This window comes from Sminthopsis crassicaudata, chromosome 3, assembly GCF_048593235.1.
Source record: "Sminthopsis crassicaudata isolate SCR6 chromosome 3, ASM4859323v1, whole genome shotgun sequence".
Lineage (NCBI taxonomy): Eukaryota > Metazoa > Chordata > Mammalia > Dasyuromorphia > Dasyuridae > Sminthopsis > Sminthopsis crassicaudata.
The window spans coordinates 640,700,580-640,760,944 of record NC_133619.1 but is presented as its reverse complement, the minus strand read 5'-3'; the positions used below and the strand labels follow the sequence as shown (position 1 = coordinate 640,760,944).

The 60,365-nt window shown below is 51.4% G+C and overlaps 3 protein-coding genes across 3 annotated transcripts; 2 read left to right on the top strand and 1 right to left on the bottom strand.

Annotated features, from left to right (window-relative positions):
• The first annotated feature begins 2,042 nt into the window (after positions 1-2,042).
• On the top strand, positions 2,043-6,357 carry FPR2 (formyl peptide receptor 2). Its single transcript, XM_074307063.1, has 2 exons — positions 2,043-2,137; positions 4,108-6,357. Exons 1-2 carry the CDS (start codon positions 2,068-2,070, stop codon positions 5,175-5,177), a joined length of 1,140 nt encoding a protein of 379 aa, XP_074163164.1. The 5' UTR covers positions 2,043-2,067; the 3' UTR covers positions 5,178-6,357.
• Positions 6,358-19,098: 12,741 nt separating this feature from the next.
• Positions 19,099-21,283, top strand: LOC141564508 (formyl peptide receptor-related sequence 4-like). Its single transcript, XM_074307062.1, has 2 exons — positions 19,099-19,169; positions 19,894-21,283. The coding sequence occupies exon 2, from the start codon at positions 19,958-19,960 to the stop codon at positions 21,032-21,034; it is 1,077 nt and encodes a 358-aa protein (XP_074163163.1). The 5' UTR covers positions 19,099-19,169; positions 19,894-19,957; the 3' UTR covers positions 21,035-21,283.
• Positions 21,284-22,178: 895 nt separating this feature from the next.
• Positions 22,179-50,291, bottom strand: PPP2R1A (protein phosphatase 2 scaffold subunit Aalpha). The gene is made up of 15 exons (XM_074307061.1): positions 50,088-50,291; positions 45,312-45,402; positions 42,547-42,647; positions 40,729-40,961; positions 39,338-39,485; positions 37,983-38,138; positions 28,260-28,374; positions 28,096-28,166; positions 25,978-26,112; positions 25,500-25,673; positions 24,495-24,555; positions 23,416-23,570; positions 23,152-23,294; positions 22,752-22,843; positions 22,179-22,626 (listed from the first exon to the last, which is right to left on the bottom strand). The coding sequence occupies exons 1-15, from the start codon at positions 50,163-50,165 to the stop codon at positions 22,610-22,612; spliced, it is 1,770 nt and encodes a 589-aa protein (XP_074163162.1). The 5' UTR covers positions 50,166-50,291; the 3' UTR covers positions 22,179-22,609.
• Between the last annotated feature and the right edge of the window lie 10,074 nt (positions 50,292-60,365).

The following is a 60,365-nucleotide window of genomic DNA, read 5'->3' as shown; positions in this document are numbered from 1 at the left end:
CAGACAGGTAGATAGATAGATAGATAGATAGATAGATAGATAGATAGATAGATAGATAGATAGATAGATAGATAGATGGATAGATAGATGGATAGATACACAGACATAGATAGACAGACAGGTAGACAGAAAGACAGACAGATAGATAGATAGATGATGGATGGATAGATAGATAGATAGATGATGGATGGATAGGTAGATAGATAGGCAGATAGATATAGTCATAGACAGATATAGATATAGATAGTAATTCTGTTACTGTGTGGGTGTGTGGGTAGATAGATAAATAGATAATGAATTAAACAAATAATTTACAAAGCTGTCCTGCTTATTTGTAATTCCTCCAAACCAGAACCTCTATATATATTTCCAGGTTCCGTACCTCTATCAATAAACAAGAAATAAACACATTGAATAATCAAGGACAGAACACTGTGACAGATCAGATCATGCATGAGTAATGCAGGAAAGAGAAGCAAATGTCATGCTAAATTTTTTAATCCCATGACCCTCCTTCACTTCAGACTCCTCCCCTTCTTGACTAAGTTTCTTGTCAAGGCTGGCTACACCCAGTGCCACCACTTCCACTCTTCTACTCTTCTACATCTTCTGCCATCTGGCTTCTGACCACAGCCTTAGATTGAAAACGTCCTCTCCAAATTTGCTTCTGACCTCCTAATTGCCGAAGCAAATAGCCTTTTCTCAACCTTTATGTTTCTTTTTTATTATTATTAATTTTATAATTTTTGACAGTACATATGCATGAGTAATTTTTTTTAACCACATTATCCCTTGTATTCATTTTTCCAAATTATCCCCCCCTCCCTCCATTCCCTCCCCTACATGACAGGCAATCCCATACATTTTACATGTGTTACAATATAACCTAGATACAATATATGTGTGTAAATCCAATTTTCTTGTTGCACATTAAGTATTAGCTTCCGAAGGTATAAGTGACCTGGGTAGATAGACAGTAGTGCTAACAGTTTACATTCACTTCCCAGTGTTCCTTCTCTGGGAGTAGCTGTTTCTGTCCATCATTGATCAACTGGAAGTGAGGTGGATCTTCTTTATGTTGAAGTCAATCTTAATGTTTCTTGAGAATCCTACAGCCCTGGATGCTGCCCTTAACCACTCCATTTTCAGGTCCTCCCTGAGACCTGGCTCCTTCAGGAGGGAACCGCCCCAGCTCTCACTTCCCATTGATTGTGGGATTTTTACTCATTTACTCATGCTCCCAATCTCACGGTTCCGGTGAGGGGAAGGGATGCTTCCTGACTCTCCCACATTGTGAGCTTCTTGAGGTCACAGACTGGTTTTGCTTTTCTTTGTATCCCCAATTCTTAGCCTAGAGTCTCAAACAGAGAGCCAATCAGCCCCATTGGTAAATGTGTATTAAGCACCCGCTGAGTGCCAGGTACAAATTCAACACGTCCCAAACTCAACTCATTATCTTTCCCCCCAAAGTCTTCCCTCTTACTATGGAGAACACTTCATCTTCACAGGTTTCCAGGTCCACCACTGACACATCATCCTTGACTCTTCACTCTCATTCACCTTTATACCCAATCTTACGATCTCATTTCACCCACTCATTAATTTTCAATGGCTCCCTATTACCTCCAGGATCAAATATAATGTCTTCCGTTGGATCTTTAAGCTACTCCACACACACGCGCGCACACACACACACACACACACACACACACACACACACACACACATTTTTTTTTCAAAAATATTCACTGGAGATTTATTTTGCAAATAATAAAAATCTTTCCCTGATCAAAAGTGATTTCCCCATAATCACCCAGGATCTCTGCCAGAGATTGCAGAAGCAGAGAAGGACGCCTGAGTCTTTGAGCATGGTTTCTAGGTAACTAGGACTAGGACTGGGGTCCATGAGGGATTAGGGGATGGGGACTCAAGCCCAGAGTCCTCCAGGAAGATTGGGGTTTTCTTGGGGTTTTCTTTTGCCTCCTGGCTAGCAGATGTTTGTGGGCAAAGGGACATGTGTTCTCTCGCTCTCTGACCACAAATTACTCAATTTTGGGTAAGTCATAGATGTTCTTAATCCTCTTTCTTCACCTTCAACTTCAGTTTACCCAACAGAGAGAAGATATCAATAGATATGGTAAGTCTGGCCTGGGAGCCTCTGCATCTGGGCCCGGGGGTGGGGGTGGGGGCAGGAAAATCAAGAAACACTCATTTCTAAGAGCCTGAGAATTGGGAGAGAAGGACATCTGAGACTCCAAGGCCCCAGAAAAATGAATGTGGCTGAGTCCCAGAGGGAGAATGGTACAGAAAGGAGAGATTTTAGAACATCTAGTAAAGAGGAATTCACAGCTAAAAGGGTCCTTAGTACATAAAATTGCCAGATCCGGGATGGTCCTTAGAACCCAGAACGGTGGAGCTGGCGGGAACCTTAGAACACCGAATATCCCATGTCAACCCTCAGAGCAGCCTTGAAACAACTTCAGGGCTGGGAAGCAGCACCATCTCGAGGGAGCCAAGTCTCGGGGGACCCGAAAATGGAGGAAGTGGTTCATAATTGCAGACTGCAGGATAAAGATTGAGGAGGAAAAGCCATGTGATCGGCAGCTTTGGGGAGATCATTTGCCGTTGAATGCCGGGCTCAGAAGCCAGATTGCAGAGACCGGAGAACAAGGACTGGGAAGGATCTTAGAACCTGACAGAATGGCAGGCTTGGAAAAGGCCCTAGAGGATGGGAAATCGGGGGCTAAGGGGCATTTGGTACATAGAAGGTCAGAAGTGGGAATAACTTTGGGCAGAGAAAGGATGGAAAGTCAGCACTTTAAGGGGTTCCAGAAGACGGAATGGCAGAGTCTGGGAAACCCAGGGAATATGGAAGACCAGAGGCAAGAGCCCATTAAAACACAGAACATCCAGTGCCAGAACTAGGAAGGTCCTTGGGAAATGGAGTGAAAGAGAAGGAAGCAAAACTGTCCTTGGACCCTAAAGTACCCTAAACCAAACCCAAGGAGGGAGAGAGAGAATTCTAAATCAGTCATCCCTGGGAGAGGTGGGAGAGGCAGACAGACCACCGAGGCCAAGAGGGAGCCATTCCTCCAGACCGCCATCAGGGAGCTTCCCATCTTAACTGGCCATTTTTGCTTGGCCTCCCTTGAAGCACCCGCTCAATTCAAGGCCCTGGACCCTGTTGGGTCACCCGCCCTCATCCTAGTCCTGGAGAGAAGGGGCTGTAGGAGGGGAGACACAGAATGTCGGCACTGGGAAAGACCCTAGGGAGAATCTACATCGACCCCTATATCTTATCCATGAGCAATATGAAACCCAGGAAGAGGAGAACTGACTTGTCTAAGGCCGTACCACAAGGCAGGGCCAGGATGCCGTGCTCAGGAGTCCTTGGGCACTGCTCTGTGTGTGTGGGGGGGGGTGGGGATGAGGAGAAATGCCAGGCTGAGAGTGGGTACCAAGGCAGCCGGAGAGATGAGGCAAGGGAAGGAGTTCCAGGCTGGGAAACCCGGACAACGGAGCCTACCTGGTGCTATTTGACCCTACACACCTGGAATAGCCGCCTCGGGCAGTCCCCAAAACTGTGGCCACTCAGGCCGGCCTGGGCAGGAAGCCTGACTTGCGTAAGCTGCTTAAGCGCTGTGGGACTGGGGGAAGGATTTCAGTTGTTTGGGCTTTCTTCTCTCATCTATAGAAAGAGGGGCTTGGAGCAGGCGGTCTCTAAAAGACCTTTTCGGTTCAGTTCGGCCATCTTGGGATGACTCAATCTAGGTCACAGAGCAAGATATCTTGGCCACCATCCAGTCAGCAAACTCTGCTGGGAACAACGTCCCCTGAACTGCAACCCCGGGAGGTATATTGGAGACTTCAGAAGGAAGAGTCTGGGGGGGTAGTGACCCTAGGGGAGGAGGGTCTGGGCAGGGTCAGCCACGGTTAACAGGGGACGCTCTCCTGGGGACGGCGACCAGACTCAGACCCAGGAGAGCACGAGGCTGAGGGGCTGGAAGCCTTGAAGAAAATGCTTGGTCCTCCAGTCATTGAGAAAAGAGCTAGTACAGGGAGGGGCCCCTCACAGGGCGTGCAGTCTCACCCTTCTGGTTGTTGCAGGTGTAAGCAGGATGGAGAACTCCTCCGTGCTCCCTTCCGACGCCCCCCTGCCCTCCCACTACTCCCCCATCCACCAGGCCCTCTGGATCCTCTCCCTCGTCGTCTTCTGCTCGGCCTTTGTCCTGGGCCTCGCCGGCAACGGGCTGGTGATCTGGGTGGCGGGCTTCCGGATGAGCCGCACGGTCACCACCGTCCTGTTCCTCAACCTGGCCTTTGCAGACTTGGCCTTCACCGCCTTCCTGCCCTTCGTCATCAGCAGTACGGTCCTGCAGCCGCACTGGCCCTTCGGCTGGTTCCTCTGCAAGCTCCTCAGCTTCCTGGCCGTCCTGAACATGTTCGCCAGCGTCTTCCTGCTGACCCTCGTCGCCCTGGACCGCTGCGTCTCCGTGCTCTGGCCCATTTGGTCCCGGAACCGCCGCACGCCGCGTCTGGCGGCCCTGGCCGCCGCCGGGGTCTGGGTGTTCGCCCTCGCCCTCTCCATTCCCACGCTCATCTTCAGGACCACGTACACCGAGGACGAGATCACCTTCTGCTACTTTGAGTTTGAAAGCCAGGAAGAGGCAGGGGATGACGAGGAGTACGTGGACCCCTGGGCTGAGGGCCGCCACTGGTCCCTGGTGCTGACCCGCTTCTCCCTGGGCTTCCTGGTCCCCTTCATCATCATCAGCGTCTGCTACGGGCTCATCATGGCCAAGCTCTGGGGCGGGATGCGAAGGGTGCACTCCAGCCGGCCCTTCCGGATCCTCACGGCCGTGGTGGCCGCCTTCTTCCTCTGCTGGCTCCCCCACCACGTGCTGGGGATGATCGAGGCTTCTGTCTACGCCCACCCTCACCTGGCCCAGGTCCTGCCTTACCTGAGCCCGCTCTCCTCCTCCCTGGTGTTTGTCAACAGCTGCCTCAACCCCGTGCTCTACGTCTTCATAGGCCGGGACTTCAGGGAGAAGCTCTTCCGCTCCCTGCCCGCCGCCCTGGAGAGGGCCCTGAGCGAGGAGTCCGCCGCCACGGGGACCACCGGCAGCAACTCCTTCTCCGCGCCCCCCGTGGCTCTCACTGAGACAAAGATTCTGTGAGGAAACTCCCACCTCGGGGGATTCTGGGGCCTGCCTTGGTGCCTGATAGTCTTTCTCCTTCTGCAGTCTCTGTTCTGATTTTTAAAACCCTTCCCGGTTCTCATATTTCATGTTTTAAGCCCTTCTCTCCCATTATTGGCAGTCAACATCCCAGGTACCCTTCTGATGATAACTCTCTAAGCCAGTGGGCTCATTAGGCTCTGGGCTGCTGTCCTCCCTGTTCTAAGGACTCATCAGCCCCTACTTGCTTGACAAACTCTACCCTCAACTCCATATAAAAGTCTTCCTGGACAAGGTACGGGTCTAGTCATCCTTAACTCAGAGCTAAAAGAAAGGGCCCCTTCCCACCAGGAGGGCTTGAGTGACATCATCCCGACTCTAGATTCCATCACCCTCATTCACTCCCTTTTCAAATATCTCTGGTTTTCAAACCTGTTCTTAGACTCTTCCACCTCCTCTTTCACAAGGTTCCTTCCGCTGCTTCCACTGGGCCAGCAGAAATTGCTCCATCCCCTCACTTAGTTCAGCAAACCCCAATGATGGCTTTGAGCAATATTTGCCCTTCCCGCTCAGGCCCCAGCTTTTGCCGCCTGCCTGTTGGTCTTAGGGAGGAATGGAGTAGGAGGAAGAAGGGGAGAGAAAGAGCCAAAAACAAAGAGATCTGGGATTCGGTCCCTATTCCATCCCTGTGAGAACTTGGACGAAGTTTCTCCCTCTGCACCTCTATAAACTGTGGCCTTGGGGGGCCAACAGTCCGTGATTCTCTGGGCCTGATTCTAACTTCCATGACTTTGTTATGAATGACTCTCTGGCTATGGGATCCCTGGGTGAATTGGGCAGGGACTCCGGCCAAATCTGACCTGTAGGATGTAAAGTTGGGTATCAACCAATAGTTCACACCCAGGCCGATCCACTTCTGTCTTCCATGGCTACTTGTGCATAGAGATAATAATTGTATACATGGGAGTTGATGAGTAGAGTGCAATAGATTGGATTTAATATCTATTGGACTACTTGCCATGTAGGGGAGGGCATGGGAGAAGGGGTGGGAGAATTGGAACGCAAGGTTTTGCAAGGGCTGATGTTGAAGAATTGTCCGTCCACGCATGTGTTTTGAAAAATAAAGTTTTAATAAAAAAAAAGAAAATATAAAAATTTAAAAAAAAACAAAAAACAAAAATAGAGTGCAAATGAAAAGGTCCTAGGACAGAGCTTTGAGAGATACCCACAATGATCTGGATGAAAAAGCAGAGGTCAGATAGATAGAAAGAGAACCAGGAGATAAATGTCACAAAAGAACTAAAAAGCAGACTATTCGGGGAGAGAACATGTTTTTCCTTCATGTAAAAGGAAAATTTAGGTACTGCTAAATCCTCGTCTGGTGTGATTAAGCCCAAGAAAGGAGTAATCCTAAACCATCATAACCCACATCATAAACCATCTGCCACAAAGGAAATAACCCTTGAATTTATCCGTTCCTTTACATTCCCTATAAATGAAGAGGTTCTGTATCTATAGCAGAAGCCCTTCCATTTCACCGTTACTAGTAGAAATAACGCTTAAAGAGAATCACATCCTATTTCTTAAAAGCCTTACAAGTAGAGAATATTCACAATATGCTGCTTTCCTATGTCGGATGCACTCTGGCTCACATCCCCAGTTCCTGCTCACATTTGCAGGTCAGATTCCCAAAGTTACTCCTCTTCTCATGGCTCTAGGAGGTAACCCTGAGGGATTGGTTGTATGTCTGGTATTCATGAGCCCCCATTGGTGAGCTTCCCATTTTCAGTTCATCAATTAAATTCCATTAGCTATTTTAGAAAAAGGATTTACTGAGAAGGTATAATATGGACAGTTCCTATGTTTTTTAATCCTCCTACCTCAGACCCTCAAAATAACAAAGCTTACAAAAGATGAGAATGATCAGTGTTGGAAGGTTTATGGGAAGGTAAGTATATTAATGTGTTGTTGGTAGAACTGTCAATTACTACAACCATTGGGGAGGACTTGCATTATATAAATAAGGTGAATATAAAATTTCCATACCTTTTTTTTTTCCCCCTGAGGCTGGGGTTAAGTGACTTGCCCAGGGTCACACAGCTAGGAAGTGTTAAGTGTCTGAGACCAGATTTGAACTCTGATCCTCCTGAATTCAAGGCTGGTGCTCTATCCACTGCACCACTTAGATGCCCCATTTCCATACCTTTTAACCCAGAAATTCCACTATCAGGAATTCTTTTTATGATACCAAATAACTGGAAGAAAAGTAGATGCCCATCAATCAGAGAAGGACTAAAAAAAAAATTGTCCTACGTGAATATAATGGATTATTACTTTGCTATAAGAAATAAAAATATTATAAATAAAGAGGAACGTGGAAAGGTCCACATAAACAGATGTAGAGTGAAATGAGCAGAGAGAAGAAAATCATATATAAAATGACTAGAACCATGTAAGTAGAAAGAATACACACACATACACACACACACACACAATCAAAAGTAAATATAACCAAATTATAAGGAACATGAATGATTCCAAAGAAGAGCTATGAGAAGATACTGATACCCCATCCCTTTGTAGAGATGGGAGGTCCAAAAGTATACTTCATTACATATATTTTTAGACTTTTTAATCCATTCATCAGCTATACGAATTTTTTTCTCTTCCTTTTTTTTAATCTTTAAGAATTTCATTTGCTAAATGAGGAAATATATTTAGAAGAATTGCACATATTGAACCTATATTGGTGATAAATAGGGGAGAGAGAAAAATTTGGAACTCGAGATTTTGCAAGGGTGAATGCTGAAAAATACCATTGCATATATTTTGAAAATAAAAAGCTTTTATTAAAAAAATGAAAGTGGGAAAAAATGTTGTTTGTTAAATGAAATGACTCTTGAAAGAGGCACAGGAAGAGAGACTAGTGGAAAATATAATCAACATCAATAAAAACATTTTTAAAATTTATTTTAATTTTTAAAATCTGATCATTTTTAATCCTCTGAAACCATGGGTGTACTTCCTCCTCCCATGTCCTAGGGAGAAAGAGTTCAAACTTAAAGGATGTCTAAGAGCCAAAAGGTAAATTCACAATTCTAATGACTGGAAGTCTTTTTCTCTTTGTTGAGAACTCATGGAGTTTTCCTTAGATGTCATATTCTCCTGGGCTCCAAGCTTCAGTGCCCTTTTGGATCCCAGAGCCAAGATCTTTTCTTTATCGGAGATATCACTCCCTGAAGCTGCTTCTCAACAGTGTCTAATTTGCCATTGGTTTCTCTCTCAAATGTTGTTAGCTGCTCGAGGACACTGCTAGCTCCACTGCTCCAGGTACCAATGGGATCTCCAGAACTTCTATCCTTTTGGAGTTCACGTCATAACTAGTCATTGCATTTCATTGTTTGCTGTGCCCTTTCTTTGGGAGACCTTCTGTTCCAGAAGGCATGTCTCCCATTCGTCTGATTTTTCTAGTAACAGTGGAGAAAGCTGGTGGGGGAAAGGGATTCAAAGAAAGATAAAAGTAGAGGGAGGGGGACAGAGAAAAATGGAAACCAATTCTTTTCCCTGAAAAACTAATTCACTCTGCCTGCCATGGTAGGACAGATTCATGTCATTGAGAAACATCGTAACAGTTAAGTCCAAAAAATATAAATGTATTTATATATCCCTACCTCATCCCATAATAAATTGTAACAAGATCATAGACTGAAACATAAAAATAGCTATAAGAAGAAATAGAATAATGTTCCTCCCAAGTATGGAGAGCAAATGAAAACTCGACAGATTTTGTGGCTTTTTCCACCTCTTCCCCAACTGCCTTTTCCCAATGGAGCTTGCCTGCCCTAAAGCTGGACAGCTCCTCCCATTTGTTGAATTGCTGCCTGCAGACCCTATTTAAAGAAATATCAGAACCAGTCTGACTTCCACCTGGCTTTCTATTCCTGTCTTTCCATCTTGCTCCCACCTATTCTCCTCTTTTCTGCTTCATTTTATGTGTATCTTCACCTATTAGAATTTAAACCCCTAGACACAAAACAAGTATTTAATAAGGATTTACTATGGGGCACCTAGGTGGCGCAGTGGACAGAGCACCAGCCTTGAATTCAGGAGGACCCGAGTTCAATTCTGGTCTCAGACACTTAACGCTTCCTAGCTGTGTGACCCTGGGCAAGTCACTTAACCCCAGTCTCAGGGGGGAAAAAAAAAAAAAGCGCATTTACTATGTGCCAGGCACTATGCTAAGCACTATTGCTAATACAAGCTAAAATATTAATAGCCCCTGCCCTCAAGAAGCTTACATTCTAATAGGGAAAAGCAACACATAAAAGGGAGCTGAAAAGGGGAAGAAGGACATAATATAATATTCCTTGCACATCATGACTTTATCACAATTGCAAGATTTGAGATGTGTGTGTGTGTGTGTGAGAGAGAGAGAGAGAGAGAGAGAGAGAGAGAGAGAGAGAGAGAGAGAGAGAGAGAGAGAGAGAGACAGAGACAGAATTATTTTCTCTTTTTGACTCTTTCACCCAACCTTGGAATCAGGCTGCTTAGACAAGCAGTGGTGAGAGAACAAAGGACAATACTGGTCAAGCTTTTTGAATTCAGGAACTGTCTCTTTTTAGTGCCTGGGGCGCTGGAAACCCTCAATAATTGCTTTTTTTTTATTCATTTCATTCACTCTCTCCATTACCTCCTCAGCTCCACCAGCACTCCCCTGAAGGAGCTGTCCAAACTCCCATACTGAAGCCTAAAAAGCTTCCCAAAGTCTTGTGGCACATCCCATTTTTTCTCTTCCTTCCTGGAGTTTGGACGGAAAGTCCAACAAATCTTGGAGCTGATTACACAAGCCAATCTCAGACAATCAGAGTAGATCCTGAATCTCACAGCACAGAAAATAAAATAGCAAGAAGAGATGTCCCTTACAGAATCAGGATGTGCATTAAGCTCCCATCCCTGTCCAACCAGCATCTAATTATAAGCCTAAAAGAAAATCTCAAGTACTCACAGCTTTGGGGGATGGAGAAAGGAAGAGGAGAGGGAAAGCAACTAGAATGCAGAATAAAGAAATAACACTAGCTTGATGGAGTTTTGTATTATCACAGGAAAGATTATGTCTTGGTTTTTACCCAAAAAAAATTGGAAAGAAGAGATTTTTTTTTATTTACCCCATGGATAGGACTTTACATTTACTCCTGGTCTAGTGAATAATCCTGCATTTGAAGTCAGGGATCCCTGGGTTAAAATCACACACCCACTAGGTTTGACTCTAGGCAAGTCAGTCTCTTCTGGATCTCAGTTTTCCCCCTTCATAAAATGGGAGGGTTAGACTTGACTTCTGGGTCTCTTCTAATTCTAAGTCAAAGATTAGAGCTCTTCACAAGCTCTTGGCAGCTTTCCAATCATCTTACACTTTGCTTCTCTATGGATGCTGTGGCCCAACAATTCTGGCATCCTGATGTTCAAACAGGACAGCCCGCTCCCAGTTCTGTGCCAATTTAGGGGCTGGATCACATGTCTGGAACCGTGTAGCCCCAGGCCTGACACAGAGTAAGCTCTTTTTTTTAAATTAAAGCTTTTTTAAAAATTTTCATAACATATGCATGGATAATTCTTCCACATTAACCCTTGCAAAACCTTGTACTCCAATTTTCCCCTTTCCCCGACCCCCTCTCCTAGAGTACTCCAATATATGTTAAACATGTTAGAAATATATGTTAAATCCAATATATGCAAACAGATTTATACAATTATCGTGCCATTCAAGAGAAATCAAATCAAACTGGAAAAAATGAGAAGGAAAATAAAATGCAAACAAACAATAACAAAAAGAGTGAAAATGCTATGTTGTGAACCACACTAAGCTCTCAAGAATGCATGTTCACTAGGGGCAGCTAGGTGGTGCAGTGAGTAGAGCACCAGCCCTGAAGTCAGGAGGACCTGAGTTCAAATCTGATCTCAGACACTTAACACTTCCTAGCTGTGTGACCCTGGGCAAGTCACTTAACCCCAAGTGCCTCAGGGGAGAAAATACTTATTGACTGGCTTCAAAATACATAGAGGGCTAGGGTTGGACACAAGAAGACTCCTCCTCTTCTTCCTGAGTTAAGATCTGACCTCAGGCCCTTACTAGCTGAAGTGGGCAAAGTTTTTTAACCACTGTCTACCCTCAATTTCCTCCTTTGAAAAATGAATGCAACAAAGGCCCCAGTTGTTGTGAAGGCTAACTGAGATGTGTATATAGTCATAGAGCTTTGAAAATCTTAAATAAAAACCTAGTTTGAAAACATGCTTTTTTCACAGTTGTCACTTCCCAATAACTACACAGTTTGAAATTGTTCCATGTTGAACAAAATCTGAATTAACCACCAGGTGGCTCTCTATTCAAACTGATTGTCTTGCTCTGTCTGCCATATGAATAACTTTCCAGTTGTCTAGAAATAATTTTCTAGTTGTCAGAATGAAACCAGCTGGTCCTCCCCAACCTCAAAATGGTGTCTCGTGGCTTTTTCCTCTGGTTCCCCAGTCCTACTCCAGTCTCAAACCTAAATATTAGAATTCAAATTCTTCAGATTCAAACTAGAGATAAAAATATTCAAATTTAAAATATGTCATTTGGGGCAGCTAGGTGGTGTAGTGGATGGAGCACCAGCCGTGAATTCAGGAGGACCTGAGTTCAAATCTGGTCTCAGACACTTAACTCTTCCTAGCTGTGTGACCCTGGGCAAGTCACTTAACCCCAGTCTCAGAAAAATTAATTGATTGATTATTGGATTAATATAATTAATTATATGGATTAATGAATGAATGAATAGATAGATAGATAAATAGATAAATAAATAAATGAATGAATGAGTGAATGAATGAATTAATTGATTGATTGATTGATTAAATAAATAAATAAAATATGTCATTTGTAGTTTGACTTGCAATCCCATTCCTTATGGATATTTTAATCTTTCATGTCTTTTTTCTCAGGACCTATCAATTCAGACACTTGGTATATTACAATAGCATAGCTTTTCTTCTTTTTTTTAAATTCAATTGTATTTTTGAAAATTCTTTTGCTTTCACATTACTTTCATTTTTCAAAATACTCATCTCTTCTCCTGCTTCTCCTCTAAGAGAGGAATTAAAGAATAAAATTAAAGAGACATGGAAAGGGCACTTTAGCAAAAACTGTCAACCAAGTATAAGATTACACACAACGTTCCTTCTACAATTCTGTAATAAAGGGATTCTCTCTCCTTCGGGGAAATGTGTGGTCATTATAATCTCATGGCATTCAGTTTTGGGTTTCGTGGCTGCTCTTCCCATTGATATTGTTGCAGTAATTGTGTATATTGTTTTCTTGACTCTACTTGCTTTCCTCTGCATACGCTCTTGTAAGCAATCCTATGTGTGTCTGTTTTCTTCAGTCATATCATTTTTTATTGGACAGTAATATTCTATTATATTCAAGTGCCACCATTTGTTTAGTCCTCCCTCAATTTATAAGCATCTATTTTGTTTCCTGATCTTAACTACTATAAACGTGCCGGTATCTTGTCCATAAAACCTTTGCTTTGAACATTGATCTTATTGAGTTATATGCCTGTGAGTGGGATCTCTGACTCAAAGGGTAAATCTACTTTATTCACTTTTTAAAAATATAATTCTAATTGCTTTCCAGAATGGTTACACCAATTTACAGCCCAACCATCTTTTATAATAGAGGAGTTTACTAGACCTGTGATTTTACTGCTATAGGGAATCCCCAGAAGAGATATTCTCTGAAACCTTTTCTTAGAGACTTTCCTGAAGACCTTAAATGCCTCAGCCAGAGTCACACCATCAGTACCTGTCTAGGATAGGACTTGAAACCAGATCTTCTTAGCTTCAAGATTGATTTTCTATCCATTACATATGTGGTTCTCAAAGTGTGGTCCTGGATCCTTGGGGGCTCAAAGATTTTTTAGGGAGTTCATGAAGTCCATTATTTTCATAAGGATTTGTGGGTGGAGAACTGTTATCAATTTCATGAGCCCCATTTGGGGTTTTCTCGGTAGAGATCCTGGAATGGTTTGACCATTTCCTTCTCTAGCTCATTTTACAGATGAGGAAACTGAGGCAAAGGCTAAGCGAGTTGTCCAGTGTCAAGAAGCTAGGAAATGTCTGAGATGAGCCTCCAAGTCTGGCACTCCATCTAGTTGACATTATTTGTCTATTCAATATTTTCCCCTTTTCCCACTACATATCTGTGTGAAACCATCTTTTCTTTATTCCAACCAAAACAACATATTGTAGCAGCTTGAATGCAGAAGAAAATATGAGAATTTAGCTATCTATTATTAAGCTAAATATTAAAGAGATTTGCAAAAAAAAATCTATAAAACACTGTCACTCTTCTCACTAATGTTTGGTGTTTCTGATAACAGTTATTTTGGAAAAATAGTTGTTTTCATTAAAATGTGTTAGTCATACAACACTCCCTTTTATTTTGCTTTATTTTGTTTTGCATTCCTTTTCTGTTTTTTTTTTCTTGCTGTCTTTTCAAATAAAAAATTAAAATAAAAGAATTTGATGCAAAAAAAATGTATTAGTCATGTCAACAAGTAATGGGTTTATATGAGGCAGGTAAGTGATGGTGAATAGAGTGTCAGTCTGGAGGAAGGAAAGCCTGAGTTAAAATTTGGCCTTAGATGTGCTAGCTTAGATGTGTGAGCTTTGGCAAGTCACTTACCCCTGTTTGCCTCAGTTTCCTCATCTGTAAAGTTAACTGGAGAAAGAAATGGCAAAGCACTCCAGGATCTTTGCAAAAAGGGAAGAAGGATATTACAAAGAGTTGGACACAACTAAAAATAACCGAACAAATGAGTCTATTATTTTTAATGGATTAAATATTTTTATATTGTAACAGCTTAAATTCCTAATACTGTAAATACCAATAGACATCATCCATATAAATAAGAGCTTTTGCGGGGTATCCCCAATAATTCTTAAGAGACAAATAGATTGAAAATTGATGCATTACTCTATGCTGCTCCATAGGCAGACTAAGTGTCTTAAGGTACTAGAATAGGCTCAAATTTTTTAAAACATGAAGTTAAAATAAAATAGTCAATAGAAACTCTTTTAGTCACACCTTCTGGTCCCACACTGGCCACTTCTCTAACTTTGGGTAGACGTGTTTCCCAAACACATAGTCATCCAACTCATAAAGAGAAAGGGGGAGGAGGCTTTCACTCCTCCCCCAGCTCACAATCACTAAATTAGGGGAAGCAGAGGAAACAAAACGAAAATCAGACCCTCTGTCTCAGGGGTATGCTGACAAATATTTGACAACAGGGCAGGGGGACAGAGGGGGACATTGTGTGCAGGATGTATTTTAAAGTTTAATTTTTCTCCATCACTTTTAAAAATCTAGATAATCAACAAAATAATAAATTAAGCCCTGACCTATCTGTAACTGTTTGCTCTGAGCTGTAAATGCTCATGCTGAATATTTAACAATCAGCTCAATTTCAAGGGCTTATTCTAGCTGCCTCTAGCACACTGTGGTTGATCAACCATAGGATTCCCTAGTATCTATAGGGATTGAGCTGATTTGAGATCACAGTACTGTGGATCCCCAGCACTTAATAAATGAATAATAAATAAATGCTTATTGAGTTGGTTCAAGGGCTAGTCAGTCCTAAGATGCTTCATTCAGCTTTGCTGGTTGTTCTTGTTCTTCAACCTTCCAAAAGTCCCAGATGAAGAAAAGAGAGGAGAGGCAACTGGGCCGCGCAGAAGATAGAGCACTACCCCTGAAATCAGGAGGATCTGAGTTCAAATCCTGCCTCAGACACTTAACACTTCCTGGCTGGGTGACCCTGGGCAAGTCAATTAACCCCAATTGCCTCAGGAAAAAATAAAAAGAGAATCAGAAAGATGAGTCCAAAAGACAGTTAGCATGTTGTGTGATTCCTCCTATATAGGGCAGCGAGGTGATATAATTCAATGTCTGGAGTCAGGAAGAGAAAGTTCAAAAATGTCCTCAGATACTAGCTATGTGACCCTGAGCAAATCATTTTACTCTGTGTGCCTCAGTTTCCTTATCTGTAAAAAATAGCTTCTTTCTGTAAATGACAACAAGTCCAGACAATCTCCTTGAGACATTCGCCTAGGTTTTAAATAAGGTAAATTCACCTGGCAAGGAGACAAATTAAGCACTTACTATTACAGGCCCTGTACCAAGTACTGGAAAGAAAGAAAGAAAGAAAGAGACAGAGAGAGAGACAGAGAGAGAGACAGAGACAGAGAGAGAGAGAGAGAAAGAGATAGAGAGAGAGAGAAAGAGAGAGAGAGAAAGAAAGAAAGAGAGAGAAGGAAAGAAAGAAAGAAGAAAGAAAGAAAGAAAGAAAGAAAGAAAGAAAGAAAGAAGAAGAAAGAAAGAAAGAAAGAAAGAAAGAAAGAAAGAAAGAAAGAAAGAAAGAAAGAAAGAAAGAAAGAAAGAAAGAAAGAAAGAAAGAAAGAAAGAAAGAAAGAAGAAAGAAAGAAAGAAGAGAAAGAAAGAAAGAAGAAAGAAAGAAAGAGAGAAGAAGGAAAGAAAGAAGGAAAGAAGGATAGAAGAGAAGAAGAAGGAAAGAAGAAGAAAGAAGGAAAGAGAAGAAAGAAAGAAAGAAAGAAGAAGAAAGAAAGAAAGAAAGAAAGAAAGAAAGAAAGAAAGAAAGAAAGAAAGAAGAAAGAAAGAAAAGAAAGAAAGAAAGAAGGAAAGAAGGAAAGAAGAAGGAAAAGAAAGAAAGAATCGAAAGAAGGAAGAAGGAAAGAAGGAAAGAAGGAAAGAAGGAAAGAAGGAAAGAAGGAAAGAAGGAAAGAAAGAAGAAAGAAAGAAAGAAAGAAAGAAAGAAAGAAAGAAGGAAAGAAGGAAAGAAGGAAAGAAGGAAAGAAGGAAAGAAGGAAAGAAGGAAAGAAGGAAAGAAGGAAAGAAGGAAAGAAAGAAAGAAAGAAAGAAAGAAAGAAAGAAAGAAAGAAAGAAAGAAAGAAAGAAAGAAAGAAAGAAAGAAAGAAAAAATAAAATAAAATCCCTTCCCTCAAAGATTTTACATTCTAAGGAGGTAAGACAACAAACACATACCAGAGAGCTGAAAAGCCAAGAGTGGTTCTGGGAGATTCAAAGCTTCTTAGTGACTGGGGCATTAATAGGTTCAGTGTTATCCAAGGTCAACTGCAACACCTTGAATCTTCCTGAGTCTGAAGAACCACTTTTTTACCCTTTGCCCCCAGACTTCCAGGTATCAATGCCCAAAATTGAGTATATATTCTGTAGGTACCTGTGTAATCTACGGCTCATGCTTATTTGCATCAGGATCTAGTGAAAATATGAGTTTAACTTGGCAATGATCAATCATTTCATTAATTATGCATAAGCACATCCAACCAGAGGCCAGAAAGCATCTACCATGTTTAAAGTGTTATGGGGAAATTATTATTATTTGCTGAGGCAATTAGGGTTAAGTGACTTGCCCAGGGTCACATGTCAGGAAGTGTGTGAGACCAGATTTGAACTCGGGTCCTCCTGACTTCAGGGCTGGTGGCTCTATCCACTGCACCACCTTTTTAAGTGTACAAAATCCCAGGAAAGAACTATTAGGCTGAGGTACAAACTTTCACTGCTCAAGGAAATGTTGGTCTTTCCAGGTTCTTTCCATTCTCAAGGACACAGCCTGAATACTTTAATTCCATACTATGGACATAAGAATTTTAAATCCGGAACAAAAATCTCAGTGAAGTCAACTGGTATCATTTTTATGGTGTTTGGGTAGTTTTCAGTTACGTCCCACTCTGACTCCATTTGTGGTTTTCTTGGCAGAGATCTACATCTCTCTCACTCATTTCTCTCCTGAGGTCCAGTTCAGCATCACCAAACATCTCTTGCACATCTCTCCTTACAAGTCTCATCTTGAGTTTTTTGAGTCGTTTCAGTCATATCCAACTCTTTGTGATCCCATTGGGGATTTTCTTGGCAGAGATACTAGAATGCTTTGCCACTTCCTTCTCCGGCTTATTTTACAGAGGAGGAAACTGAGGCACAGAGGGTGAAGTCGTTTGCCCAGAATCACACAGCTAGGTATGTCTGAGGCTGTATCCGAACTCATCCGACTTCAGGCCCAGTGCTCATGCACTACAGTACCACTTAGCTCCCCTTCTGCCTAGTTTACTCGGCATTAATTCATCTAAGACTTCCCAGTTTTTTTTTCTGAACTCAATCTCATCACCATTTCTTAAAGCCCAATAATATTCCATCCCATTTATACGCCACAACTTGCTCAGCCATGGTCATACTCCCAGATTCCAATTCTTTGCCACCTCAAAAACAAACAAATAAAAAAAAAAAAAAACTGTAGGTTATTTCTGTATATCCTTATAGTTTGTTTTGCTTAGGGCTTATCTTTTTAAAAAATTTACCCTCTTATTCCTCTTCCCTTCTTGCCTTTCCCTATTTCCCTGTTGAATAAAATTGCATTTCTGTTTCCAATTATATTTCTCTCTTTTTAGACTAGTTTGGATGAAAATGAGGATGGAATTAGCTGCTCCCCCCATCTCCTCCTCCTTGTTTGTATAGATGTCTCTTTGTGGACCATAATTATGAGATAATTTCCCCAATTTTCCTTTCCCTTCTCTCTCTGATATATTCCCCTTCCCTTCTCTTTTCCGTTCTTCTCTTAAGCTCACAAAGACATACTAGAATCACTCCCAGATCTTCTAATTACATTTCCTCGATAATGATCAGATTCGGAAAGGACACACGTATCACCTCCCCATATCTGAATCTAAGTTTTTATAGAGCTAAGGCTTTGTCATGAGAAATGCTTGGAACTTCTCTTTTTTCATTAAAGGGCTACTTTATACCCTCTGCTGGGGTAAATCACTCAAGGCTACAAGCACATATCCTTTGCGTTAGAATATCAGAGGCCATCTTTCTATCGCTGTCATCTAAACCAGATAGGATCCTGATTTTCTGTAAGTACTAGAATTCTTTCTGCCATTTTTATTTATTTTGTTTTTTAATTTATTTCTTAGCTTTTCTGTCTTCACATGCTGGCATTCCTGCTCCCTTCAACTTTCACCTGAAGTTCAACTGGCTCCAAGAAGCCTCTCCCATCCCTCTTAATCTTAATGCTTCCCTCCGAGAGCCTCCAGTTTAGCCTGTTGATCTCTTGTCCGAATACGGCTGTTTTTATGTTGTCTCCCACATTAGAGCGGACACATAGAGTGCGGGGACTAGTTTTTGGTTATTTGTTTTCTTTATATCCCAGCAGTGCCTGACGCAGTAAGCACTTAATACTTGGTGATTTAACATTTATGTAGCTCTTGAGCATTCAAATTTTATGATGTTGTTGCTATTGTTCAGTCATTTCTGTCCTGTCCCACTCCTCTGGGGTTTTCTTGACGAAGCTAACCGTGGCTTACCATTGGCTTCTCCAGCTCATTTGACAGAGGAGGAAACTGAGGCAAACAGGTCAAGTGACTTGCTCAGGGTCCCACAGTCATTGTCTGAGGCTGGGTTTGGATTCAGGTTTTCTCTCCTGCTCTCAGGTACTCTATCCACGATGCCCCCGAGAGCCCTTTATCATGTCTGTTATCTTAGCCAACACTTGTGATGGCCCTTTGAGACAGTAGATGTGATAGGGAGTTTTGTTTTTTTGGTTTGTTTTTTTCCATTTTGCCGATGAACTGATTTTAAATGAGGAAGCTACTTGTTCCAACAGGCAGGTCAATTAAGAGTGGAGATAGTGAGTCTCTTCTCAGTTCAAGGCTGTGTCCAGTAGCCCAAGCTGACCCATGAATTCGGTTCTTTGCAGGAAAATAAGCATCTCCACAGGAAATGGCATGACATAGCAAGGACAGGACCATGGGGTCCGAGTTCCTCTTTCTGTCCCTTTATCAGATCTGAGCCTGCCCTGCCTGTGTTCACATGTCTCTGCGGCGGCAGCAGCAAAGTCTTCAGGAGACCTCAGCGATCGCTTCAGGGTGAGCGGGGGCCCTGGGAATTCTGGGGAGAGGGCGGCGGGATGCTCCGGGTGCCAGCCAGGGGCACAGGTGAGAAGGGAGAGGCAGGGAGAACATGGCAGCGGGGGCTCCAGGAGATCTGGATGCGCAGGCTTTGGTCACAGGACTGGGAGGTGAGGGCTCCCACGTCTCCAGGCTCTTTCCAGGGCTCCATTCCATCCCTGGGAAGGAGACTGCTCTCTCTAAGGTCAGTGGCTTACATGTGAGCAGAAAGCCTCCCAAAAGTCCAGAACAAAGTGCAACCTCAAGTTAATTTGGACCCAGAAAGGAAAAGCCCTCATTTTAGTATCTATCTAATTTTTTCTATAAAACACAATATAAACGTAGATGACAATTACTGACCACACACGTGCAGACTCCCTTTAAACGACAACACGAGGGCCACGGGTTTGCTTTCAGGCTTCGGGCGCAGACTCGACGTGGGGAGAACTGTCAGAGGGCTCGTGAGATCTGCCTTCCAGCACTGGGAGGACGGTCACACCGAACCTGACTGGGTTTGGGCTCAGTCCCCGGGAGCGGGGAGTGGTGCAACTCTTCAGGCAAGATGGCATCACTCGGAAGCCGTAACCAAATGGGGGCTCTCGCTTTTTCTTTGGGGTCCAATTCCACATGACTTTGCCATGTCTGTTTCCAGATTTTCTTTCAATCTTTAAAACTGTCTCGATCTTTGGGTTTTCTGTTATAGAACGTGCATCACTTCCGCCGGCAATAAACGCAGGTCGGCCGACGACAAGTGAACCAAAACTAGCATGGAGCCCACGTCCCCTCCTCCAGCCAATGCCTCGGCGCTCCCTTCGGACCCCTCGGCGGGGGCCAGGTTTGCCCTCCACATGCTGTTCCTGGGCCTTCTTGCAGCGATCTCCGTCCTGGGTGTGGTGGGCAACGGGTTGGTCATCTGGGTGACGGGCTTCCGCATGCCCCAGAACATCACCAAGGTCTGGTTCCTGCACCTGGCTGTGGCCGACTTCACCTTCAGCGCCTCGCTGCCCATTAACATAGCTTCTCTGGCCTCGGGCCACTGGCCTTTCGGGTGGGCGCTCTGCAAGCTCTATCACGCCTTCAGCATGCTTACCATGTTCGCCAGCGTCTTCCTGCTGACCCTGGTCTCCTTAGACCGCTGCGTCTGCATCCTGCAGCCTTTGTGGGCCCGGCAGCAGCGCACGCCCGGCCGGCTGGCCCTCATGGCCATTGGGGCCTGGGGCCTGGCCACAGGCTTCTCCAGCCCCTACCTGGTGTACCGGCAGACCTTCACGCAGCCCGGGACCGGGATCACGTACTGTTACAACAACTACAATCCGTGGGCCAAGGGCGTGGGGGTCCGGGGCCAGATCGAGCGGGCGATCAGGAGGTACAAGGCTCAGGCGGCCGTCAATTTTGTGGCCGGCTTCGCGGGGCCGCTCCTCGTCATCTGCGGCTGCTCGGGCCTCAGCGTGGCCAGACTCGGGGCCCGGAGGCAGTCCCTGAGGTCCCACCGGCCCTTCCAGGTCCTCACGGCCGTGGCCACGGCCTTCTTCTGCTGCTGGTTCCCGCTGCACCTGGTGACCGTCCTGGAGCTAGTGGGCAACCTGGCCGACCGGGAGCACGAGTGGCTGAAGGACCTGGCCATGCCCGCCCTGGTCCTGGCCAGCGCCAGCAGCTGCCTCAACCCGCTCCTCTACTCGTGGGTCGGGCAGAACTTTCGCCGGCACCTGCCCTGCTCCGTGACCGGTGCCCTGAAGCAGGCCCTGGAGGAGAACTCCAAAGGCTGCGGCAACTCGGGCCCCGGGGCCCTGGAACTCCGGGAGAGCCGGTGCCCAAGAGCGGGGCCTTCGGGCCTGCAGCCCTAACGCCCCACAGCCTTCCTCGGCCTCCTCCCCGGGAGACCCCAAGTCGTGCCCGACTCTCCAAGGGCGGAGGCCGCCCAAGCTGAGGCCGAAGGGAGCACCGGGGCCCACGACAGACCGGGGGGGCTGGGAGCGGGGGCTGGGATCCCTGCTCACGAGTACTGTTGGAGTTAGGGAGAAGCGCTGGGGGAGCAGGGGGATAGGCGGGGCTGCACGGGCAAGGGCATGGAGTCACAAGATCCGAGTTCAAATCCAAGCCTGTCAGCAGTTTGTCTGTTTCCTCATCTGTAAAATGGCCAGTATCCGCGTGCCGGACTGCGGATCTCAAGCTAGAGAGGCTCTAATCCAACCCTTTCAAGCCCACTGAGGCTGAACCAGGGCAAGGGACCCAAGGACACACCGCTGGGACTGAACCCAAGCCCTCGGGCCGCCTGGGACCTTCCGTCCCCACTTCCTAGGGGAGCCCTGGGCAGAGACAGGCCGGGCCAGGGAAGGGGAGCCCGGCACCCCGCAGTCCCTGGTGCCTGCCCTGGCTCTGCCCCCTGGCTCCGCCTCCTTTCTCGGGGGGGTGGAGGGGGGCAGGGACAGTCACGGGGGAGCTGCCCCTTTCCTCTAAAGCAGAAGAGGCAATCCACACCGTAGCCCACTTGGGCGGCCATCTCCTCCCGGTAAGAGGGGAATGCCGGGCGGCTTCTCTAGCAGACTTCCTGCCCGTGAAAAGCAGCTTCACCTGAGGGGTCAGAGCTAGGTGGCAGGAAGTCCGAGGTCTCAGCTGGGCCACCCGACAGGTCACTGCACTTGTCTGCCTCAGTTTCCTCATCTGTAAGATGAGCTAGAGAAGCGTCTCTGCCAAGGAAACCCCAAAGGGGGCGAGAGTTGGGCCTGGGTTCCCAGGGCTCAGCCTGAGAACTTTCCTTCATTCTTCACCCATTCCTCTGGGGGCGATGACCTTCCAGTTTGCCCCCAATTCAACTCCCCTGGAGCCACAAGGAGACAGGGAACGGAGGGAGGTCCCCCAGGGGAGGTCCCCCCCAGGAGGCCACGGGGCGGTGGACCCTAACTGCCTCTAAAGAAGAGGAAAAATCAAACAGGAAGGTCCTTTATCAGCCTGCCCCCCTCCCCCCCGCACAAGTGACACAAGCCCAAGTATTTCCATCCATTTATTTCTCCGTGAAAAGAAAAAAGGAACAAAATTAAAACCACACAGTTGACACGATAAACCACCCACAGTGGGGGCGGAGGGGAGAGCCGGAGGAGGAGGAGAGGGGCCGGGGAAGGGGGTCCCTCTGCAGGAGCAGGGGCCGGGGACCTGGGTGACCCCTTTCCTGCCCTGTCGCTCCTAGCCTGCAGGCAGGCAGGCCGGCCACTCCACTCCTGCAGGCCGCTCTGTCCGTCCCCCCAGGGCCCCTAGCCTGGTGCAGCCCTCCGCCCCTGGGAGAGCAGGGAGGAAGGAGGGGAGCCGTGCTGGAGAGAGGGGGGGGAGCCAGGGGTCAGACCATGCACTGGGAGTCAGAGCTAACGGTGCCCCCCGCCGCCCAGGGAGGGGGGCAGAAACACCAGCTCCTTCCTCTTCCACCATCAGGCCAAAGACAGAACTGGGGAGACAAGAGGAGAGAAGGAGGGACACCTTTAGTGAACCTAAGTGGTGGCGAGCTGCCCCCCAAACCCCCCTGCAGCCCCACCCCCACCTCCCCCAGATTCAGCCCCGCCCCTGGCATACCACTGAGCGCCTCCTGAGCGAAGTACTTGACGTCCACATCTTGATCCTGGGTCAGCTTCTCCAAGATGGGCTTGACCTCGCTCTGGAGTGTGCTGGTGGGACAGAAGAGAGAAGGAGGAGGCCTCAGTGGACCCCAGGGCTAGAACAGGGGGCTGAAAGAGAGGCCTGAGGGGGAGGGGCACACACAGGTCATGGGTCACAGGGGGCTGCAGAGGCGGTGCAAGGAAGTCAGAGACCAACATCTGGGAGGCCGGGGAGAAGACACAGGGCAGCAGAAACACTTGGGGGTGGGGGATGGGGGGGGGGCAGGATGTGAGCAGCTGGGAGGGAGGCCATCAGCCTCCATGAGTGGAGGTCAAGGGCATAGACCCGGTTCTCCCGAGTCTCCCGGCCTGCTCACCTGTTGTCCAGGATGGGCCCGATCTTCTGCAGGGACTTGGCCACGTTGAAGCGGACGTTGGCCACGGGATCGCCCGCCATGCGCAAGACTGTGGGTAGCATGTGTTTGGTGGTGATGTCCTGCCCACAGACCTCAGATAACACCTGGGGAGAGGAGAGGCCCTCGTCTCTTCCGGGCCCGACCGCCACGACCCCAACGTGAGCCTCCAACGATGCCCCCTCCCCCCCCGCCCAGAGCCCGCCACGTGAGGCTGAGGGTTCTCACATTGATACAGAAGAGCGTGGTCATCCGATGCAGATAGTTGGGGTCTCCAGACATGGCCAGGACCTTGGGGATGATGGTGACATGGGCCCAGTCCTTCCCAAACTTCTCCACCAGCTTCTTGAGGTTGCTCGTGGCTGCCTCACGAATGGCATAGACTGGAAGGGAGAGGAGGAAGAAGGTACCACGGGTCTGTGCTCAGAGCCGGACGAAGATCCACAGAAACCCAGCGGCCCCTCAGAACCTCACCAAGGGGGTGAAGGGGGAGAGCAGACTGAGGGGACAATCAGCATTACCCACATCCCCTTTCACGTGGCACGCTCAGGAGGGCGGCAGCCACCACCCGGGGAGGAAGGCAAACCCCAGAAGGGAGCAGTGTGGCTTGTCCAAGAGCACCCCGACTCCCCAGCCCCCCCTTTCGCAGCTCTCTGGGTGGCGGCGGCCTGGGGCATGTCAGCCCCTCCTTCACCTTTCCAAATCAAGAGCATCCCGTGCCCACGCCCTCCCACGGGACTCTTCCGAAATGGGCTTTTCTTCCCTTCTTCCCTCCCTTCCTTCCACAAAGCTAAAAGCAGAAGCCGGGTCGGGGTGGGGCTAGTCACTGGCCAGGACGAGAGGGGGAAGTCCCTGAGCCAGTGCAAGGGGGTGAGGAAGTCAGAGGCGGCTCCCCACTTCCTTCAAGGCCTCCCCCAGGGCCCAGAGCCCTCTAACAGCAAGGCTGCTTAACCCAAAGCCTCGCGGGTCCCCCAAAGTCTGCGGCCCTAAAAGGTCTGGGAAATGTCACCAGCATTTAATCCTTAATGTAAAAGTAAGCAAGCAGATCCAGCTCGTTAATATGCAAATCGGCTTTCATCTTTAACAAGAAGTAAAACCACATGCTCAAAAAGAATTGTTCTAAAATGGATTTCTTTATGACTTCGGGTCAGAAAATGGGGAGTCTGTACCCTCCTTTTACACAGCTGTGGAACCCTGATTATGACAGGAAGTCCCCCTCCTCTGGCCTAGGCGGGTCAGCCACCCCAAGAGCCTTCAGGAAAGCCGGCTCTGCGCCCTCCCGGGCGCCCGCTCCTCCGGGCACTCACCGTGATCCACCAGCCAGGCCATGCACAAGGAGTTCAGTTTCTCATCAAAGAACTCCACGCCCTGAGGGAGAGAGGAAGAGGATCAGAGAACCACCGGGAACCTCGGGCACCAGCGCCAGGGGCCTGGCAGAGGACTGGGGACCCTACAGACAATGGCGGGCTTGGATTCTGATGGCCTTTCTGGGAACTAGATGGAAGGGGCTGGAGAAGTCCTTTGGGAACATGGAGATCAGGGAGAAACCATCCAAGGACCCACTTGGCCAAGCTGCCCGAAGCGGCCCGGGTGTCCGGGTCTGGACTTGACTTCCCCAGGGCTCCTCTCCTATTCTAAACTGGGACCCTCGGCTCTGCCCCACCTCTGTCCTCGTCAGTTCCATTTTAAAGAAGAGGAGATGGAGGTTCTGGGCGATGACAAGACTTGCCCAAAGTCCTGGACCGGCCTGGGCTCCCCCGGCCATTCTCTGGCCAGTCTCAGGTCAGTGTCCAAGGCCTCTCCTCTACCCAAAAGGCCTTCGGGACCTGCTAATTCAGGTGACATCAGGACTTATTTGCGTCCATTCTTGAGAATTGCAGACAAGCCTGGTGCTGTGGCCTCCTGCCACTAGGGTGGGGGCCCGGGTCAGACAGCTCGGGGCCCATGGCCGCCCCCACCCCAGCAGGCCCACGGGCACAGCCACGAGGTGCAGAGCCTCCCCAGGGGCTGGGCTCCCATCCTGGGTCAGCCTCCTCGTCTTCCTCCTCAGCAGGATGACCCAGCATGCCCGTCACTGCCACGCTGCCAGCTCTGGAGCCAGGCTAGCTCCAACCAGCTGGCAGGTCCTTCCTGGGCGCACTCTGCATGCTTTGCCCAAGGCTGGACGCCATGGTCCCCATAGTAGGGAGCCCCAATGCTGGGACGCGTCTCTACCCTCAGACGGGGGCTCCAGAGGCCTCAGTACATCTCCTCCTCGGTCCCCCCTTGAGAACCTTCCCCAGTGCAGGTGGGCGGCCCCCCCTCCCACTCACCAGCTGCCCAGCTAGCAAGGGCATGTATTCAATGATGGCCAGCCGCACCCGCCACTTGGCGTCCTCTGCCAGCTCCACGATGGCGGGGAGCAGGGACTGCGACAGCTGCCGGATCCCGATTACCTCATTCACGCAGTCCAGGTTGGAGATGATGTTCAGCCGCACCTCGGGGCACTGAGGGGAGACCAGTGTGTGAGGGGGGAAGGCTCAGGGGCAACAGACAACCCTCAGTGCCACCGTGTCCAAACGCCACGGCTGCGGCCTCGGCCCCTTCCTGCTCCCCGTCCCTAAACTCATCTCCAAACCGAGTCAGATGGAGGGGCTCCCTTGAATCAGCCCACCCCGACCCTGACACCCACCTACACAGGCACCCTATCCCTGGCTTTCCCTGTGGATGCGCTCCCACAGCAGGACGTGACCGCCGGGAAATGATCTTGAGGTTCCTGAGCCAGGCCAGCGTGGGCCCCGGCACACTCACCTCATCCTTGAGCTGGGCCAGGAAGAGGGGGAGCAGATGCTCGATAGTGTTGTCTTTGCCCAGGATGGGCGAGAGGCCCATGATGACGGAGGCCAGGGCCGACTTCACATGTTGGTTGGCATCTGACACCAGCTCCTGGGGTGGGGAAGGGAAGCAGACAAACGGGTCAAGGACCCAGCCCTGGAGGGGTCCGCCGGCCTCCGCTGCCCGTGGAACCTCTGGGTCCCTTCATTCCCAGCCGCCCCACCCCTCGGGAGGAATGGCGGGGAGCCACAGGTCCTGTTCTCCTGCTCCAAGGGTGGGGCCCCCAGATTTCAGACGGGCGAGGCTGGGCTGTTGCCGGCTCCAGCTGCCGGGGCCCATTCACCTGGCCAGGCCCTAACTTAGAAACAAGCCTATCAGAAGGTGACCTAGGCAGCTGTCAGCATGGCCTCAGAGCCTCAGCATTCTCCGAGGAAACGCCCCCTGCATGGGCTCGGTCAGGCCCTCTTAAGAGCCGGGCCTAACGGGGCCTGAGCCCCCTCGAGAGCCGGGCCTAACGGGGCCTGGGCCCCCTTGAGAGCAAAGCCTAACGGGGCCTGGGGCCTGGGCCCCCTCACGAGCCCGGCCTAATGGGGCCTGGGCCCCCTCACAAGCCCGGCCTAACAGGCCCCAGGGCCCCCTCGAGAGCCGGGCCTAACGGGGCCTGGGCCCCCTCGAGAGCCGGGCCTAACGGGGCCTGGGCCCCCTCGAGAGCAAGGCCTAACGGGGCCTGGGGCCTGGGGCCTGGGCCCCCTAACGAGCCCGGCCTAACGGGGCCTGGGCCCCCTCGAGAGCAAGGCCTAACGGGGCCTGGGGCCTGGGCCCCCTAACGAGCCCGGCCTAACGGGGCCTGGGCCCCCTTGAGAGCAAGGCCTAACGGGGCCTGGGGCCTGGGCCCCCTCACGAGCCCGGCCTAATGGGGCCTGGGCCCCCTCACAAGCCCGGCCTAACAGGCCCCAGGGCCCCCTCGAGAGCCAGGCCTAACGGGGCCTGGGCCCCCTCGAGAGCCGGGCCTAACGGGGCCTGGGCCCCCTCGAGAGCAAGGCCTAACGGGCCCCAGGGCCCCTTGCGAACCTGGCCTAAGCAGCTCCCTGAGCAGGGCACAGTGGCCACTCAGTCCCACCCCAGGGCTCCAGCCCTCTTTTAGCAGTCCAGAAGCTCTTCTTGGGCCAGAAGCTCTCTCCACCACCACCAAGTGCCCGTCTGCCTCCGCCGAGCCGAGAGCCGGCACCCAGGAGGCTCACTGACTGCCAGACCCCACAGGTGGCGGGCACTCCAGGGCCTCCTGCAGAAGCTCGCCCCCCCAGGCCCAGATTGGCTCTCTGGAGCCGACCGCCTCCCCCCAGGCCCTTCTTCGGGCCCTGTGCCCTTTCGCCTGACCCTCAGTCTCCACTTGGCAAACACCCTCCCTAAGCAGGACGCCTCCGGCAGCCCTTAACGGGCCTGGCACCATTCCCTGACCACACAGAACCCCTTCCACTACATGCCCCCCCCGCCGCTGACAGCAGACTGACCCACAGGCTGCAGGGCAGGAGTTAACGTTCCCAGGGTCCGGGCCCCTTGGGCCAGTCTGCCAAGGCCTAGGCCCCTGCCAGCAGCGCACCTTTAAAGGTGAAATGAGTGACCCCAGAATTGCAAAGGAAACGAGTCCCATTAAAGTGCTGTTTCCAGGACGTGTGTCACCCACCACCTGCAGCTCTGCGAGCTCCTCTCTGCCTCAGTGTCACCCCCTGTAAGATGGAAGAGCAGGGCCTGTCCCCCCTCACAAGGCCCCGTGGCCTTCTATGGACCGAGCTGCAGGTCGTCTGGGGCTTGTTTCTGCTCTTTTTATGAGAAGGGGACATGAGGGATCCGGTCTCGCCCCTTCCGTTGCCCCGGGCGCACGGAAACGCCGTTTATCTGGGGCCGTTCAGGGCAGGCCGGGGCAGCTCGGCCTTGGTGTCGGAAGGCCCGGCTCGGGCCCTCCGAGTCCCCCAAGCGTCAGGGTGACCTAACAAAGCCCGTCTGAGCCCCTCGGACCGAGGAAGATGAGCCAGGCCTGGAGGAGATGGGGCAACACCCTCAGCCCAGCCCCCGGCGGCCATGCCCTCCACCCACCTTGATGCAGGGCAAGATCTGGGTCATGATCACGTTCTCCCGGCAGTCTGAAGAGAGGTTCTCACAGAACTCTGTGGGCAGAAAAGGAGGGAGACGCCTGAGCGTCGCCTGCCCGGTGCCCCTCCTCCCACCCCGCCCGCACCCCCACAATCCCCAGCACCAACCTTTGACCTTGTGGGAGGCTGCGGCCCTCACCTCGGCCTCACAATCTTTCATGAGGTTCTGAAAGGCTGGGACCAGGTCCGTCTTGGTGATCTCTGGGCCAACGGCCTTCTGGAGCTGCAGGGGCAGAGGGTAGTGTGAGGGGGAGGGGAGGGCAGGGAAAGGGAAGACGGGGGAGGGAAAGGGGAGAGGGGGGAGAAGAGGGGGGAGAAAAGGGGGGAGAAGAGGGGGGAGAGCGGGTGGCTCCGCTTCTCACCAGGGTGGACCAGTCCCACTAGGCCTGGCCTGGAGAACACAAAGCTGATGAGACGGGGGAGGGGATAGTCAGGGTGGGGGGGGGGGAGGGGAGTTCTCAGGCAAGAAGGAGAGTTCTCAGGCCAGAAGGCCAGGCGCCGGGAGCCCCGAGCCCTCCTCCCGCACCCCTCCTCTCCGTAACTGTGGACCTTGCGAGAGGGGCGAGGTCAGGGGTGGCTGCTCGCTAAGGTGCTGGGGCCGGACCCCCCTCGCTCCCTGGGCCTCCTCCTTCTCCTCCTTAATATGTGACACAGCGTAACGTAACGTAACGTAGCAGAACGTCTATGGCACGGCATACATAGTATATATAGCACAGCACGGTATGGCCCAGTGTAACACACACACTACAGCAGAATACCAACAGGCACTTGTGCCACAATCCCCCCCACCCGGGCAGGGCCCTGCCCACCAGGACGCTCAGGGGCAGCGGGCCCAATGCTGCCCTCCCTCTGCCAAGGAAGCTGCCCGATGGCGCTGCTCAGTCCCTGTGACTCTCCTGGGAGGCAGGCTCCTTGCGGGCACAGGGCGGGCACCCCGGAGGGCTCTTTCCTTCATTCTAATACCGACAAAGCGCCCGCTCTCCCGTCACACTACAGGCCCCCGACGGCCCGTAAGGAGGGGAAGCCGAGCTGTGTCAGCCACCTCACAAGGACGACACGCGAGGAGAAGGGACGGAGAACCAAGACCCCAGGACCGGGACCCCGATCCTCGGGACAGAACTTTGCTGGGACGACAAACGCCAACAACAATTCGAGCTGCGGCTCACCGCGGTTCCCGCTGACAACGCCCTCTGTGCCAATCTGAGAAAGGACGGCTGGGGAATCTGTCCCTTAGTCTGGGATCTCCCCCCCACCAACTGGCTCCCACCGGCGCCACGGCGGCCAGCGAGACGCCACGTCCAGTTCTCCTAAGTGGGGGGAGGCTGCTACCACGTGACTCCGAAAAGCAGCACTGGGCTATCTGGGCCCTCCCCCTGTGTTCACCTGTCAGGGAAGGCACTGGGGTATGAAATATAACTAATTAAAATGTGCTCTTACTGGCTTGTGTTTCTCCAGTACTTGAAGATCTTCCTCCTAACAACCCCATGAGGAAGCTGAAACAATCATCCCATTTTACAAACGAGGAAACTACTCTCCAATTGATAAATGGCCAAAGGAAATGAACAGGCAGTTTTCAGATAAAGAAATCAAGGTTATCTCTAGTCATAGGAACAAAGGTTCTGATCACTACTGGTTCGGGAAATGCACATTAAGACGCCATCTCAAACCTAGCAGATTCACTAAGATGACAGAAAAGGAAAATGATAAATGGTGGAGAGGATAGGACAAAGTCGGGCCTTTAACGCACTGTTGGGAGACTGTAAACTGTTCCAGTCGTTCTGGAGAGCAACTTGGAATTACGCCAAGGGCCCACCCAAGTGTCAATCCCCTCGGATCCAGCAGCGCTGCTACCGGGTCTGTATCCCAAAGAGAAAAGGGAAAAGGACCTATTTGGGTTTTATAAATTTTTTTTTTTTAAATAACAGCTTATTATTTTCAAAATACATGCAAGGATAGTTTTCAACATTCACCCTTGCAAAAAAAATCTCCTCGTGTTCCAAATGTTTCTCCTTTCCCTCGATAGCACGTAATCCAATATAGGTGCAATTTTTTTAAAACATATTTCCACAATTATCATAGTGCACAAGAAAAATCACATCAAAAAGGGGGAAATGAGAAAGAAAAAGAAAAAAAAAGCAAGCAAACAAGAAGTGAAAACACTGTGTGGCGATCCACACGCAATTCCCACACTCTCTCTCTGGATGGGGATGACTCCCTCCATCCCAATTCTATGGGAATCGGCCTGAATCGCCTCATTGTGGAAAAGAGCCACGTCCGTCAGAGTTAATCATCACATACTAAAAGGACCTATTTATACAAAAATAGTTCCAGCAGCTCTCTTTGTGCTGGCGAAGAATTGAAAATTGAGGGATGCCCATCAATCGGGGAATGGCCGAACGAGCCGTGGAATATGATAGAGATAAAAGACTATTGTGCTGTAAGAAATGACGGGCAGATGGATTTCAGAAAACTTTGGAAAGACTTACACAAACAGACGAGAAGTGAGGGAGAACCAAGAGAACATTGTATACAGTGACAGCGACATTTGAAGATGATCGACTGTGAATGGCTTGGCTATTCTCAGCAATATAATGATCTAAGACAATTCCAAAGGCTGAATGATAAAAAGTGCTATTCATCTCCAGAGAAAGAACTGACGGAGTCTGACAGCAGATTGAAGCCTACTATTTTTCACTTTCTTTTATTTTTTCATAGGCTGATTGGGGGGTTTTTTGGTCTCCCAACATGACAAATGCAGATTACTCATCCGTAATTATCTCAGAATACATCCTCCCTTCTCCTCACTGAGAGATGGAGAGGTTCCAAAGGGAGGGAGAGAATCTGGAACTCGGTATTTAAAAAAAAACAAGTGTTAAAAATTGTCTTTATATGTCACCGGGGGAAAAGTGAAATGTTAAATAAGAAAAGATTAATCAAAAAATTGCTTTTACATGTAATTGGGAAAATATTTATACTTTTTAGAAAACAGAAAACTGATGACAAGTGGAAATAAGCACAGTGTGGTCTTATTTACATATGTATAAGTGTGTAATGTGTATGTGTGTGTATATATATATATATATATATATATATATATATGTAGATATAGATGTATAGCAGGGCAGCTAGGTGGTGCAGTGGATAGAGCACCAGCCCTGAATTCAGGAGGACCCGAGTTCAAATCTGGTCTCAGACACTTAACACTTCCTGGCTGTGTGACCCTGGGCAAGTCACTTAATCCCAGCCTCAGAAAAGAAAAAAAAAAAAAAAAAAAAAGAACAAATGTACAGCTAAAGTTATAGTGTGACTCTAGGAAAGTCACTTAACCCCAGCCTCAAAAAAAAAAAAAAAAAAAAAGATATAGATATATAGCTATAATAGCTATAGAGAGACATAGATAACATAGATACATATATTGAAGAGGGTGAAGTGGGCAGACTTGGGTCTGTGGTTCTCTTCCTCCTCTCTCCAAAGTGCCAAGGCCAGATCCGTGATGAAAGAATTAACCTACTCAAAGCTGTGATAAGAAAGGCTTTATTGGGGCCGCTAGGGGGCACAGTGGATAGAGCACCAGCCCTGAATTCAGGAGGACCCGAGTTCAAATCTGCTCTCAGACACTTAACACTTCCTAGTTGTGTGACCCTGGGCAGGTCACTTAACCCCAGCCTCAAAAAAAAAAAAGAAAGAAAGAAAGAAAGGCTTTATTGATTAGGAAAAGAACACCACAATGTCTTGGCGGGCAATATCTGCTTCTAGAGAGAAATCATATTGCAAAGAATGGGATTTTGGAGTTTCATTTTATACACAAACAGGATAACAGAACAGGATTTGTATCTGATATGACTTTTCTGCTTCCATAGGATATGGAGAAGTTTGTATGACAAAGGAGTTTCTCCAGAGACTGTGAGTCCTCTGAAGTTTGTATAAGAAAGAAATTTTTCTCTAGAGGAGGTTTTGTGGGTCATTTACGTAGTGGGCTGTCTGCTTTCCCCTCAGCATCTGTTTACAGATATCTACGCATATGTCTACACACACATGCACATACATAAACACACACATATATATCTCCATATTTGTTGCCTTTTTTAAGGAAGGGAATGCCTGGCAGAGAACAAAAGAAAACCTACAAGGAAGCAAAGAAAAGCTGGGCAGTTTTGAAATGAGTAGGAGGCAGCTAGGGAGCGCAGTGGATAGAGCACCAGCCCTGAATTCAGGAGAACCCGAGTTCGAATCTGGTCTCAGACACTTTACACTTCCTAGCTGTGTGACCCTGGGCAAGTCACTTCACCCCAGTCTTAGGAAAAAGAAGAAAAGAAAAAAGAAAACAATGGGTATTATTTATTATATAGGTTTTCTTGAAACAGAGTTTTATTATTCTATTCTGAATCCTCCTTTAAGTTCTGCTAGGTACGTGGCAATTTTTTTTTCTTTTCTTATGTAAGTTTAAGGTGAATTAAAAAATATTTTTTTTAATAAAAAATAGAAGCCTGAGATTCAAGGAGTTCAAGTGATTCACCCAGCCTGACCCAGCTACGGAGAGATGGAGAAGCACCCCAGTCAAAGAACTGGCCTTGAGAGTAGAAGATCTGCATTCAAGGTCCACCTCGGATAAACAATAGGGCATGACTCTAGGTAAGTCACAATCTTTCCAGACTAGAGATGTCAAAGGCCAAACCAATTGAGAAATAAAATATAATAATACACAAAGAACAGCGCATTTTAGGACTAAGTGGATATCTGGCCCACAGGGGTTCTCACGTATGACTTCCTGTTGTTCAACATGTTCAACGCCTCTCCATGCGCCCACCTGGGGTTTCCTTGGCAGGGATGCTGCCATGGATGGCCACTTCCTTCTCCAGCTCATTTTCCAGATAGGGAAACTGAGTCAGAGAGGGTGTAGTGACCTGCCCAGGGTCACGCAGCAGGAAGTGTCTGAGGCTGGATCTGAATGCAGGAGGACCATGCTCTGAGCACCACGTGCCCATGCGGGATTAGTGGCTCCCCATTTCTTTCTCTTGCTCTCAGATGACTCAAGTTACAATTGCAAGGAAGCTGCTTCTCTGCACTGGTTCCACTCTAACCCTGCCTTTCTCCTGCCCAGCTCGGAGGTGTCAGCGCCCAAACTGGAACCCAGGGCACTGAATTCAAGGTCGAGGTCCTTTTGATTGTGAGTCCCCCCACCCCCCCGAAAGGGCTGGCAGGGAGGTTAGCAGAAGCTTTGCTTTCTGCCCAGCACCGCAGACCTAGCGAGGGCTGACTGCAGGTGCCGATCCTTGCCTTACTTAATTATTCCGGTACATGCTGTGACACGCAAATACTTCCCTGCTTGCTGGGGACGTGGATGACCTAGCAGTCACTCCAGAGAAGGGTGTGGAACCACATAAAAGTGGGCTAGTCCCTTGGATTTTGGACTGTGCCCCAGCAGAGTCGCTAAACTGGGCATGCCCGCCAAGCCAACATCAGCACAAGGCCCACGCCCCGTGAGACCAAAGAAAGTGGAAAAGGGCCCGTGCCTACAGCCGTGTTCACAAGAACTGGAAAGTGGGGCGAAGGCTAAACAAGTTAGGGTCTGAGGGACCATGACTGTGCCCCAGGAAATTGGGAGGGGACGGCTTCAGAGAAACGTGAGGCCTCATATAGGCAGAGAGGAAGGGAGCAGGTCGAGGACTAGGTATAGAACGACCATGAGCCAAGGCGATCCCAAAAAACTCTGGATAAAAATGCCGTCCGCGTCCAGAGAGAATGACGGAGACTGAAGGTACACCACGCGCTATGCTACGCTCACTTCTTTGTTCTGTTTTTTTTTCCTCTCTTGTAGTTTTTCCTCTTTTATTCTCATTATTCTCTCCTAACGTGATCATAAAGAAATGTAAAAAGTTAACAAATATGTATAACCAGGAAAATAATAATTTTTTAAAGTGGGAGAGAAAATGCCCACACTACAAACAAAGAACTTTGGAGCCTCCAGAACTGACCAAGCACGAGGCGGGAGAGCGGAGGACGAGACGTGCTGCCGCTCCCGGCCTCCCGGCCTCCGGCCTCCCACCAGTGTGGGGACGGGCTCGGACACGTTTATTTTTCTCACGGCCAATTTGTCAAACCAGCACTGTGCTTTTTTCCTACTGTGGTAATGAGTGAATCGATTTTTTGCTACTTGAAGAAAATTAAATTTAATGAAAAGAAAAATGTGCTCACATTATTTCTGATGGTCAGTCAAAACAGCCAGAAGTTTTATAGCTGGGCCCAGAGTCAGGCAGACATTTATTAGCTGTGTGACCCTGGATAAGTCACTCCCTCTTACCTCAATTTCCTCACATGTAAAATGAGAATAGCAGCACCTCCCTCCCAGGCTGCTTGGGAGGAAAAATGGGATCCTATTTGTCAAAGTACTTGGCCAACCTTCAAGCATCCTCTAAGTACTAATTCTTATTGACATGTTCCTAGAACTTAGAGCTGGGACCCTAAAAAAATCATCCGATTCAACTTCCTCATTCTACAGAGGAGGAAACTGAGGCAGGCCCTAGGGAGAACTTGAGCAAGGTCATCCAGTTGGCCAGGGGAGAGCCAGGGCTTAGTCCTCCCAATTCCCTGCTCACCAAGCCAGGAAATCGGATCTGGGGCCGCACTGAGAGGCACTGGGTCCAGGGACAGCAAAGAACACAAACTGTAGCCAGCAGGGATGACTTCGTTCTAACTGCTATCGCCCTGCCCCATGCAGGGATGTTTGGCATGAGCCTTGTGTTCAGGACCAGGTCAGCGAAGGTCACTGCTAAGAGTGAGGGGATGCTGAGTAGGACGGTGACAGGCCTGAAGAAGAGCTGAAGGGCCCAGAGGGGTAGAGGCTGAGGAAGGGATGGCTAGGGGAAAGGCTGCCACGTGGAGAACGAGTTAAAAACGTTCTGTCCCAGAGCAAAGAAGAGGCGGATCTTCCTAAGAACAGAGGCTCGAGACTCGCAGTTCCCCCATGCTCCAAGCTGCCCAAGGAAGATCGGCCCCGGGAGGGGCCACAGCTTTCAGGAAGCAAGCCCCCACCTCCCCATTACCCTGCAGGCCTGATTCTTGTACAGATAAGGGTGGGATCAGCGAGGTCCCTCCCAACTCGGGTCCTCCAATCTGGCCTTCTGACACACACCAACTGCACACTAGGCTGTGAAAAGACAAACTGACGCGTACAGGGGTCACAGGCCACACTCGGGGGGAGTACACAGGTTATTCTGATGGCACAGAGACTATCAATTTTTCCTATTTCCCTCAGAGCTAGCAAATTCTTAGATGGAGTCGGAAAAACGGGACAGTGAGAAAGGGAAACAGGAGGAAAGCACCAAAAGAGCCATCTCCCCAAGAGCTCTTGGGGGTGCCAGCTGGCATCTCTGCGGGCTGCAAGAAAAATGAGAGGATGGCGGGCGCCAAGTGCTCCTCCTGGCCCCTCTGGGGCAGCACACGAGGGAAATGTTCTCACGTGGAGAACCAATCTCCCTCTAACGCTCACCATCCTCCTAATTCTGTCCCCAAAGCCAAACAGAACAAAGCTCATCTTTTTTCTTTTTTTTTCCCCTAAGGCAGTTGGGGCGAAGTGACTTGCCCAGACTAGGTAGTGTTAAATGTCTGAGACCAGATTTGAATTCAGGTCCTCCTGACTGCAGGGCTGGTCTCTATCCACTGTGCCACCTGGCTGCCCCATCTTTGTTCTCGATGAAGGCACAAATCAAGTCTGGATCCCCCAGAAAATCTTCCTGTCTCTGGTCTAAAAATGTCTTCCAATACAATCATTTAAGAAGCATTTGCTAAGTGCCTACTGTGTGCCAGGCACAGTGATAAGCACGGGGAATTCAAAAGAAAAGCCAGCCCCCGCCCTCAAAGAACATCCATTCTATCGGGGCACTTAACATTTAACACCCTGAGATTTCCTGTGCAGAGGAGATGAGAGCCTGAGAAGCCCTGCGCGAGCGGCTAGGAGAAGTCTTCAGGCTGAGGCTACAAAGAAACAGAGAAGGTAACAGGGAAGAAGACTATTCCAGGCCCAGGGGAGAAGGCAGAAGGGGAAGCTGCAAGGTGGCGGCCGTGGTTAGCACAGATGGGTGATGCACGTGCCCGGGAGAGAAGCGGGAGGCAAAGCTCTCACTGCCAAGGAGCAGCCGTGGCACGTGAGATGTCAGGGAGCCGCGGAGATGTGGTCACAGAGAGGGGAAACTGAGGCCAGGAAACCGATGAGGAGGTGACAAGAGCCGGACCGTGACCACAGGGAGGAAAGAAAGGGCTGGATGTGAATGGCGGTGGCCCGGCTCCGGGCAGCAGGACTCAGACCCAGGGGGCGCCCTCACTGCTAACAGGAAGCTCCAGAAGGAGAGAGGATCTGGGGGGGAGGAGCACCAAGTTCTGATTTGAGGAGCTGACTTTGAGATGGTCAGCCTGGGGTCGAGGTGGGGCTGGAGGTCAGGAAAGAGACCAGGGCTGGGCAGATGGATGTGAGAATCACCCACAGAGAAAATCATGGGACGCACACGATCTGAGGAGATCGCCAAGTGAGCTAGACAGTACAAAGCGAAAAGAAGTTCCAGGAGAGAGCACCAGGGGACGGCGTGGTCAGGCAACCTGAATAAAAGAACCAGCAGAGGAGCCTAGAAGTAGCCGGCCGGGGAGGAGGAGCAGGGCAGAGCTATGTCCCTAAAACCTAGCAGCCAGAGCAGTGTCAAAGGCCGCTGGGCCCCGAAGGCCAGGCCCCGAAGGCCAGGCCGGGCACTGAAGCGATCACTGGCAACACTGGGGAAGGCAGTCCCCTCTCCATCTTAGCCAGTCTCTTCTGAACACATCCAACGGAACCAAGCGACTCGGAGACATGGCCTCCGAAGGGGCACACGACCTCCCAGACAGGCTCCTCTGAGGAGACAAATCAGCATCGCTCTTACTCAGGCTCTTAGGAACTAAGTCCAATGTCACCTCTGATCCTCAGGCCTTTTTCAAATGGAGAAGGAGCCTGAAATGGGAGGTGGGTAAACGGGCCTGCGGTGAACGCCGCTTCTTGTGGGACCATAAGCAAGCCATCTGCCTCCTCTGAGCCGTGGCCACAGTGACAGAGGCTCAAAGGGCAGGAACGGGGTGATCTGGCAGAGGCCCAGCTACGAGGTCCGCTTCTTCATCCGTAAGTGAAGGGGACGGCTCCCATCCAGCCCTAGATCTCTGCGATTCTGGCCCGAGTAATGATAAAATGGAGGCGCTGCTTTATGATGTGTAAAGGCTTCTTGGGCTCGGGCTCGGGCACACACTAGCTCTGGGCAACTCTCGTCCTCTGTAAAACGGGGATAACATACCTATGCTCGTTTACGTCACGGGCCTGGGGAGGTGAAAGCACCGTCAAGCTTAAACTGCTCCAGACACATAAGCTGCTATTATATTAATGACAGGGAGGAAGAGAAGGTGAATCCTTCCCTGGCTGACGCCCGGCGGGGGCAGGAAAGGGCAAAGCCCGTTAAGCAGACGGACCAGCTGCTCCCCCTGCTCTAGAGAAAGGAAGAAAGGCCGGAGACGTGCGAGGGCCGCGTGTGGCCTAACTGGGAGCGAAGGGTGTAATTAGGCTCAGTCGAGTCAGGACTCATAGGGCACCACGGCGCTGTGGGCATCCCGCATCCAGGATTGGCAGGCTCTCCGGGACAGACTGAGAACTCTAGCTCTGGAGACGGGGGTCTAACACTGCCCTGTGCTACTTCTGCAGATCAAAGTCGACTTCAGCAAAGGGCTGCGGGCCAGGCCCAGAGCAAGCCGGCTGCCAACCCTCAAACAGGAAGAGAGATCCTCCAGAATACGCCCCTCCCCCCACAAGCTCCCTCAACCTACCTCTGTGAACTTGTCTGCCACCATGTAGCGAACTCGCCAGGACTTGTCCTCCGCCGCTTGGCGTAGCGTGGGCATCACCAGGGCTTCCAGGTCCTCTTGGGGCAGCAGCTGGGCAATATTGACACAAGCCTCCACTGCCAATAGCCGCACCGAGTCCTGAGGAAGGAGAGCGGGGAGCCTCAGGGGAGGGTCACTGGCCAGGGCCCGCCTCGGTGACAGACTGGGGAGCTCTGAGCCGAGGCAGGTGGCAGTGGCCGTCTCCCCAGGACCCTCCGTGCTATCCCTGCTTATGCAGCCTCGTTCTGACCCCAGCTCCTTCTGGTCCAAAAGGCTTCGTTCTGTGCTTTAAAGGTAGCTCCAGCACCGATCTAATGATGCTGACAAGATGGCCAGCATCCCTGGAATCACCTCACAAGGCAACGTCCTGCACGGCTAAAATCTGCCTCCCTGAAAGCTGCCCTCGCCCATGCTGACCGTGGACTCTAAGTGCGAGGAGACCCACGGTGAGCCCTGTTCTTCCTCAGTTACCTAAACGCAATCCTCACGGCCTTCCACAGTCTTCAAATAATTCCTCGACTTCCACTCAACCATTCCTCATGACACGGTAAGTAACGGGGGAGGGAAAGGAGACTCGTCTTCAATGGCTGCCTCATTCCTGCCACCAAACACTCAGGCTCTGCCCCGCCTCCCTGGGGGCCCTGGCCATGACATTTCCCCCTCCCCTATGACTTCAGCTCCCTCATCTCTAAAAGAGAAGTAATGGAAGGGATGGTCTAGATCCAGGAACCAAACTCAAATAAAACGGATCCTGACTTAGAAAACCACAAACTAGCATTATCTGTCATTATTATTATTATTACTATTTTTAGCTGAGGTAATTGGAGTTAAGTGACTTGCCCAGGGTCACACAGCCAGGAAGTGTTCAGTGTCTGAGACCGGATTTGAACTCGGGTCCTCCTGACTTCAGGGCTGGTGCTCTCTCCACTGCGCCACCCCCCTTACCTATTACTTTCCAATGACATATCCAGATGGTTCTCACTGCAGGAGCAGAGTTTTGCCTACTTCCCTCTGAGAGTCTCCCTCCTTTGGGCTAGACCACTTCTAAGACCTCCCACCACACCGGAATACCCTCTGTGCCATCCCTGCCCTGAGCAGAGCTTTGCCAAGGAGGTCTGATTGCACCTGCTGCCATGCCTACCCCCCCGGCACATCCTCCCTCCTTAGGGAATGTCCAGTGAGGGGGTCCATCCGTCCCTGACCTCCGGGCCTGGATAACAGATGCTGCCACAAACCCTGCACCAGGCCCCAAGGCCACCCCCCAGACACAGGCCCTGCCTGGGGCACCTGCTCCTCACCTGCTCGTCAGAGGCCAGGTTGGAGAACATGGGGATGATTTCGCTTTTGACATTGTCCAGCTCAAGAACCTTGGCAAACTCTCCCAGCTTGGAGGCGGCAGCTCGTCGGACCATGGGGGTGTCATCGGAGCACAGGTTCCGGAAGTACCTACGGGGCCACACAGAAAGAAGCTGAGGATGGCAGCAGCCCCACAGGGAGCCCAAGACGGGATGGCTGGGGGCAGTTTAAAAAAGCTGGCATTTGCAAATCACAATTACTAGAAGTAAAAATCCCTAATCCAAAAAGATCCCTCTCCACCTAAGGGTGCTTAAACATGCCCGTTTTTCAGCCCTAGCTGCTGCTGGCCGCTGGCATTTTTTGTGCTGCTCGGGCCCAGCGCAGCATCTGCAGCAGGGGAAGGCACATCTGAGGGGCTGATGGTGGGTTTTCACAATTTTGCAGACATGAGTTTCTTCACTGAGCTTCTTTTCTGAATCTGATGCTTAGGTTCTCAGCACTCCCTCACTTGAGGCCTTCTTAACAATCAGCTAACTGTCCCGGGGCCGTCTTCGGCTCCAGTTTAGGTTTCGAGGCGACTAAGAAGGCCGCAGACCTGCAGCTCTGACGGAGCCGGCCTCCGAGGGCTCCTCCCCAGCATTAGGTCCGAGAGGCACCTGGTCAGCGTCTGCTGAAATCCCAGCTGACTGCCAGTCCCACCCAAGCATCTGTTTCAGGTCTCGAGGGAGCTCTCCTTGGTGCTGACACCGGGGGCTAAGAGGAGGAGTCCCTCACTTACTGCCTGTCCCATGTGAAATGGGTTCAGAGCATCTCACCGAACCCGACGTCCATGTGAGACAGGCCCGGCCGGCCCGGAAAGGCCCGGACCGGGCGCCAGGAGACCTGGAGCCGAGGCTTGATTCTGCCCCGGCTCCCCCCGAGTGCCCTGCTCTCTAAAGGACTGAAGCAGGCGGACGAGGAGATTTCTAAGGGCCAACCCCACACTCGGATGTGAGCCACAGCTTCGGGAGGACCAGAGAGCTCACTAATCAAGACACAGTCTAAGATAATCAGCTGTCTGGGGCCTGGAAGATGACCAGAAACAAGCCCTTTTTGGTGCTCTCTCCTAGGTGCCAGACACCGGTGAGGGGCTCACCCGGAAGCATCTCGGGAGGCGCAAAGAACAGCGGGCACATGTAAGTCTTGTGACAAGGCCTCAACTTCCCCAGAGTAATGACGAAAGAGGAAGAAGAATATTTGCTCAACCTACCTCAAAGGGTTGTTGGGAACAGGGCATAAGGGAAGGTAAATGATCTGGGCCTGAGCCATCAGTGGTTAGGGTTAAGGGGAGAGGCCGGAGGGTGAGGACCGATGAAGGGTCCGGACCCCGTGAACAGAGGGAAATCACACTCACTGCCGTAGCTCTGCCTTGACGGCGCTGGAGACCCGGGGGTAGCAGACAGAGAAGAGCCCACAAGCCGAGGTGCGGGAGGTGAACCAGTCGCCGCCCGCCAGCCGCTTCACGAGGGGCACGAAGTGAGCCTCCAGGTCCGAGGGCGAGTGCTCGTGGGAGATAATCCGAAGGGAATCCACTGCCTTGTCCCGAACAACCGTCTCCTCTACTGTGGCCAGGGACTCCAAGGGGGGCTGGCAGGGGAAGTCAGGGACACGTTAGCTCCTCCGGCCTTCGTGCTCTGAGCCCCACTCCCACCACCCTCGATGCTTGGCTCACAGCCCACGGCCCGCAGGAAACCTCTTCTCACTCACAGCCTGCCCTCCTTCCCTAGATCCACACGCCTCTAGGTTATGGCCCCGGGCCCTTCTGCCTCCTCTCCCAGGCACGAGCCCCCGGGGCCTGGGACTGCCCAGCCTCTGGCTCTCCTCTTCCCACGCCGGCTGCCTTGAAGCAAGTCCCTTCGGCGGCCTGGGCTCTATGATTTCTAAGTCCCTGCCGGCTCAGAGCCTACCATGTGAGCAGCAGAGGACGCTGAACCGGCAGGCAAGAGATCTGCCTTCAGGGTTCATCTCTACCCAACCCAGCTCAAGGCCCCATTAACTCCTGGAAAATTCGGGGCTTTCTCTAGATCAGGGGTCATTGTCCTTTTTTGCGTCCCCTGCTCCTCCTTGTGCCCCCTTCTAAGAATCTGACTTGTCAATGTAAATTCCAGGCAGAAGTTAGTGGGAATTAGGACGTGAACCTTTTCCGGCCAACTGCACGAAGCCCTTGACGTCCAGCCACGGGCACACCGCGTCTCCCCCTCACGCCCGCTCCACTCCCCCCTCCTCGGATACCTACGTACCCCGGGCTTCGAATCCCAGATCTACACTACTGGGCAGCCCCTCCCCCTTCTCTAGGCCTCAGGAGGCTCGCAAGCTAAGTGGCCCCTAAGTTCTGTTCTCCAATCTGACTCCACAAGTTCAGCAAACACTTAGGAAGCACCTCCTGGGTTCCAGGCCTCAGGTGGCAGAGCTAAAGCGGCACCTCCCTGCCCTCACAGAGCTTACACTCACACAGGAGCTACACTCTAATTGTATTCCAGGTTATCTGTCTTCTGGCCAGCTCACTTCACCCTCTGGGCCTGTCTCCTCATCTGTAAAATGGGGATAATAGCTCACATTACCCACTCACCCTGGTCTGGGGGAGGCACGTGCTGGGTGGGTGAACTGGGTTCTTAGTGCTCCGGCTAGCTCCTAACCCAGAGGGGGCTCCAAGGAGCCCCCAGGAGTTTCTCCCAGGGGAGCCGAGGGTCGTCTCCACCTCTGATCCCCCGCGGGGAGCTGGGCACAAAACCCAGTTGTTTGGGGAGCCCCAGAGAGAGGATCGGGGGCAGGGTTCGTGGCCCCCTCCACCCCAGAGACGGGGTCTCCCTGCCTGGTTCCCTGGTGTCCCCGACAAGCTCAACACAGCACAGGGAGAGACCTCAGAGTGGCCTGGGAAGCCCGTGGCCCTGGGACCTCGGGCTGGATCCCTCCTCTGAGGAGAGTCGGGCCGGTGCTTCCAGGCCTGGATCTCTGCCCGCCCAAGTTTCACGAACCCCTCATTCGTGTCTCCTGCTCTCGCGTCCCATCGCACCCCGCCAGGCTGTAAGCTCCGTGAGGGTGGGGATGGTGTCCGCTCTCACCTGGCTCCCCGGCCCACGCCACAGTGCCCTCGCACGAGGCGCCCCTAAGTATCTGCTGAACTGACTGGGCCTAGCGTAGGGGAGCCTGCCCCGGCCCGCCCCGGACTCACCAGCAGGCAGTGGACGTACTCGGGCCCGCCCACCAAGGTGGTGAAAGTCCCCAGCTGCTCAGCCAGCGCCAGGAGCACTTCATCTTCATCGTAGATAGTGTCTGCGGGACAGAGTCAAGCTCAGCATCCCCTCTCCTTGTGGAGGACTCCCAAGGACCCCGGCGGCGAGGTTCCAGAAAGCCGCCATCCTCCGGAGCCAGAAAACCCCGCAGATGCACCCCAAAACCCCGCAGATGCACCCCAAAACCCCGCAGACGCGCCCCACAGTCTCTGAGCTCCCAGCTCGGACAGCCCGAGTTCTACGGGCTAAGCTGCGTACCTGCATTCTAACCATCCAGAGGGACGCTGCCTTCCTCACCCTTTTCCCAATCCTGCTCCTCCTCGCTGGGGGTTTTTGCTGCCGGTGCCTCAGCCCTGCCCTCCGGGAGTCTCCTCTCCTCTCTACACTACCCAGGTCTCCTCTAGCCTCTCGGCCTTCCCCTGCACCCGTCTGCAGCCCTCTGCTACATCCCCGCTCTGGGCAGCCTCCTGTCACCTCAAGGGAGCACCTCCCGTGCCCACCCCAAAAACTGCCTCAGCCAGGAGCCGCTCCCTCAGCCTTTCTGGCTGCAGAGGGCTGGACGATGCAGGACAGAGAGGGGAATCAGAAGGGCCCCCCCCAAACAGCAATCTCCTCCCCAACATCGGACAATGGGCCCTCCTGAAGATCCCCGGGGGCAAGGAAGGCACTCCACCATCGGATCAGCTCACTTAGGGAGTTTTCCCCCTGCCTGAAATCTGCTTCCCCGCAGTGAGTGGAGGCCGAGCCCGGGGCCGGCCCCCCGCCACAGCCCAGGAAGAGGCTACGCAGGGGCACCACCTTCCCCCGGCTTCAGGACTCGAGCTCCCGCCCCCCCATCAAGTGCTGGAGCCCCAGGACCACCAGGGCCCATCAACCTTCTCTATCACCTAAGAGGCGACTCCTAAATATTTATGGCCCCAAAGTGGCCCTGGAGGGCCGGGCTGAGCCCGTGAGTCACAGACAGCGGGAGACAGACTGCAGCACACTGGGAAATCTTTCCCACAAGCAACCCCCGGAAGAGACGGCCTTGCACGCCCACGAGCTGCCCGGGCCAAGGGACCCGAGCAAAGGCACGGCACAGAATCGCAGTTTAAGGTCAGCGAGTGTCAGATTCAAGAGTCGCCCTGCACAGAGAGGGAGGGGGAGCGCGCTCCCAGCCTGGGAGGCTTTGTCTGAGGATGACATCAGGCCATCGGCCTTCCCCTCGATCCCCACCCCTCGCCTGGTGAAGTTCCCAAGGGCTCCTGACCATTGACAGGGAGGGAATGATGAAGTGGACACACAGTGATCCAAAGGGTCACTGCAAGGGGGGGGGCCTTGTGAACTGAAACCCTCCAGAAACAAGAGCTGCCACATGGGGTCGAGTCCAAACTCCAGGGAGGCAGCGGAGGCCCTCCCGAGCCGGAGGAGCTCGCCCCAGGACCTTCCTCAACCTATTCCCACCAGCCCCCGTGCTCCTCACGACTCTCCACACCTCCGTTTGGGCAACTGCCTCCAGCTGGAATACCCTCCCCCATCCAGAGTCTATCTGTCAAGGTCTCAGGAAGTGCTGGCAGGGCTCCCTGCCCCCAGACCATCCTGGCAGGGCCCTCTCCCCCCAGACCATCCTGGCAGGATGATATGTGTCTGACTCTTCGTGACCCCACTGGGGGTTTTCTAGGTAAAGACACGGAAGTAGTTTACCACTTCCTTCTCTGGCTCCCATTATGCATGAGGAAGCCAAGGGAAACAGGGTGAAGTGACTAGTCCAGGGCCACATAACCATGAAGTGTCTAAGGCTGAATCTGAATCTCCAGGGGACTCTATCTGCTGCCCCGCCGGCTGCCCTGGATGCTCCATTGAGCCCTCAGGCACCTGAGGGCAGAGGGGACGGAGCTCTCTGGAGCCCTTCCCCAGAGGCCCGGCCCGACACTACTCAGCTAGGAGAGTCCCCAGCCTGGGGCACACCAACAAAGCAGGGGCCACCAAGGGAGACCTAGCTGCTCCATTACAGTGATGGAGCTGCCCATCCCCAGAGAGCACCCACACGGACTCATCGACAAGGCTCCTGGGAGGTCACGGCCAACAGTGAGAGGCCAGGGCCACCGGGAGCTGCTGTCCCCTCCCATTCTGCACCAAAGGGCGGGGCTTCCACATCAGCCCTCTGACCGGCATCTCGCTAAGTCTAGAAATGTGGGGAGATCCTAAGGGGGCCATGCGACACAAGAGCGACTTTTCCACAGCGACAAGGCCATCCACGAGCCCGAGAAGGGCCTACCACCTATGCCTTCCTGCACGTTGCTCTAAAGCTGGTGCCCAGCAAGGGCCCCAGGCCTGCGGCTGAGTTCCTTCCAGGCAGACATCGATCCCTCCCCGGGCAAAGGCTCAGTCAGTAACCGCATTACACGTCACCGGTCTTTTTGTGACCAACGGGAATCTGGAGACGGTCAAAGGGCTGGCAGAATGTCAGAAACGTTGGTCTTCGGCACTCCCTGACCTCCTAGTCTGGTGAAGGTCTACAGCGTCTCCCCTAAAAGAGGCTGCCCCTGGGAACCCTCCTGTTTCTGTCAATGCTATTTGTTAATCCGCACTGAGAAACTCAGCACCCAGAAGAGGGTCCCACCCCCCCCTTCCCAAACAGCCACGTCACCATTTATCCGGGAGTTCCTTCCCTCTCATCACCCCCCTCCCACAAGGCCACTGCTTTCTGGCGAGGATCCCCTACCTGTCAGGAATGGAAGGAGCTCACTGCGGGTCCTCTCCACACCAAGGGCGAGGGCAATGGTGGACAGCTTCTTGATACTGTTGAGCCGGAGCTGCAGGAAAAAGTACAAGTTAGTGACCGAGGGCTTCCGAGAGCAGGCCGCCAGCAACCGCCAGTCCCCACCGAGCTTTGCTCTGTCTGCAAAGGGTGTGTGAGGGGTCGCAGGAGGGTCAGACCCCAAGCATTCATCCTGAGCAAGACAGAAGGCTCCACAATCTGACCCCGGCTGCAACCTGAGTACAAGGCTGGAACTAGAATCCATGTTCTGTGGCTAAAAGACCCTCCCAGCTCTGAGGTTCTATGTTCTATGGGTCCTTCCAGTTCTGAGGTTCCGTGTTCTCTGGGCCCTTCCAATTCTGAGGTTCCATGTTCTATGGGTCCTTCATCTGTGAGGTCCCATGTTCTATGGGCCCTTCCAGTTCTGAGGTTCCGTGTTCTAGGGGAGGTTCCATGTTCCTAGGGTCCTCCAGCTCTGAGGTTCCGTGTTCTATGGGTCCTTCCAGTTCTGAGGTTCCATGTTCTATGGGCCCTTCCAGCTCTGAGGTTCCGTGTTCTATGGGCCCTTCCAGTTCTGAGGTTCCATGTTCTATGGGCGCTTCCAGCTCTGAGGTTCCGTGTTCTAGGGGAGGTTCCATGTTCCTAGGGTCCTCCAGCTCTGAGGTTCCGTGTTCTATGGGTCCTTCCAGTTCTGAGGTTCCATGTTCTATGGGCCCTTCCAGTTCTGAGGTTCCATGTTCTATGGGTCCTTCCAGTTCTGAGGTTCCATGTTCTATGGGTCCTCCAGCTCTGAGGTTCCGTGTTCTATGGGTCCTTCCAGTTCTGAGGTTCCATGTTCTATGGGCCCTTCCAGCTCTGAGGTTCCGTGTTCTATGGGCCCTTCCAGCTCTGAGGTTCCGTGTTCTATGGGCGCTCCCAAACCTGAGGTCCCACATTTCATACCCCCCTCAGCTCTGAGATTCTGCATTCTATGGGTCCTCCCAGTTTTGAGGGTCTGTGTCCCATGGGCCCTTCCAGCTTTGAGATTTCACATTCTTCGGGTCCTCCAACTCTGAGGTTGCGTGTTCTGTGGTTGCCCCGCCTCCGCTCTGGGATTCCAGGCTCTCCGAGCCCTTCTGGCTAAGGCCTCCTGGGCTTTCTCCCTGCGCTCACGCCGCTCTGCCCTGTGAAATGCCTGACATCCCTTCTGCTGGGTTTCTGCTTCTGGTCCCAGCCCCACCAGATACTGAACCCAAGCCAGTTTCAAGGTCCTGCTCAAGCACTAGTGGGGCCCGAATTCCCTGACCTTCCGCACAGACCTTACTTCCGAGCATGGTTCCTGGCACATAACGGGTACTTAATAAATGCCGGTAGTTGTTCTGAACCTCTCAATGACACCCGTGGCTGGCTACTCAGGGAAAGCGCTCTCACTTCAAGTTCAAGCTCAAAACTTCCTCCCTCCCTGACCGGGAGAGAGTGAATTCCTCCCTGTGGCCACTTAAAGAGCCATAATAATACTTAGTCTAGCTAGGTCCTGAGGCTACTGCAGGAAAAGTACTTCAATCAACATTAAAACACCCACAGGGCTGTCAAGAAAGTCCGGTGAGGTCAGGGACAAGCCAGCACCACCAAAACGTTGGCTTTCATCACATCCGCCCCATCCCCCCCAGCCGAGGCTCTCCGGGAGGGCAGGAGCCGCACACTGTCTGTGCGACCCTCCTTTCTCCCCCTGCAACATGGGAAAGAGAAGGGGGGCAGGGGGAAGACGGAGAGAGAGGGGACGGAAGAATGGGCCAGATGACTTCTCAGGCCTCCCTTCTTAACTATAAAGCAGAACAAACAAATCTATGGATTTGGAGAATTAGTCTGGCAGCCCACGAGGGCAGATCTGAGAGGGATGGAAGCAGGAAGCCTGTGCGGGGCCCTGCCGACTGCTAGGGCAGTTTCCACAGTGAGCGACGCTCTCTGCGGCCACGTCCTTTCCCACGGGAGGAGGCTGAGGCGGCCTACCTGCTGGCCACCACTTCCAGGAAGTCTCTGGCCAACGGGACGAACTCCCCCACGCGTGACTCACCTCGCCAGAGGAGCAGCCGGTCTCAGAGGACAAGATGGTTATTCATCTGTACTCAGGAGCCCGGAGGAGGGAGGCCCTTAGAACAGAGCTAGAAGGGCCTTGGCAGCCCAGGCCCCCTCCCCTGCCCGGCAGATGGGGGAACGACTGAATAAATGAATAACTGGCTTCCAGCCTGCTTCCCTCCCCCCACCTCAGCGCCATGGTAACAATGCTCCGGGACGCTGCCAGAGAGCTTTAAGGTTTACAAAAAGCTTTCCCAATTCATTCACAAATGCTCTCCTCCGGGATGGAAATCCAGCCCATCGGAGGTGGGAGAGCGCGGCTGTCCTGCCGGCCTCGGCCCAGGCTCCGGGAACGCAGAGAGAGGAAGGCCAGGAGCGGGCCGGCCAGGAGGGCTTGACGAGAGTCTGAACCTCGGTCTTTGGGGATGGAGGAGTCACTGGAGGCGCCCGAGCTCTGGAGCGACGTGAAAAACCCTACGCACTAATTAGGAAGAGAAATTCTTTCCCTCTGCTAATTATTTCCTCCTCCTGCTAGGCCTGGCTCGAGTAGTAGACATTTAGATGCTGCCGCCTCATAGAGTGAACTCTTTGTGGGCGGGGCCCACGGTCTCCTTTTGCATCCCCGGCGCAGGGCGCACAGTAGGCATCTGATAAATGTCTTCTCACTGACACTGACGGCCAGTTCAGAGCCGGGGGCGCGACCGTCTCATTTACAGGAAAGGAAACTGGGGTACAGGGGGTGACTTGTCCCCGACCCCCAGGCTGGGGAGTCCTGACTGCCGCCAGGGGCATATCCGCCTCTCAGAGCTCTCCGCCGTGCCCGAGAGAGAGGAGCGGGCCAAGTGAGGCCTTGGAGAAAGGAGCGATCCGGCCAGAGGACAGGGCCAAGGCAGGCTGGAAAAAGGCGAAGCCCGGGGGGGTCTCAGAGGGCCCGAGAAGGGGGACGGGCTTCGGGCCCGGCCGGAGGCCGGAGAGAACGAGCACAGCAAGAGGCCGGACTCCCCGAGAGCAGGCGGCCGCGCCTCTCCAGCGCCCCGAACGTGAGGGTGTGCGTGTGGGGGTGCTCGGTGTTTACTGAGTCAGCCAGAGAAAAGGGGGGCTAGGGGCCACTTAGTCCCAGCCCTTCAGTCTGCAGAAGAAACAAGACTGACTCCTTGTTCAAAGTCACAAGAGAGCCGGCTTTGGACCCAAGAAGTCTAACTCCCAAAGTCATCCCACACGGCCAGAGGCCCACACGGATCCTGCGGGAGGAGGGGCAGGGCGCAGACAGGACAGGGGCGGGTCAGGCTCCGCTTTAATAGACAGGGCAGCCTGAAGACTGCCCAGAGCAGCTCCCACCCCAGAGTCAATGCCCGACCTTGGCCAAGACCCTACCTCCGCGGGCCTGCCTGCTTCTCGTCCTGGGGGGGCCGGGCTGGGAGATGGGGGGCACGCCCACCGTGGGCTGGGACCATCCAAGCCTCGGCTGCCCCATCCCCCTTCCTATCTTAGACAAGGCCCTCCTGGCACAGGCCTCCAGCCCCTCCCCCGGCCCCTCCAGCTCACCTTGTGTCATTCCTCTCTATAGGCCCTCACTCACTCCTCCTTTCTTCCCTGCCCCCCCCCAAGGCCTTTCCCGACGCCCCCCACCGCCATGTTCCTTTCTCAGGCGACTCCCTCCTTCCAGGTTCCCTGCATTACTGTGCCCCAGGATCCGTGTCCCATTTCATCCCTCCCCGGGGTAGGAGCCAATGGGAGGGGGAAGGGCACTGCGGCACGAAGGGAGGGGCGCTTGTGAATCAGACTGATCCCCACGTGTACAGAAGGAGAAACTGAGGCCCCTTAGGGGAAGGGGGAAGGGTGCGTACTTCCCCAAGGTCACGAAGCGCAGGCCAAGGCCAAAAGGAGAAGCCGGACTGCCGCTCTCCCAGCCCCCGGATGCACCCCGGAGCCCATTCAGCCCAGGCCCCGGGGAGGCCGCAGAGGGACTCCCGGCCAGGGAAGCCTGACCCGTCCTCTCAGCCAATGGAAAGCCGCCAAGGGGGCGGGCACTCTTCGGCGATTGGCTCGATTCCCTGCTAAGAACCACCTCCAAGGGGGTCCTTTCTCTCCCCAAAAGGTCATTGCCCTGAAAAGGGGTTGGGGTGCAGAAGGTGGAGAAGCGGGGGGCCCAGAAAAGCACCAAGGCCCGCCCCGTATCCTGAGAGGCCTGGCCGCAACACCGGGGATTTAACCTCCAAGCCACCATTCCGGAACCTCAGTGGAGCCAGGCCCCGCCCCTTGCAGGGGCCGCTCCCCTGCAGGAGCCCACGGGGGTCCCCGCTTTTCGTCCGGGGCCGGAGCGAATCAGGGGGCGCCTTGCTCTTCGAGGGCCAATCGGGAAACCCTCTGAGCGTCCGAGAACGCAGAGGGCGGACCAATCAGGAGGCGCCGGGGGCAGCCCCGCGCCCGCGCCCCCGCCCCCTGACAGACCTGCCTGGCCCGGGGTCCCCGGGCCCGGAGCCCCCTCCCCAGAGGCGCTGCTGCCCAATCAAAGGTGCTGTCTCAGCGGGCCACGGCGGCGCGAGACAAGTGACGCGTGCGTTGATTGGCTCGCTTTCCCTCCCCCCCCCCCCCCCGCCCCGACCTCAGATCCCAAGAACGTCGAGCCGACCGCCCGCGCCGCCCGCAGCCCCGGGCCCCCCGGGTCCAGGCCCCGGCACGAACCTGAACGTCCTCGTTACGGAGCTCGTCGATGAGCACTGCGATGGGGTAGAGCGAGTCGTCGCCGTCGGCCGCCGCCATCTTGGCTCCGTCCCGCTCCCGTCAGGCTTCGGCAGCCGAGCCGAGCTGAGGGAAGGGAAGGGAAGGGAAGGGAGTGGAACGGGGCGGGGCGGGGGAGGGGCAGAACCAGAGGAAGAAGGGGGGGGTCTCCTAGGCGATTTTGCAGGGGTTGCTGGACTTCCATTGGACAGTCCGCACGAGGCACCGCGCGCCCATTGGTCCGAATAGACGGGGCTCCGCCCCCTCTCCTCTATTGGTCAAAGGGAAAAGGGGCCTTCCTCTAGCTGGCCCGCTTCCCGTAGAGAGGATGAGGCTGAAAGGGAGGGCTACTGCAACTTGGCATCCTAGCAACCGGGATAGACCCGCCCCCTCCCAATCGATCTCCGAAACATCATTGGTTGTCGCCCCTAGCGACAGCCCAATTGCAGCACATTCTGCCAATGGAAGGTGAGGAACGGTGACGACATTCAGCCTCGAGGAGGTCGAGTTCTTGGAGCAGTGTGTGACGTCATCGGTAAGGACTGAGAATGCGCGCTCCCGCCCTGCTCTCACCCGAGGTCCCCCCCCCCAGGTGCGGAACCTCGGCATAGGCGTGGCTGGCTTCTCCGGAAGCTGACGTCAGAGCGAGAAGGCGCTTAAAGATGACTTAATTCTACCATTCCTGAGCTCCATTCAGAACCAAGCTTCATTATGTGGGAGGTGAAGGTCCCGTCTTGTAGTGGAAGGAGTCCTGTGTTCGAATCCCGCCTCTGCCATTAGTTCCCTCCCTGCCTCAGTTTCTCTTCTGTGAATAAGGACCAGAGAGCCCGGAAGGTTCGTCTTAGCGCCGGCAAAGAGAACGTTACTGATGCTGACTAAAAGGATGCAAAGAAGGCGCCCCAGGCCCTGGCCCCCGGCCGCGGACACAGAAAGTGCCGGGCAGGAGCTGGGCCGGCCCCGCGGTCCTCCCAATGTCCTCCCGCGGTGCTCCCCCGTCCTCCCAAGGGCCTCCCACGAGCCTCCCCCGTCCTCCCCTCCTGCAGTCCTCCCTCGGTGCTCCCTGGGTCCTCCCGTGGTGCTCCCCTGGTTCTCCCCAGGTCCTCCCAAGGGCCTCCCATGGGCCTCCCCCGTCCTCTCCTCCCACAGTCCTCCCTGGGTGCTCCCCGGGTCCTCCCGCGGTGCTCCCCTGGTTCTCCCCAGGTCCTCCTGCGGGCCTCCCGCGGTCAGGGGGCTGCTCCGTGACGGGGTTACAGCGGAGAGCCGGAGGAGCAGCCTGGGAGGCAGTGACGGTCTGCCCCCTCTGCCCCACCTGGGAATGGGAGGCTGCCAGCCAACTCTTGGTGACCCCACCGGGGTTTTCTGGGGTGGGCACTTTTCCCCAGTGTCCATTTTACGGATGAGGAAGCTGAGGCGAATGGGGTAAAGTGGCTTGCCCAGCCGCAGAGCTGGGAGGTGTCGGGGGCTCTCCCCTCGCAGTCCCCCAAAGGACTCGTCTCATCACGAGGGCCCGGGGCGCTCTGAGCCCCTCCGCCACAGGCCAGAGCCGAAGGAAGCCGCGGGCTCCTCTCCAGGCCTGGCGCTGGGTGGGTCCCGGCCAGGACTGTCTGGGATCCGTGATGTCCTCCTCTCCGTTAATTCCCCCGACCTCTCCAAGGGGCGCCGTCCTCCCCTCGGCCTCGGTCCCCTGGCCTCCCCGACCTAAACCCCCCACGGCCGGCCGCCGCCGTCTCTTCTGCGTGCAGAGCTCGGTGCTCCCCTCCCTCGGAGAGCACTGACTAGCCGCGGGTCGGGCCTGTGCTTGCCGGGAGGGTTCCAGAACAAGAGTCCCGCGTCGGAGCGCCAGCAGTGTCCGGCTCCCACGTCGGCAGCGAAGCACCCGCAGCCCCAGCGGCCGGCCGGGAGGTGTCCGCCCTGACACGGGGAGGGGAGCCAGCAGGACGGGCCTGCCAGCCGGGCGGCGGTGGTGACTCAGAGACTCAGCGGCTCCAACTCCACGGACGGACCTCCTAGGGCCTCGGGGGCAGCACAAAGAGAGTGCCTCCCGATAGACAGACCGGGCTCCTCACGGACGCCCCTCGTCCTGGCCCTCGCCGACCATGCCCGCAGCGCCCCCCTTCTTCAGGCCTTGCCCGGGGCAGGAGTGCCTGTTGTCCCGGCAGCTCTCCCTGAGACCCCCTCTGTCTCCTCGGCCTCAGACCCCCGAGCGCGGGCGTTCCCTGTGGCTCTGTCCTCGGAGCTGCTCTGCCCATTCTCGGCCTTCTCCATCTCGCCGGGATTTCTGCCCGAGCCCGAGCTGGCACACAGGAGGCCCTCGGGAAGCGGCTGTTGGCTGTGGCTGCCAGATCTCCCTCCCTCCGTGCCCTGTCTCCCCTGCTGTGATGTCTGTGCCCGGACTCCCTCAGGGACAACTGATGACGAGGACGGCGGCAGCCCCGGGGAGACCCGGAGGCGGGTCAGCATGGGCATTCTGGTCCCACCCGGGAACCTCCTCCCGCCTCCATTGGCTTTATTCCTGTTGGGGGGAGCAGGATGGTCATGGGGCCCCAAGAGAGCATCCTGGGTCTCTTTCTTTGTTCTTTTCTGTTCTAGGGTTGGGGAGCACAGTGTCCCTCTCAGTCACAGAATATGGGAGTCACAATGTAGGCCAGCCCCATCAGTGCCCCCAGGACAAGGAGAGATTTGGGGGAGCAAACCAAGGGAGGGCTCCTCCAGCAGCGGACATTAACTGAGAGGGCCCTGCAGCCCTTCTGTGGTGGCCAGAAACTGGAAACTGAGTGGACGCCCATCCACTGGAGAACGGCTGAATACATTGTGGAATATGAATGTTAGGGAATATTATTGTTCTATAAGAAACAACCAGCAGGAGGAATACAGAGAGGCCTGGAGAGACTCACAGGAACTGATGCTGAGTGAAACGAGCAGAACTAGGGGATCATTATACACTTCAACAACCATACTGTATGAGGATCAATTCTGATGGACATGGCCATCTCCAACAATGAGATGAACCAGATCAGCTCCAATAGAGCAGTAATGAACTGAACCAGCTACACCCAGCGAAAGAACTCTGGGAGACGACTATGAATTACTGCATAGAATTCCCGATCCCTCTAATTTTGTCTGCCTGCATTTTGGATTTCCTTCACAGGCTAATTGTATATTATTTCAAAGTCTGATTCTTTTTGTACAGCAAAATAACTGTATGGACATGTATACATATATTGTATTTAATTTATACTCTAACATTTAACATATATTGGTTAACCTGCCATCTGGGGAAGGAAATGGGGGGAAAGAGGGAAAAGTTGGAACAAGAGGTTTTGCAATTGTCAATGCTGAAAAATTACCCATGTATGTATCTGGTAAGTAAGAAAGCTATTATATATATATATATATATATATATATATATATATATATATATATATATATATATATATATATATAATATTAAAAAAACAAAAGCAAAAAAAAAAAAACACCTTAGAGGGTCCTAAGCTAAGTGTTGAGCCTCCTCTCCCAGAGACGGAGAGGTAGAGGGTATTGGAGGCTGTGTTGGAGAGCCCGGAGCACTACCAAGCAGAGGGGGTCAGGGGTGAACTCAGGAATGCCAGAGACTCTAAGGGAGGCAAGGAGGACAAGGTATTTTATAACAATGGACAATGGAACAGGCAAAATTTCAGAGATATTCTCGATGGCCCGAAAGCAAAAACCTCTGTTCTCAGCTTGATATTATCATCTCCTGGACATCCCCTTCCGAGCCCCACCACCCCTAAGATTACAGGCAATGATAAGACAACCCTGCCTTGGGAGGAAGGAGGAGTCCCCAACAACTTAGATTGAGCCTGATCTTTTCCCACAATGTGGGTGGTGAGTGAAGTTGCAAGGCTAGAGATAGAGGCCATAAGATAAGAATGTGGCCCAGTGACTTGAGGTTACCCAAATAAAACTTATAAAGGAGGAGAATATTGAATCTTAACTTGACTAAACCATAATAACAATTAAAATCAGTTTTATCATCCCTTCCTACTGTATCTTTAAAGTTAAAAAAAATCCTTTTTCAAAAGCCACTTTATGTTAGATTGTTCAATGGAACTGGGATACTAGACGCTGGCCCCCTAACAACAGAGGGGAAAACAGTTTGTGGGGGCTCATGCCAATGGTGATGGAGAAAAACAATGCACCAAGCCTCAGGGTGGCCCTGGAAGCCTGTGTAACAGGTCTGGCTCTCCTTACAGGATGTTTCCACAATCTCCACAAAGCTAGATCTAACTCTCAGTCTGCTTCTCTTTCCAACTTCAGCAGGCCCTCTGACTCTCCTCATCCTAAACCAGGGGTGTTCCAAACCTAAAAATGCCCTATAAAGTTTCATCCGAATCCCTTGACTTTTCCGTCTCCATCTCTTCCACTTGTAGTTGTTCGGCCCTATTCTACTCTTCATGACCCCGTGAACTATGGTTCATACCCGGCCCTTCTGTGCTCTACTATCCATCCATCGCATCCTCTGCCATCCCCTTCTCCTTTTGCCTTCAGTCTTTCTCACCATCAGGATCTTTTCTAGTGAATCCTATCTTCCATTATGTGGCCAAAGTATAATGGCCTAAATTGATTTCCTTAAGTGATGACTGATTCGATCTCCTTGCTATCCAAGGAACATGAAAATTGAAGAATTAAGAAGTCTCTTAAAAGGTTGAAAGAGGAGCGTGTAAAAACCGTCTTGATACTTAAACATTAAAAAACCTAAGATCTTGGCAACTGGTCCCATTACTAGCTGGCAAATTGAGGAAGGAGAAATGGAAGCAGTGTCAGATTTCATATTTCTAAGCTCAAAGATCACTGTAGATGGCACTTGCAGCCACGAAATTAAAACACTTCTTGAAGGAAAGCTATGGCAAATCTGGACAGTATCCTAAAAAGCTGAGACAGCATCTTGCTGGCAAAGGTCCAAATGCTCAAAACTATGATTTTTCCAAAAGCAATGGGTGGCTGTGAGACCTGTCAAGATTTTGTTGTGATCCACATAGTCAAAGAATACATACTATAATAGATGAAGCATATATATATGTATATATAGTAAGTGAAGCAGAAGTAGATGTTTTTCTGGAACTCTTTTGCTTTTTCCATAATCCAGCAAATATTAGCAGTTTGGTCTCTAGATGCTCTGCCTCTTTGAAAATCATCCTGCTTGGGTGAATACAGAGAGGCCTGGAGACTTACATGAACTGATCCTGAGTGAAAAGATCTGAACCAGGAGATCATTATACACTTCAACAATACTACATGATGATCAGTTCTGATGGACGTGGCTCTCTTCGGCAATGAGAGGATCCAAATCAGTTCCAAATGATCAGGGATGAACAGCTACATCCAGAGAAAGAACACTGGGAAATGAGGGTGGACTACAACATAGCATTTCCACTCTTTCTGTTCTTTGCTTGCATTTTTGTTTTTCTTCCCAGGTTATTTTTGCCTTCTTTCTAAATAGGATTTTTCTTGTGCAACAAGAGAACTGTATAAATATGTACACATATATTATATATAACATATACTTTAACACCTTAACAAGTATGGGACTGCCTGCCATCTAGGAGAGTGAAGGGAAGGAGGGGGAAAGTTGGAACAGAAGTTTTTGCAAGGAGTCAATGTTGAAAAACTACCCATGCATAAACATTTTTTAAAATAAGAAAATAATCCTGCTTTTCTGGTAATTCTCAGTTCACATATTGCTGCTTACAGAACCTTAAGCATAATCTCACTGGCATGTGAAATGAGCCAATTGTTCTATAATTTGAATATTCTTGGAGTTGTTCTTTCTAAGTTCAGGACATAAACTGATCTTTACCAATCCAGTAGCCACTGTTGACTTTTCCAGGTTTGCTGGCATATTGAATGCAGCACTTTCACAGCATCATTTTTCAGGCTTTTAGATAGTTCAGCTGGGATTCCATTGTGTCCACTAGCCCTATTGTTAGCAGTACTTCCTAAGACTCATTTGACTTCATTCTCCTGGATGGGCTCTAGATCAGTAATCATGCCATCTTTCCTGTATCATTCTTCTGCATATTCTTGCCAGAGAGGGGATAGACATAAAATGCAAAATGGGACCAAAATGGAAATGTGGGAAGTCGTTTTGCTTTCTTACAAAAATATTGTTATGAAAGTCTTTTTGCTATTTACTTGGGGAGGAGAGATAAAATAGATATTTGTCAGTGGATCAGAGACTATATTTGTTGGGGGAAAAGGTATGAGAAGATTGGAAAGGTAGGAGGAGACAGGGCTTTGAAACATTTGCTCCTGGAGCCAATAGGAAGCCATGAGAGTTTATTGAGGGGGACTGGGGGACATGATCTGACTTGCATTTTAGGAAAATTACTTTCATGGCTGAACGGAGGATGGAATGGAGTGGAGAGAGACTTGAGGTCAGCAGAGCTACCCACAAGGCTACCACATGTTCTAGGCTTCTCTCCAGAGAAGCCCAAGCCAACCCAGTGGGAGACTTATAAAAAGAATATTATCTCACCCATCTGAATCACAGGCATATAATCCTAGGCTTAGTGATAAAGACCCTCTGGTGCATTCATTTATTCAGCGGTCATTTCTGAAGCACCTTCTATATTCAGAACACTGTGGTAGAGGCTTTCCCCTTCATCCTTGCCTTTCGGAAGATCCTCAGGGCCCTCATCTTTAGCTGGGGTCTAATGTTATCACGTCCAGTCTGAATCTGTGTTCTTCAGGCCACAAGATCTCAAAGCACCTAGACGGAGCTTCTTGGGGTGGGTTAAAGGATTATGGAGTTGGAAAGGACTCTGGATGATACACTCCAAGACCCTAACTTTACAAAAAAGTAAACCGAGGCTCAAAGAGGGCTTGTCCAAGTCACCCAGCTGGTCAGTAAGAGACCTGGATTGGAATCAGGCCCTCTGACTTTAAGGCTATGTTCTTTCTAGTATGTCACTCTGGGACATAGTCATGGCCACCCAGTGGTGACCTTATGAGGTCCTCCCCCTTCCTTCTGTCCAGCCGGTGGTAAGGGTGGGGCCTGGCTCAGACCAAGTCTCATTGCAATGAGACACTCAAGAGATTGGCTCAGCCACGGTACCGAAAGGATGGCCAGCCCAGATTCAGAGTCGGTGCAGCCGGCTGCGGCTCCTCACAGCTCCAGTCAAGACCGGCAGTGGGTGGGCCTCTTCTCTCTGTATAGTCACCCACCCAAGGCCAGGTATTCCTACTCGCACACACACGCAGCCCTCTACCCTCGGTCAGCACCAGTGACTCCCGGGAGAAATGGGTATTTCTCTCCTCTATTAATAACTAATTATTTCATCAGAACCAAGAATTTTTTTTTCCTTTTTCTACCTCCTTATCCAGAAATCAAGCAGTGGAGGAAAGCTTTCCCAAAGATTTAGCTAGGTCACCATCTAATCAGACAGTAATTCTGAGTTTGGACTAATGGGAGGCTTCCTGATCATTGTGTTTATTCAGGTCCGGGGAAAATGTGGATCCTCCCTTTTGTCATGCAGGTGATAAGGAAATTAATAAATTATCATTGACCAAGATTTGGGCCATCCAAGTCACGCACACCAAGATTTTCATTATAATACAGCATGCCTCCCATGATAATGTTCATTCTCTCATTAACTGTTAACCAACCAGAGCTGATTACTCCCCTCAAGCACACCTTCCAAGGGCACATAAATTGTGAGCCCACTGCCAGGAGGGCATTATTAATAAAATGATTCAATTACCCAGAAACGCTTCACTCCCATCCATCTCCAGGATTAAGCATAAAATCATTGGTTTAGCCGCATCATCCGGGGCTTGCTCAAGTTCTCAGACACTGACCACCATCTCCTCGCTCTAAGCTCCAGCCATAGCAGGCTCCTTTTTTCCCTTAGACACAACACTTCTCGGCCATTGGACTGACTGACTCCCGGGCCTGGAATGCTGCTCTTCCTCTCTCCCTCCTACATTGCCTGGTTTCCTGCAAGGTTTAGCTCTAGGCATTAGCAGGCAGAGGGACCAGGAAAGGCCTCTTGTAAAAAATGTCTGCTGGGAACTTCCATCTACTTTGTATATGACCTGGATGGATGGAGTTATTTGCATGTTGTCTCCCCCATTAAAATGTTTGTTGTTTGTTTGTCCTTTTCTGGGGCGACGCCTTGACTTGTGCCCAAATGGGATTTAAAAGAGGCAGAGAAAAAATGTTTGCAGCAGCCCGCTTTGTGGTGGCCAGAAACTGGACACTGAGTGGGGGCCCTTCAGGTGGAGAGTGGCTGGTAAATTGTGGTATATGAATGTTATGGAGTGTTATTATCCAGCAGGATGATTTCAGAGAGGCCTGGAGAGACTTACAGGAACTGATGCTGAGTGAAATGAGTGAAACCAGGAGATCATTATACACTGCAACAGCAGGATTATATGATGATCAGGTCTGATGGACGGGGCTTTGAGATGATTCAAACCAGTTCCACTTGTTCAGTGATGAAGAGAGCCATCTACACCCAGAGAGAGCACCGTGGGAACTGAGTGTGGACCACAGCAGCATTCTCACTCTCTCTGTTGTTGTTTGCTTGCATTTTGTTTTCTTTCTCAGTTTTTCTTTCTTCTTTCTTGATCTGATTTTTCTTGTACAACAAGATAACTGTAAATATGTATACATATATTGAATCTAATGTATTTTTTCCAGGTTAAATGTTATTCTTTTTTTTATTATTTTTTTATAATTATAACATTTTCTTTGACAGTACATATGCATAGGTAATTTTTTTTTTTACAACATTATCCCTTGTACTCCCTTTTGTTCTGTATTTTTCCCCTCCTTCCCTCCACCCCCTCCCCTAGATGGCAGGCATTCCCATACATATTAAGTATTTTATAGTGAATCTAATGTATTTTAACATGTATTGGACTACCTGCCAGTTAGGGGAGGAGGTGGGGGAAGGAGGGAAAATTTGGAACAAAAGGTTTTGCAAGGGTCAATGTTGGAAAATTACCCATGCGCATGCTTTGTAAATAAAAACCTTTAATTAAGGGGGCAGCTAGGTGGCACAGTGGATAGAGCACCAGCCCTGAATTCAGGAGGACCCGAGTTCAAATCTGGTCTCAGACACTTAACACTTCCCAGCTGTGTGACCCTGGGCAAGTCACTTAACCCCAGCCTCAAAAAAAAAAAAAAAGAAAAGAAAAGAAAGAAAGAAAGAAAAAGAGGCAGAGATACTTGAAGTCACCGACCTCACTCTGTCTTCCAGAGTCATTGAAGTCCAAAGGCAAGACAAAAGTCAGAACCTTTGGCCCAGGGTGCAGAGGATGGCTTTGGCATCTCGAGCGTGTGACCATAATCCCCTTTGCTTTTCTCTTTATCCCCAGAGCTTATCTGGACACATAGTGAACACAAAGAATGCTTGTTGACTGACTGACTGCTTTGTAATCAGAGCATAAAGAGATAAATCTTTGTGGGGTGTGGGGGAGTTCTGCCAGCCCCTGCAATTAAAGGGGCACAAATATGGTTCATCAATGAGCCGAGCAATTCTTTCTAATTTGTCAAGTAACCTCTCCTCACTCCCCGAATACAGAACCCTTGTTATTTTAACGAATCATTTTAAGATTCTGGAATGAAGAGGTAAACCCAGTGTAAGAAGTCCCTTGGCTGGACCTGAGCCACACTCTGATATGCTTGGTGAGCTAGGAGGGCCTTTCCCTCTGTAGGACTCACTTTCGCCATCTTTTTAAAGTTGGCCAGTGCAGAGAGGACCTCATAAGGTCCCCACTGGGTGACCCTAAGTCCCAAAGTGACATACTAGAAAACACATGGCTTTAAAGTCAGAAGCTCTGATTCTAATCCCAGGTCTCTTACTGACCGGCTGTGTGGCTTTTGCCAAGCCCTCTGTGGGCCTCAGTTTACTTCTGTGTAAAATTAGGGTCTGAGACTGGATCATCCTGTCTTTAACCAGCCCCAAGAAGCTCTATCTTGGTCTTTGAGATCTCGTGGCCTGAGGAACACAGATTCACAGACTGGATGTTAGAATATTAGACCCCAGCTAAAGAACAGGGCCCTGGGGAGTCCTCAGGGAGGGCGAGGATGAAGGGGGAAATAAAACATTGTCCAGTCACTGAATGGGTAACCGCAGTCCCCTTGCAGAGGGGCAGGAAACAGCTTCTGAGCTGCTTCCCTGGCCCAACACCTGAGCGTCTTAAGAGTCTTTCTTTGACCCTAACCATGACCCAGACTTGAGGGACCTCAGGCT

What these genes read in the sequence shown, in the direction of transcription:
- FPR2 (XM_074307063.1), top strand. Translation starts at nt 2,068, where the DNA reads ATGTTCTTAATCCTCTTTCTTCACCTTCAACTTCAGTTTACCCAACAG. An exon ending in AGAAGATATCAATAGATATG is followed by an intron (nt 2,138 to 4,107) that starts GTAAGTCTGGCC and finishes TGGTTGTTGCAG; the next exon opens with GTGTAAGCAGGATGGAGAAC.
- LOC141564508 (XM_074307062.1), top strand. Translation starts at nt 19,958, where the DNA reads ATGGAGCCCACGTCCCCTCCTCCAGCCAATGCCTCGGCGCTCCCTTCG.
- PPP2R1A (XM_074307061.1), bottom strand. Translation starts at nt 50,165, where the DNA reads ATGGCGGCGGCCGACGGCGACGACTCGCTCTACCCCATCGCAGTGCTC. An exon ending in ACCTGGCCTCTGACGAGCAG is followed by an intron (nt 38,139 to 39,337) that starts GTGAGGAGCAGG and finishes CTCCTTCCTCAG; the next exon opens with GACTCGGTGCGGCTATTGGC. An exon ending in AGCCTCCCACAAGGTCAAAG is followed by an intron (nt 28,167 to 28,259) that starts GTTGGTGCTGGG and finishes TTCTGCCCACAG; the next exon opens with AGTTCTGTGAGAACCTCTCT.